This window comes from Aegilops tauschii, chromosome 2, assembly GCF_002575655.3.
Source record: "Aegilops tauschii subsp. strangulata cultivar AL8/78 chromosome 2, Aet v6.0, whole genome shotgun sequence".
Classification (NCBI taxonomy): Eukaryota; Viridiplantae; Streptophyta; class Magnoliopsida; order Poales; family Poaceae; genus Aegilops; species Aegilops tauschii.
Genome location: NC_053036.3, coordinates 142,384,841 through 142,456,929, shown reverse-complemented (window position 1 = coordinate 142,456,929; position 72,089 = coordinate 142,384,841). Strand labels below are relative to the sequence as shown.

General features: G+C 46.0%; 2 protein-coding genes and 1 long non-coding RNA gene across 3 annotated transcripts; 2 read left to right on the top strand and 1 right to left on the bottom strand.

The window, feature by feature from the left end:
- Positions 1-25,031: 25,031 nt before the first annotated feature.
- On the top strand, positions 25,032-27,643 carry LOC109771344 (uncharacterized). The gene has a single exon (XM_020330037.4). It carries the CDS (start codon positions 25,126-25,128, stop codon positions 27,505-27,507), a length of 2,382 nt encoding a protein of 793 aa, XP_020185626.1. The 5' UTR covers positions 25,032-25,125; the 3' UTR covers positions 27,508-27,643.
- Positions 27,644-27,729: 86 nt separating this feature from the next.
- LOC141041583 (uncharacterized) lies at positions 27,730-32,379 on the top strand. Its single transcript, XR_012202127.1, has 4 exons — positions 27,730-30,138; positions 30,216-30,458; positions 30,529-30,627; positions 31,729-32,379. It is a non-coding gene; the product is annotated as an uncharacterized lncRNA (long non-coding RNA).
- A 23,106-nt stretch (positions 32,380-55,485) lies between these two features.
- On the bottom strand, positions 55,486-57,302 carry LOC109771343 (uncharacterized). Its single transcript, XM_020330036.4, has 2 exons — positions 56,576-57,302; positions 55,486-55,908 (listed from the first exon to the last, which is right to left on the bottom strand). The coding sequence occupies exons 1-2, from the start codon at positions 57,179-57,181 to the stop codon at positions 55,831-55,833; spliced, it is 684 nt and encodes a 227-aa protein (XP_020185625.1). The 5' UTR covers positions 57,182-57,302; the 3' UTR covers positions 55,486-55,830.
- Between the last annotated feature and the right edge of the window lie 14,787 nt (positions 57,303-72,089).

The following is a 72,089-nucleotide window of genomic DNA, read 5'->3' as shown; positions in this document are numbered from 1 at the left end:
TTGAATTTTCCCGCGCTAAACTTCTTGACAAAGAGGGCAATGTCTTCATATGAAGGGCTCTCATCAGAGTCAATCTCATCACCATCTTCATCATCATCATCATCATCATCTTCTTCTTCTTCACTTTGCGCTTCTTCACATACATGCTTGGCCTTCAATGCAAGATTGATCTTTGATGTTGAGGTACCATGCATGGCAAAATGTTTTGTACAATTTGCCTTTGACTCTTCAAATAGTTCAAAAGTGGATATGATGTCATCTGGAGTCATTTCCTTGAATCCATGGTGTTGTCTTATGTCCCACACCATTTGGTGATGATATGGAGCAAGAGCATGAAGCAACTTGTCCACGAGAAATCACTTAGTCAAGTTGAATCCATCTTGTGTCTTGTCACAATCACAAGACTCGATGTCGGCGGTGAAAGTCATGAGACGCTCAAGGAGCTACTTGGGGGATTCACCTTTCTCCATACAAAAGTTTTGCAATTGACCCTTGGCAATTTCATATTGAGCAAGCCGGAGAGTTGAGGTACCGGTCTTGGTCCTCACAATGCTATCCCGTAATTCCTTGGCACTTATGATGTGTATGTACGGTCTCCTTTGCTTGTCAATCATACCTCTCCTTATGCACATGGTTGCTGTGTCGTTGAGATTCTTGTCATATATTTCTCTTGGTGTAAGATTCTTTGGGTCAACTACTTTGTAGCCATACTCCAAGATATACAACATCTCATCATTTCCATATCGAATATGATCCTGCATAGCAACTCTCCACAAAGCAAAATCGGTAGTGTCATCAAGTAAAGGAGGTTTGCCTTGAGGGTTATACTTTGGTTTCTCTATTTGAGGTCTTGCATAACACTGCTGCAGGAGACTGCTAACGCGACACTACGATCAGAGACCCTTTGCCGAAACTGTGTGCGATGCAATAATCGCAAACGTTGGTGTAAAAAACCCATCAAAAAAGGTGCAAAACATTTGCGATGATGTATGCATCAAACACGGTTCAGGTTTTAGTTGCATGTGCGATGAAGGGCATATGGTTAATCCATTCAAACTGTCTGCGATGAGGCAGAACAACAGAAACGGCAGCCATAACAATGTGTGTGCGATGCAAGACACACGGTTAACCCATTCGAACTGTTTGTGAAAGTGCGTTATATCGACTAGAGGGGGTGAATAGGCAATTTTTATGAATTCTTCACTGAGGAATTTGCAGGTGAGGAAATTCCTTAGCGAAGAACTACTTGTAGCGGAATAAGTACTCAAAAGTAAACATAACAGAACACGAGCATGGTCATCATGATGAAATGAAGATAAGCACAGAGTACAGAAAGCGTAATCACAGGATAACACAGGATGAAGACAAACAGACTGAAGAAATTGAACTGAGGAAATTGAGAAAGTCTTCAGTCAAAGTCTTCAAATAGATATGAACAAGCACACAACACAGTTATGAGGAAATGAAAGAGTTGAGGAAATAGAACCAGTCAGCCTGGTGAAGACAATGATTTGGTAGACCAGTTCCAACTGCTGTCTCAGTTGTACATCTGGTTGGAGCGGCTAGGTATTTAAACCTGAGGACACACAGTCCCGGACACACAGTCCTCACCATATTCTCCTTGAGCTAAGGTCACACAGACCTCGCCCAATCACTCGTGGTAAGTCTTCAGGTGACTTCCGAACCTTCACAAACTCGGTCACTCGGCGATCCACAATTCCTCTTGGATGCTCTAGACCATGACGCCTAACCGTCTGGAAGAAGCACAGTCTTCAAAGGTAACAAGCATCGGATCCACGCAGGATCAATCTCTTCAGTGATGCTCAATCACTTTGGGTTTGTAGGTGTTTGGGTTTGGGTTTTCCTCACTTAATGATTTTCGCTCAAAGTCCTTGGAGGATGGATGCTCTTAAATGACAAGTGTCAGTTTCTCTCGGAGCAGCCAACTGGCTAGTGGTTGTAGGGGGCGGCTATTTATAGCCTAGGGAGCATGCTTGAAGAGTTGAATCATGGAGATCTCCCCCTATATCTTGTAATTCATACACGCATTTAACATATGATATGAAGAATTTGAAATGCATGATGAAATATGGTGACTGATGTAATTCAGCATGCGTGCATTAACATTAACGAGGAATAAGCATGTAGAAGAACATAGCAAAAGTATCAGACCACCATCGGGTTTAAGTTTACAACTCGATCCAATAAAGTCATCAGAAGAACGAGAGTTGTAACTTAGCAAAAAACGCCCATATAAGATAGACCGCTTGAAGACTAACTCAAATTTCTCCCCCTTTGTCATCGAATGACCAAAAGGATCGAAAATGAGGACTAACGCCCCTGAAGAATATCAGGATGATGAAGGAGCGCCAGCATTGTTGGGGTCGTTTGTCGTAGTAGGGCCTACCGCAGTGTCGTCCAAGTCTTCATGCTCGTCGGTTTCGCGCGATGAAGAATAGGAGCTGGCCACCAAGGAAGGAACCTTGACCTTCTTGTATTTCTTCGGTGGAGGTGCAGACCAGTCAAAGTCCTCCTTGAGACCCATTTGCTTCAGATCTTCTTCACCATATACATGTGACAGAATAGCCCAGGTGCGACCGAAGACCTCATGGAGGTAGTAATGGTTTTTCTTCACTTCATTGTGTGTAGCAGTCATGTTGTGAAGAATTGAACCAAACTGACGCTTAACCCATTTATGGTTTCGATCCACCTTCTGGTGAAGACTTAGCAGAAGCTCACGGTCAGTCATCAGCCCTGGAACTCACATTTTCTTCAGCAGCCTGATTTTCATCAGCGGTGCTGGCATGTTCTTCAGTCGGCTGAGCAGATGCTTCAGCTTGAGGACTTTCTGGTTGCGATGAAGCTGCAACCTTTGGAGTGAACTTTTTTGTCAACTTCACAAAACGGACTTTAGCTCCAAGCCAGTCAGCGCGGTATACGTCAAATTCATCACTGAGTTTCTTGATCTCAGATTGAATATTGACAAGTTCTTCAGTTGTCATAGAGACAACGTGTTTCTTCAGGAAGCGCTCCTTCCTGTATTGTGCTTTCTTGAGCTGCCTGGCCTTCTCATATTTCCATTTTTCTTCTTGGATGAAGGCAGTCAGCATATGACTTTGGCCAGGAGTCAACTTGAAATCAGGCATAGGAGTGTTTGGGTCCTTGTGCCAGTGATCAATGTAGTTGAGGATCAACTTTGGATCCAAAAGCAGAGGCACATTTGTGCCCTTGGCTCTAGCGGCCTTGACCTGCCTATCTCTGATGATTTCTGCAAGTTCATCATCATCAGCTTCGTCTTCATCAGACGGCACTTGGAAGGTGACCTGCTTCTTGTGAGGACTTGGGCGAGAACCTCGTCCAGCAGTGGCCTTTGTCTTCAGCAGAGAGGGTCCTGTTGAAGAATTTGGTGTAGCTGAGGAACTAGCAGAAGCTCCTGAGGCAATAGAGATGCCTGTCGTCCTTTGGCACGTGGCAAGATGCACAGGTGCTGAGGATTTGGTCAGAGCAGCTGAGGACTTTGGCGGAGGAGCTGAAGATTTTGGAGCCGGAGCAGCTTGAGGAGTTGGCCGTGGGGGCTTTGAAGATTCTGGCCGTGAGGGCATTGCTGAGGAACTTGGCCATGAGGGCTTTGAAGATTCTGGCCGTGAGGGCATTGCTGATGAAGCACTTGGCTTATAAGCAGGCTTCTTTGCCATGGCCTTCTTCGGCTTGACAGCAGAGGCCTCAGCAGCAGCAGCAGAGTCTTCGTTGAATTTCCTCACTGCTTCTCTTGCTTGTCTGGCCAACTTGGCCTGGCGCTTCGCCCATTCATCAGGATAATCCTCACCGCGCTTGAGGCTGGTGGGATCAGCTATTTGGCCAGGTGCCAATGGAGGTCTTGAGCATGGAGGGGTAACAGCGAATTTCTTCATGTATTTGGGAGTAACATATCTGTACTCCCTCCACTCTCTTGCCCATCTCCTCTCAATCTTTTGAATGCGCACCTTGCGCTGATTTTTATCTTCCTTACCAAACTTTGCCTCGTCAGGAGTGCAATAATCTTTGTATATGTCATCAGGGATCTCAAAAGCAGTGTTGATTTCAGGCCTCTTTCCTCCTTTCTGTGGCTTCTTTCCATCAGCCATTTTCTTCAGATGAGGAATTTGAACAATGGAATTCTCTGAAGATGTATGCAACTTTTTTTCGAGGAACGCTGCAAATGAGTTAAGTTGATGAGAACCTAGTAATTCAGCAGCGGACATGAGTACATGTGAACAAAGTATAGTTGCGAGGAATTTGGAGAGGTCATATGCGTTCTCAGAAGGTTTTGTAAAAAGAACAAGTTTGAGGAATTTGACCAGGCGAGTCTTGAAGAATTTCACTAAGCGTTCTTAGTCTTAGGTTCCAGAGTTGTACAGATCAGAAATCCGCACAATTGAGGAATCTTGAAGAAAAAACGCAGCTTAGAGAAATGAATCAAGAACATATGACATGTGAGGTGTTTAGTGTGTGAAGAATTTGAAGAATAAACACCTTTGAGGATTTTGTAGAAATCATTTGAATCAAAGAGGGCAGTAAAAGTAACTTTTAATTACCCTGGACGAAGAACATGGCGAACTGGGATGTGGAGATGTGAAGTTCGTCAGTGCAGATCTTCCACGCCCTAAATTGGCAGAGGAAGACAGCTACAACGGTGGCGGAGTTAAGAAATCCATGGCCGGCGCGAGTACGACGGCGACGATGTCGAGGCAGTGAAGCTCTTCCTCACCGGCAACGATGAAGTAGCGGCGGCGCTAGGGTTTGAGAAGCTCGAGCTGGAGAGAGGTCGAGCGGAGTAAAAGAGAAGTGAGGAAGGGGAGGGGGTATTTATAGCCACGGTGAAAAACTGTTCGCCCGAAGAATTTGGACGAACGTGCCCCTGACCCTTCTCATTCGCTTGACATGTGTCACCCACGTACTGAGAAGTGGAGATCGTGTGAGATCATGGGTGAATAGATAAGTATTTCGTGGGATGCGGAACGGTTTGAGCGGCAAAGCCGAAAATTTGGATAAGATAAGTTAAAACTTCCGTTCGCAAATTCTTCAGCTGACAAGGACACAGTGAAGATTTTGAACGAGTTTCAAATAGAACGCACATGAAGAATTTGTGAATAGAATGGGTTGAGTTTAGCATAGAGGGGGAAGGGTCCGATCACATTCACTTAGCAGAAAAACCAACTTGAAAAATTAGCCATAAGTGAATGATGTAGAGGACATAAACTCATATATATATATATATATAGCCAATGAATAAAAACGACGGATACAGTGAAGACAATGCAAAGTTGAAGAATATGAACAACTGAGGAATTTCAAAACTGAGGAAAAACTCAAATTGAAGATTTTCAACTTTGGTGGTGGCGTGACCCACCGTATAAGAATGATGATTTCAGACGCCGCGTACAATTGTCGTAGGGCTCTGAGAATCAAATTCTTCATTAATTTCTTCACACTTAGAGTGTTATTCTTCATTGATTGAAGAAAAACTTTTCTTCATGTGTTGCACATCTAAGTTATCAATTTTGCATAAGTGTTGGGATGAGTGTCCTTTTCAAAGAACATACGAAGATTCTAAGATATTTAGCTCACACCGCAACTTGCTAAATCTCTTCTCATCCAAGGGCTTTGTGAAGATATCGGCTAGATGTTCTTCAGTCCTCACATGCTCAATAGAAATGTCGCCCTTCAACACATGATCACGAAGAAAATGATGAAAAATCTGAATGTGCTTTGTCTTCGATTGCTGAACTTGGCTGTGAGCAATCTTGATGGCACTCTCATTGTCACAGAAGAGAGGCACATTCTTCACGTTGACGCCGTAGTCCTTGAGAGTTTGCTTCATCCACAACAATTGAGCACAGCAAGAACCAGCAGCGATGTACTCAGCTTCAGCAGTAGACAGTGATATGCAGTTCTGTTTCTTCGAGGACCAACAGACCAAAGATCTTCCAAGGAAATGACATGTACCAGATGTTGACTTGAGGTCCACACGATCACCAGCATAGTCAGAGTCAGAATATCCAATAAGATCAAAAGCCGAGCCCTTGGGGTACCATAATCCAAGTGTTGGTGTGTGAGCTAGATATCGAAGAATATGCTTCACAGCCTTATGGTGTGATTCCTTCGGTGTAGCTTGAAATCGGGCACACATGCAAACACTAAGCATAATATCTGGCCTAGATGCACATAAGTACAATAAAGAACCAATCATGGAGCGGTATACCTTTTGATCAAAGTCAATACCGTTTTCATCAGTGCATAGATGACCATTTGTGGGCATTGGAATTTTGACGCCTTTGCAATCTTGCATGCCGAATTTCCTCAGTACATCCTTGAGGTATTTCTCCTGAGATATGAATATGCCATTGTGTTGTTGACGAATTTGAAGACCTAAGAAGAATTTCAATTCTCCCATCATAGACATTTGATATTCTTCACTCATCATATAGGCAAATTCATCACTATAACGTTGGTCAGTACAGCCAAAGATAATATCATCAACATATATTTGGCACACAAACAATTCACCATCATAAGATTTAGTGAAAAGAGTAGGGTCGAGTGAACCGGGTTTGAAGCCTTTCTTCATGGGGAATTCCTTCAAAGTATCATACCACGCCCGAGGGGCCTGCTTGAGGCCATAGAGGGCCTTATTGAGTCTGAAGACTTTGTCAGGATGCTTTGGATCTTCAAAACCCGGGGGTTAAGCAACATATACTTCTTCCTCAAGCTTACCATTGAGGAATGCACTTTTCACATCCATTTGATATAAAGTGATATCATGATGGTTAGCATAAGCAAGTAATATGCGAATAGCCTCAAGTCTAGCAACAGGTGCAAAAGTTTCATCGAAATCAATTCCTTCAACCTGTGTGTAGCCTTGAGCTACAAGCCGTGCCTTATTCCTCACCACAAGGCCATTTTCATCTTGCTTGTTGTGGTAGATCCACTTTGTGCCAATGATATTGTGCTTGCGAGGATCTCGACGTTTGACCAGTTCCCAGACATTGTTGAGCTCGAATTGATGTAATTCTTCTTGCATAGCTTGAATCCACTCAGGCTCTAGAAATGCTTCATCTACCTTAGTGGGCTCTGTAATAGAGACAAAAGCAAAGTGCCCACAAAAGTTAGACAAATGTGAAGCTTTTGAGCGTGTGAGAGGACCTGGTGCTTCAATGTCATCGATGATCTTCTCAATTTGCACTTCTTTTGCAACGCAAGGATGAGCTGGTTGTCGTCAAGGAATTTGATCAGCATTTTCTTCAGCACCATTTTCTTCAGGTGCCTCAGCTCGACGTTCTTCACGTTTTGGAATGAATTCTTCAGCAGATTCTTCGGTAGGAATGACATCCTCAGTAGCCTTGAACTTGATAGATTCCTCAAGTGATGGTTCATCTATCACAGAAGGTAGGTGCTCTCTTTGCGAGCCATTAGTTTCATCGAACCGCACATCTACAGTTTCAACAACCTTGTGAAAATGTTGTTGACGACTCTGTAGGTGTGCGAGTCCTTTCCGTAACCAAGCATGAAACCTTCATGTGCTTTTGGTGCAAATTTAGAGTTGTGATGAGGATCTCTAATCCAGCATTTAGCACCGAAGACTTTGAAATAACTCACATTGGGTTTCTTGTCAGTGAGGAGTTCATAGGCAGTCTTCTTGAAGAATTTGTGAAGATATGCTATGTTGATGATATGGCACGCAGTATCAATTGCATCAATCCAGAAATGACGAGGCGTTTTGTATTCATCAAGCATAGTGCGAGCCATCTCAGCAAGAATCATGTTCTTGCGCTCCACGACGCCATTCTGCTGAGGAGTATAAGCAGCAGATAACTCATGAGTAATACCAAGTTCATAAAGATAGTCATCAAGACCAGAATTCTTGAACTCAGTTCCATTGTCACTTCTGATGTGCTTGATCTTCACACCAAAGTTGGTTGAAGCCCTCGAGGAAAATTGTTTGAAGACTTCGTGCACTTCATGTTTGTAAGTAACAATGTGTACCCATGTGTATCGAGAGTAATCATCAACAATAACAAAGCCATATTGAGATGCATCATTTGAAACTGCAGAATAATGGTTAGGACCGAAGAGATCCATATGAAGCAATTCAAATGGACAAGTAGTAGTCATGATAGTTTTCGCTGGATGCTTAGCCTTGGTCATCTTTCCAGCTTCACAGGCTCCGCATAAGTGATCCTTGAGGAATTTGACATTCTCAATGCCAATGACATGCTTCTTCTTCGCAAGCGTGTGCAAATTCCTCATGCCTGCATGACCAAGTCGTCGATGCCATAGCCAGCCTTCTGAAGCTTTTGCAAGTAGGCACACGGCTGGTTGTGGTCCTGTAGAGAAATCAACAATATACAAGTCTCCTCTCCTAAAGCCTTCGAAGACTTTGGAATTGTCAGCTTCCATGATCACAATACAATGATACTTGCCAAAGAAAACAACCATATCAAGATTGCAAAGCATTGAGACAGACATGAGGTTGTATCCTAAGGACTCGACAAGCATGACCTTGTCCATGTGTCGATCCTTTGAGATCGCAACCTTACCTAGACCCAATACCTGAATTTTGCCTTTATCAGCGAAGATGATATGCTTCAGATGCGATGGAGATAAGGGAGTATCCATCAATAGATTCTTGTCACCAGTCATGTGATTTGTACATCCACTATCGAGGACCCACTCAGTGGCTTTGGGTTGATCATCCTTAGCATCTTTTGCCATAAGGCATGATGCAGAAGATGATGATTCTGGTTCGAAAGTCATCGCTTTGAGAGATTCCTTGAAGTCCTCAAACCAAGGATCATGACGGGTTCGATGACCTTCATAGACCTCAGAGAGACGGTCCCAGATAAGCTTCGCATGATCGAGATGCATGATGTTCCTGAACTGATTTTGAGACAGACAATAGCAGATGACGTCCTTCGCCGTGAGGTTGAGAAGAGTGTACTTGCGAATGTCATCAGCTTCCGCCATCTTGCACAGATCGGTCAGACCAATTTCAGTGACGGTCCACAACTCGCTGTTCATCGCCATGAGGCGCTTCTTCATCATGGCCTTCCACTTGGGATACTCGTGACCGTCAAAGATGGGGCATGACATAGTCTTCATTCCTATGGTCAACATAACTAAAACTCCAGGTGGTTAAACCAAAATCACACAGAACAAGGGAGTACCTTGCTCTGATACCAATTGAAAGTGCGTTATATCGACTAGAGGGGGGACGAATAGGCGATTTTTATGAATTCTTCACTGAGAAATTTGCAGGTGAGGAAATTCCTTAGCGAAGAACTACTTGCAGCGGAATAAGTACTCAAAAGTAAACATAACAGAACACGAGCATGGTCATCATGATGAAATGAAGACAAGCACAGAGTACAGAAAGCGTAATCACAGGATAACACAGGATGAAGACAAACAGACTGAAGAAATTGAACTGGGGAAACTGAGAAAGTCTTCAGTCAAAGTCTTCAAATAGATATGAACAAGCACACAACACAGTTATGAGGAAATGAAAGAGTTGAGGAAATAGAACCAGTAAGCTTGGTGAAGACAATGATTTGGTAGACCAGTTCCAACTGCTGTCTCAGTTGTACATCTGGTTGGAGCGGCTAGGTATTTAAACCTGAGGACACACAGTCCCGGACACACAGTACTCACCGTATTCTCCTTGAGCTAAGGTCACACAGACCTCGCCCAATCACTCGTGGTAAGTCTTCAGGTGACTTCCGAACCTTCACAAACTCGGTCACTCGGCGATCCACAATTCCTCTTGGATGCTCTAGACCATGACGCCTAACCGTCTGGAAGAAGCACAGTCTTCAAAGGTAACAAGCATCGGATCCACGCAGGATCAATCTCTTCAGTGATGCTCAATCACTTTGGGTTTGTAGGTGTTTGGGTTTGGGTTTTCCTCACTTGATGATTTTCGCTCAAAGTCCTCGGAGGATGGGATGCTCTTAAATGACAAGTGTCAGTTTCTCTCGGAGCAGCCAACCAGCTAGTGGTTGTAGGGGGCGGCTATTTATAGCCTAGGGAGAAGTCCGACATGATAAGACATAAATGCCCTTCAATGATATGACCGTTAGGTGGATAAGATATTTTGGGACAGCTGATGCGTAGCACAGCAACGGTCGGAAATTTGAGTATCAAATTCCTCAAGGCTATCATGTTCCTCATTGTATAGGCAATCCGCACTGGTGAATTCCTAACTCCTCAGTCAGAACAAATTCCTCAGCGACCAGAAGAACTTCGTCTCTGTCACTGAAGAAATTGACTGAACTGTATGAGATTTCCAATGGCTTCACTCGAAGGGATTGGTAGGTGTACAATTTTGAGTTGAGCATTACTTGGAAAAAATTTCCTTAGTATCTCCTCGACCCCCTTTAACAGTACGGTGTTTCCTATGACTCAAGAAAGAGAAAATGAAACTACGAAAACAAAAGTCTTCACGCTTCATGTTCCTCAAATGAATAACAAGTCTTCAAGGTCACACCAATTTCTTCACTTTCAAAGTCTTCAGAAAGTCTTCAAAAATCCAAAGTCTTTAGTCGAAGAACTTCATTTTTAGGGGTCGACTTTCTCTGTAAATATCAAACTCCTCATAGACTTATAGACCTGTGTACACTCACAAACGCATTAGTCCCTTAACCTATAAGTCTTCAATACACCAAAATCACTAAGGGGCACTAGATGCACTTACAGTTTGCGATGAGGTAGAACAACAGAAACGGGCAGCCATATCAATGTGTGTGCGATATACGGCATACGGTTAACTCGGACGAACTGTTTTCGGGAACACAACAGAAATGGTTCAACTTAACAAGATGTGTGTGATATGCAGCATATAGTTCACATGGATGAAGTGTTTGCGATGAGCCAAAAGAACACAAACGAGTCGTGTAAACAAGATGTGTGTGATACGTGGAAAACAGCCGACTCGGATGAACTGTTTGCAATGAGAAATTACAACACAGACGGTCAATACAGTTACTTCGTGTGTGATTCTGTGTGTACAAAAAACTTTAAAAAATGCAAACTAGTTGCTTGCGGCAGCTAGGATTATCGCACATGATGCGTCTGCGAGTACTCGTGTGCGATGATTAGTATGTTACACATACGTTTCCTTATGTGAACGTGTGTGTGAATTTGCAATATGGACAGTTAATATGCAAATGCCTTCTGGACATCGGGCACACACTTAAACTCAATGAACTGTGTACGATACTAATACTTTCCATGAAAATTTATGAACTTGGGTAACAACATTTGAGTAACATATATATAGTGGTTACACTATTCTACAAAAGGAGGATCTTCGTAACACGGTTTTGACAACCATATGGTCCATATCTACATTCTTAACATAGTAACAACTATCATATTTTAAGAGGCTAAGGGCCAACAACCATATGGTCCATATCTACATACTTAACATATATAGTAACAGCTAGCACATTTTAAGAGGCTGAGGGCCAACAACCACAACTATCCACTAGAAGCAGCTTGATCACGGCGACTCGGCATCTCGTCAATGAAAAGGAAGAGCCCTCCTGTGCCTTGGTAGAGCAGGAGTAGAACAGTGTCTCCAATTTTCCAATATGGATGCATTGCCACGAGAAGCGAGAACTTGTTAATTTGAATGGTTCCATTTTTGCGGGAAATGCAGTACCTTGCAATCACTTTGGCGTTATTAGCAGGCACAAGTGTAATTCGACCACGCCGGGAAATCGATCCAGGAACGGCTACAGGGGGCAATTTCTGTTGACATGTAGAATAAAAAACAATTGTAACATATCGTTGAAGATATATATAGTTTATGAGCATCAACATTAAAATAAGACTTTTTACCAGCGCTTTGTGCACACAATTGGTCTTGTTCAGTGTGTGCGCCATAGGTCTAATTAATCCCATCCAAAATCCAGCGTTCATACATTGTGCTATCACTGCCAGATTATCAACAAAGTTTATGACATGCTTCAAGTCCTTCCAGTGAAATTTGGTACGCTTAGTAACATACAGATCGTTCACTATGCATCCAACATATCCTGTTTAAAAGGTGGAAAGGTATTATTTATTCAGAACATGGCAGAAAAATATATAGTGCGCATAAATTGGTAAACATAATTTGTTACTACCTAGGAACGGAGTCAGAATATGATATCACAATTGGTTGCTTAAATAGTGATCAATTGGTTGCTTGAATAGTAATATGACAGCATGGAGAGAGTTGAAAGGACACTAACCTCGATCAGACTTTGATCGGCTGATGACGTTGGGGAAGTAAACATCCATGTTAATTAGACCAGGCTGTAGTGCATGCACTAGAATTTTATTGCCAGCTTTCAGTTCATAACACTTAGACATTTTTCTCCAAAGGTCCGCATTAAAATAGGAGTGACCATCTTTATCAAGTTTTACGCTAACCTTCATTGTAAACCCATGTTGTGTTGTCAATATGACATCCTGGGAGTCATCAGCAAAGTAAAGCCCAAGATTTCCTTCTACTCATGGTCTTGCAAAGCAAGGGATGTACTGCTTGAAATGAAAATTAAGATCATAAATTAGATATATTGAAATAACCGAGCAAGATGCAAATATGGGCGTAACTGATAGAACATACCCATATATAGATGCAAGCAAAGTACAAAAAATATAGAATTAAAAATAGATAATGTAACAAAGATTTGATGCAAATATATAGATAATGTAGCAACAGACGGTATATGTTCACAAATTTAGGCCATGCCGACCGTGGTAGGTTGAGATTGAACATACCGAGCGCTCCCTAAAGTCATCCGGAATGGTGAGATAGAACTTCGTTTCCGACTGGCCACGACCACAGTTTCCCGATTTATGCTCGCACTATGCACACATGAATGAACACCCACGAATCAGCTAGAACAAAAATGACTCCATGGAAATTTCCGACGGTTGATTAACAGCGATGGACGGACTGCGATTAGAGATGAGTGAATATTTCGCTAATTAAGTTGATTACCTTCTCCATGAGAAAAATCCCCAGCCCAATCCCGCAGAAAACCCCAGTCAACCAGAGTCTAGAATGTCGGTGTAGATAGGCAGCGGAAAGCGGTGGAGGCAAAATCAGGTGCCGTTTGGAGCGCGACCTACGGCAGCCGCCAACAGCCATCGAGCTTAGGGTGCAGAGTTGCGGAGGAGTCCGCGACGAGTGAGTGGGGACGAAGTGGGCGAGGGTTTTCTTTTCCTTTTGCATGTGTGAGTGAACACACACGGTTCGCAGAGGCGACGGAGATGAACCGTGTGCGATAGTAAATCACCGAGATTGAATGGGAATCCAAATTTCCTTTGTCTTTCATCCATGAGTTTTTTTTTCTATGATGAACATAAACCCTACTAATCACCGTGTTCAAATTTGACACTTTTTCGGGTTCATTTACAATATTTAGGGGATTATGTGCATTTTGTAGGCATTAATGCATATAATTCAAATTCAAACAATTGGTGCATGAAAGGGTGCACAAGAACGGTCTGGAAAACCCATACTCGTGGTATTTAGTAATTTCTCAAGCCTTTTACAAGGACTGGGCAGAGATTTCAATGGAGTCAACCACAAACGCGTCATTTACTAGGTTATCAACTATAGAACAATGAAATATGTGCTTGAAGAACATGACGGCTGGCATGGTGCCATGGTATGGCCTCACCGTGCCCTGGTTAAAAGCTGAGAAGGTTTGATTTATGTCGTCATGCACGCCCTTCATAAATCGAACCATCACCGAGGAAGTTCAATGCTTTCGAGAGGGAAATCACCAAGATTGAAGGGGAATCCAAATTTCCGTCCTAGTTTGTCTTTCAGTTTTTTTTTCAACGATCAACATACCGCCTCAAATGAAACGTGTTCAAATTTGACATTTTTTGAACTCATTTACCATATTTAGGGGATTGTGTGCATTTTCTAGGCATTAATTATGCACATAATTCAAATTCGAACAATCGGTGCATGAAAAGGTGCACAAGAACGGTCTGGAAAACCATGCTCGTGCTATACAAAAAATGAAACACATGGTTGGAAAACATGACGCCTGGTGTGGTGCCATGGTATGGCCTCACCATGCCCCTGGTAAAAATTGGAGAATGTTTTCCTTATGTCGTGATGCGCGCCTTTCATAAAATGAACCATCATCCAAGGAAGTTTCATGGTTTCGAGGGGGGAATCACCAAGATTGAAGGGGGATCCAAATTTCCTTTGTCCTTTGTCCACGAGTTTTTTTCTATGATGAGCATACAACCTGCAAATCGCCGTGTTCAAATTTGGCACTTTTCCGGGTTCATTTGCCATATTTAGGGGATTATGTGCATTTCCTAGGCATTAATGCACATAATTCAAGTTCAAACAATCGATGCATGAAAGGGTCCACAAGAACGGCCTAGAAAACCATGCTCGTGCCATTTAGTAAATTCTCATGCCTTTTACAAGGAATGGATAGATATTTTGATGAAATGTGTGGCAATAGTCAACCACAAATGTTTGTTTGTTGGGTTTTCAACTATAGAAAAAATGAAATAAATGCTTAAAAATATGACGCCTGGCATGGTGGCATGGTATGACCTCACCATGCCCTGGCAAAAATTTGAGAAGGTTTGGCTTATGTCGTCATGCACGCCCTTCATAAATCGAACCATCACCGAGGAAGTTCCATGCTTTCGAGAGGGAAAATCCCCAAGATTGAAGGGGAATCCTAATTTCCGTCCTAGTTTGCCATTCAGTTTTTTTCCAACGATCAACATACCTCAAATGCAACGTGTTCAAATTTGACATTTTCCCGGGCTCATTTACAATATTTAGGGGATTATGTGCATTTCCTAGGCATTAATGGACATAATTCAGATTCAGACAATCGGTGCATGAAAAGGTGCACAAGAACGGTCTGGAAAACCATGCTCGCGTTATTTAGCACATTCTCATGCCTTTTATAAGGAATGGGCAGATATTTCAAGGAAATGTGTGGCAATAGTCAACCATAAATGCATCATTTACTTGGTTAACAATTATACAAAAAATGAAACACATGGTTGGAAAACATGACGCTTGGCTTGGTGCCATGGTATGGCCTCATCATGCCCTGGTAAAAATTGGAGAATGTTTTCCTTATGTCATGATGCGCACCTTTCATAAATCGAACCATCACCAAGGAAGTTTCATGGTTTCAAGGGGGAAATCACCAAGATTGAAGGGGGTCCAAATTTCCTTTGTCCTTTGTCCACGAGTTTTTTGCTATGATGAACATACAACCTGCAAATCACCCTGTTCAAATTTGGCACTTTTCCGGGTTCATTTGCCATATTTAGGGGATTATGTGCATTTCCTAGGCATTAATGCGCATAATTCAAGTTCAAACAATCGATGCATGAAAGGGTCCACAAGAACGGCCTAGAAAACCATGCTCGTGCCATTTAGTAAATTCTCATGCCTTTTACAAGGAATGGATAGATATTTCGATGAAATGTGTGGCAATAGTCAACCACAAATGTCTGTTTATTGGGTTTTCAACTATAAAAAATGAAATAAATGCTTAAAAAACATGACGCCTGGCATGGTGCCATGGTATGACCTCACCATGCCTTGGTAAAAATTTGAGAAGGTTTGGCTTATGTTGTCATGCACGCCCTTCATAAATCGAACCATCACCGAGGAAGTTCCATGCTTTCGAAAGGGAAATCCTCAAGATTGAAGGGGAATCCAAATTTTCTTCGTTCTTTGCCCTGGATTTTTTTCTACGACGAACATACACCTTGCAAATCACCGTGTTCAAATTTGGCATTTTTCTAGGCTCATTTACCATATTTAGGGGATTATGTGCATTTTCTAGGCATTTAGCGCCTATAAATCCAATCCAGCTACAGGTGCACGGGTGTGATGTGAGGGAAATGGATTTCGTTCGATCGCGGCGCATCCAACGGTGCACACGCGCGATCCGCATGGCTGGGGTTCCGGCCAATCATAACACAACACACAATAGGCTCAGCGCACACTGTTTCCGGAAGCGACGGAGATGAACCGTGTGCGATAATGAACGAGCAAAATTGTAAGGCAAGCCGAATTTCTGTTGTCGTTTGTGGTTCAGCTCTTGAATACCACCGCACTGTACGGCTGCCCGCCCCCTCCGTCCCAGAGCTCTCTCCAGGCGTCGTCCATGGCACCGCGGCACACAGTAACTGGTAAGGAAGCGATGCCATCCCGCCGCGCTGCGTTCCTCGCCGCCCGCGACCGCGCACATGGTAAGGAAGCGATGGCATCTCGCCGCGCCGAGTTCATCGCCGCCGGCGGCCAGACAGTTACATGGGCGGACTTTGAGGCTGCCATGGCCGAATGGGTGGTGGATCTAGAGGCGGCCAAAGCCGCACAGAAGGAGCGGAAAAGGCAGAAAGCAGTCAAGAAAAGAGAGTCCCGCCGCCGCAAGAAAAAAGAGGCCACACACCGTGGTGAGGAGAGCTTGGCGGAGATCGAAGCACGATGGCTGCCGCCTACAAGGCCGGGAAGGAGAACGCCGGCGTCTGGCCAGCATGCCCTGATGGCAACATGTGAGAAGTAGTTTAAGTTTGTAGTATTAGAGCAAATTACTGGTAGTACTTTAAGTTTGTAGTATTAACGTACAATGTCGGTAAGAGCATCCTTTGAGGGCTTTGAGTGTTGATTAGCATGTGTGCCCGTGTGCGTTTTTTGCGTTAATCATTAGAAGATCACAAAACACACGGTTTCTATGCCGTACCCATCTGCGTTTTTTGCGTTAATGACCCATAAGTCAGTTACCTGTGCGATATTTCCTAATAAACTAGGCGTACCATTGACCGAAAAAATCAAGTACACGTGTACATTTTTTTTGGAGACGGGATCTGCCAACTTTCTTTTTTCTCGCACATGAGTATTTTACGCGCTTCGTCTGTGTTGTGTGTTTCCCCCGCCCAAGTTTCAAATTTCGCACCAAAATTTTCATTAGGCGCGCGATTTCAAAATTTATTCCTTCAACAACATCCCCTTCCCCTCAGTATCCCCCCTCCCTCGCGCCTCCCCCTACCGGCATCTCAAACCGCCGCCGCCGCAACCACAGCTTCAATCACATCTACGTTCTACTCGGATCCAGTCAGGTAACCCACCGATCTCTATCACGTCCCCGGCCTGATAGCTTAAATGGCTCCTGCGAAACATCCTCATGCCTCCAAATCCCCCCCCCCCGCCAGGAGCTGATGGCGGTCCATGGCGCGATGGCCGCTGTCCGTGTTGACCCGGAGGAACACCTTGCCTCCGCCGCCGCCGACGACATGGTGCAAGCTATGGCCCAGATGAAGTCCCCCAGCGACTACCCCCCAAGACTTAACAAGTAAGATCTGACCAGCTAAATCTTACCAATACCACTTGCAACGGCTATGATTTGTATGGTTGATGTATTAAGCATGTTCGTGCCTTGTTTATTTTAGTACTACACACTGTGTGATGTTCAAATATTACCGTGTCCAGCTCAATTTCACCAATACCAGCAACAAACTTACTATACATGACTCCGGATATCACTAGAGATGCTGCCCATTTGCTGTTTTTAGTGGATGCTAACCCTGTTGCACTTAACATGCCTGTCCATGTACTTACGCAGGGTCATAATGGCTGATGCTTTTGTTTGTCGTCGAGGTGAGCTGCATCCCATGTCTTACAGTATTTCACATAATTTGTGCAATTGCAGTTTAACTTCTACCCATTTACTGGTTGCCTGTAGGTACACATGTCAGTTCTGGCACTGATCCATGCTTCGACCCGGAGGAACAGCTCGCCTCCGCCGTCGCTGACTTTGGGCGAGCTCTGGCCAAGATGAAGTGCCCCAGCAACTACCTCTCAGGACTTACCAAGTTTGTACCCACCAGCTCAATCTTACCAATACCAGTTGCAATTAATGGCTATGTTCTGTACGGTCGATGTATTAAGCATGTTCTAGTAAACATGCCTAACACGTTTTTGCTACTATCCCTACCTTTTTATAGACATCTGGTCCATTCTCTGCTCTGGCAGCACCTACCTTGTGATGTTTAACTATGCCATTTGCATTTTTATCAGTACCGGTTTCAATGTCTATTAAGCCTGTTGCAATTAATAGTTGAATCCATTTTTAAACAGTTGCATTTCAATGGCTACAAACTTACAAAACATGACTTAGGATGTTGTTAAGCCTGTTGCAATTAACAGTTGTATCCATTTTTTAATATGTCCATTTGCTACCATGCTACTCTCCGCAATGAAGATATACTAGAGATGCTGCACCATTTGCTATTTTTGGTGGATGCTAACCCTGTTGTACTTAACATGCTTGTCCATGTACTTACACAGGGCCATAACGGCCGATGCTGTTGTTTGCCGTCAAGGTTAGTTGCATCCCATGTCTTACAGTATTTCACAGCATTTGTGTAATTGCAGCTTAACTTCTACCGTTTACTGGTTGCCTGTAGGTACACATGTCAGTGGCACTGATCCATGCTTCGACCCGGAGGAACAGCTCGCCTCCGCCGCCGCTGACTTTGGGCAGGCTCTGGCCAAGATGAAGTGCCCCAGCAACTACCTCTCAGGACTTACCAAGTATGTACCCACCAGTTCAATCTTACCAATACCAGTTGCAATTAATGGTTATGTTTTGTACTGTCGATGTATTAAGCATGTTGTAGTAAACATGCCTAACACGTTTGAGCTATTTTCCCTACCTTTTTATAGACAACTGGGCCATTATCTGCTCTGGCAGCACCTGCCCTGTGATGTTTAACTCTGCCAATTGCATTTTTATCAGTACCGGTTTTAATGGCCATTAAGCCTGTTGCAATTAACAGTTGTATCCATTTTTAAAGAGTTGTATTTCAATGGCTACAAACTTACAAAACATGAATTAGGATGTTGTTAAGCCTGTTGCAATTAACAGTTGTATCCATTTTTTAATCCATCCCTTTGCTATCGTCCATTTTTTAAACATGAATTAGAAGTCTTCCTAAAGGCGATGAAGGATGGGTGGGCTATGCAGGAAGGCACATTATGGGCATTCTGCTTCTTCAACACCGTCGGGAGTCAAAATGATTTACACTTGTCTCTTCACCTTTACTGCCTTTAAATACTGCGGTTCATCATAGTTAATTGATGCCTAATCCTGTAATTACTGAACATATTGTACTGGCAATTTTATTTATGGATTCGTTGTTGAACCATTGTGCTGAGAATTTGAATTGCACGTTTCGTATTTCAAAATTTCTAATTAGAATAATAAATTACAGGCAGAAATAAAAATAGAACAGACGGTCATGGACCTTTGCAAACGGTTCTAGCAGTAAAAGCGCTTGCGATGGATAGCCCAATGCCACACAGTTTTCTACATCAAATCGTGTGTGATGTAGTTAATGAAAGCAAACAGTTAACCAAGGCAGAGCGTGTGTGATAGTTACACCTTTCACACATGAGCGTATACATAAAACCGTGTGGGATGTACATCCAAACGGAAACGTTTTCCCTGGATTGACTGTGTGGGATGTACATAAGAACGGAAACGTATTCCTTGGATCGACTGTGTGTGATATACATACAAACGGAAATGTTTTTCTGGGATTCACCATGTGGGATGTACATACCTACGGAAATGATTTCTGGGATTCACCGTGTGGGATGTACATACCTACGGAAATGATTTTTGGGATTCACCGTGTGGGATGTACATACCTACGGAAATGATTGGGTTTCGATGCCTCGCCCGATCGCACACGGCCCCATCCTGGGTCCCAGGAGGGCCTATCCCCGACGATTTCTGGGTCGTGTGGGAAGGACACCCTATCGCACACACTCACTTGGCGACGGTTCCAAATGCCATCGCGGAAAGGGGTTTTAAACCGTTTGTTTAGGACCGACGCGCACCAGTGTAAAGCCAAGGAACACTGGAGTGATCATTACTAGGAGATTGTTGGCCAAGTGAAGGAGTAGGCACAGTTGGCCTCGAGGCCGCACCACCCAAAAGGGGTGCAAGCATCGTGGTTAATGTGGCTAATCTCATTTGGACCAAGGCCTCAAGAGAAGCATCATGCTCCTCCTTTTGCTTAGCAAGGGCCCGTTCCAGATCCTCAGAAGTAAAGGACTTGACTTCCGTAGAAGCCTCGCCCTTATCCTTCGGATCTGCAACAAGGGGAGTCCCATCAAGGTTCATCTCGCTCTAGGGCAGTTAAGCCACAAGAATAGAGCACGAGGCTCTGATACCAATTGAAAGGATCGAGATGGACCTAGAGGGGGGTGAATAGGTACAATTACAAATTTTAATTGTTACTTAGCAATTTTAGGCAATACTGCGGAATATGAAAGTGAGCCTAACAATTGCAAGTATGATGCTAAGAGCTAAGCAAGGTAAACAAGTAACACAAGTAAGTGAGTAAGTAAGCACAATATGATATAAGTAAAGACTAAGAGACAAGTAACCACAAATAGAGAGTTAGGGTTAGGAATAACCGCAACTCTGAGAGACGAGGATGTATGCCGATGTTCACTTCCTTGGAGGGATGCTACGTCACCGTTAGAGAGGTTGATGTTACCACGAAGGCACACCAACGCCACGAAGGCTCACCCTATTCTCCCTTTGAGACAACACCACGAAGGCGTTTCTCAACCACTAGTGGTAGACCTTGGGGTGGTCTCCAAACCCTCACAAACTTTCCGGGGGAAATCACAATGGTCGATTCCTCGCCAGAGCACTCCTACCGCCTAGGAGTCTCCAACCTCCAAGAGTAACAAGATGCACCACAACAACAAGGGGGAATCAACTTTCGTTTTGGTGAATGTGTAGATCGAGCACTTCTCCTTTGCTTCCAAAAAGATCAAGAGCTTTGGGTGGCTAGGGAGGGAGATCTCCAGGAAATCGAGGTCTGAAAATGGAGGTGAGAGAAATGGAGTTGTCAAGTTCTTCATGAGGAAGAAGAAGACTATTTATAGGTGGGGATGGAATCTGGCCGTTGGAGGCAGATTTCTGCGTATCCCAGAAGTTCCGGCCACGCACGGAAGTTCCGGACCCCGGAAGTTCCGGCCAAGTTCCGGCCAGGTTCCGGGCTACACAAAGAATTTGCATCAACTCTGTAGTACCCCCAGAAGCTGTTGAAATAGGGGACGGAAGTTCCGGAGCCCGAAAGTTCCGGCCGCCCCGGAAGTTCCGGGGGATGGAAGTTCCGGCCAGGGTCCGGCAAGGTTTCGGGCTACATAGAGAGATTGCACAAGCAGTTTCTTTGGGTACCCCGGAAGCTTCCCGGACCCCTGCCGGACCTTCCGGTCCCCGGAAGTTCTGGCCATCCCAGAAGTTCCAGCATGAACAGAAGCTTTTACACTGAGATTTTTCAGATCAATGAGAGATGATAAGTTGATTCCCAGATGTTTTTATGATGCACCCCCTCTTAATAGTGCGGCTGCCCTAAAGACTCAAGAAACAAGAAAGCACTATGGTACTCCAATTTTCTTGGGCATTCAGCTTTTCCTTTTCCCAATAAGAGAGGGAATAACCATCCATGCTTCACTTTAACTTAATCGGTGTTGTTTACACTAGAGCATGTGGTTAGAAACACAAATGAAGTTGTCATAGATGTCAAAAACAATTTAGTGCAACAATGCACTTTCAGGTTCGACCGATAAAGATCTTCGTAGAATATGTAGGAGCCAATATGGGCATCCAGGTTCCGCTATTGGTTATTGACTAGAGAGGTGTCTCGGTCATGTCTACATAGTTCTTGAACCCGTAGGGTCCGCACGCTTAACGTTCGTTGACAATATAGTGTTATATGAGTTATATGATTTGGTGACCGAATGTAGTTCGGAGTCCCGGATGAGATCACGAACATGATGAGGAGTCTCGAAATGGTCGAGAGGTAAAGATCGATATATAGGACGATGGTATTTAGACACCAAGAGTGTTTCAGGACGTACCGGGAAGGAATCGGGTCACCGGAAGGGGTTCCGGGCACCCCCCGGCAAGTTATGGGCTTAATGGGCCAAAGGGAGGGATAGACCAGTCCACTAAGGGGCTGGTGCGCCCCTCCACTTGTTTGGACAGCCCTAGGGAAGGAAAAGGGGGAGGGCTAGCCCCTCCTGCCTTTCCCTCTCATGGGAGAAAGGAAAGGGAGGGGCACCACCCTCCCCTGCCTTTTCCCGCAGTCCAAATAAGGAAAGAAGGGGGCGCGGCTTGGGAGGGACCCCAAGTAGGATTCCTCCTACTTGGGCGCCTCCTTTGGCTGCTCCTTCCTCCCTCCCACCTATATATATATGTGTGTGGAAGGGGGGCGCCTAGCACACACCAGACAATTGCCTAGCCGTGTGCAATGCTCCTCTCCACCGTTTACACCTCCGATCATATTTTCGTAGTGCTTAAGCGAAGCCCTGCGAAGGTCACTTCACCATCACCGTCACCACGCCGTCGTGCTGACGAAACTCATCTACTACCTCGATGTCTTGCTGGATCAAGAAGGCGAGGGACGTCACCGAGCTGAACGTGTGCAGAACGCGGAGGTGCCGTGCGTTCGGTACTTGATCGGTTGAAGCGCGAAGAAGTTCGACTACATCAACCGCGTTGTGAAACTCTTCCGCTTACGGTCTACGAGGGTACGTAGACACACTCTCCCCTAGTTGCTATGCATCTCCATGGATAGATCATTGTGTGTGAGTAGAATTTTTTTGTTTTTCATGCAACGATTCCCAACTGTAGCACCACAAGGCACTTGTAAATTGTAATGGAGTACCATTGAATTAAGCATACAAAACATACCTTTATAAACTAGGAAGTACATTATTTGATAATGGGTTATACTATCACATAGTTGAAGGGTATGCATGTTCCATCATTGACTTATATTTATCTAACGGTAGGCATGTGTTCTGTTTCAACCCAATGTTGTTAGCAAGCACGCACGTAGCCTCATATATAGTTCTCTTGAAATCGAGATAGTGCAAGTATGTTCGTAACATTCGCTTCTTATTTTCTTTCACTTATGTATCTACATGATTGTATGTGAAAAATAGTAGAACTCTTTTTTTGCGGATGAAAAATAGTAGAACTCTGAATAGGAAAAAACAACAATGACGATAACATGTATCACTTAGGTATTAGGTCAATCCCATGGCATACACAGTCAGGAACAACATGCATGAAGTGATATGGAATATGATGTATACTCTAATTCTACAAAACAATCAAGGGGATCAGTAAAAATACTAATGAAAATCCTACAAAACTAACATGAGAGATACGGAGATGTAGGATTGTACCCTGCTGGGTGTAGCAAAGGGGCACGCGGGGTGCTATGACTAAGAGAGACGGTAGTGTCTGCTGATAGGGGTGATTGCGCAAGTCAGAGGAAGTTGTTACAGAGGTGTTGGTGGAGTTGTACCGGCCGGCCAGCCGGTGACGCAACACATGCGTGGAATTATTATTCCCAAAGCATGGAGACATTGGACATCATCGTCTTGGGGCTCCTGCCGGACGCATGGGTCTCAGAGATGAGAAGGGCCTCTGCTGCGACTCCGGCCCCAGAGACGACATGGGCGGCGTGGGCGTGGATGTCGAGGACAAGGGATCGGTGAGGATGTTGCGCCATGGCGTGGACACACAGTGGCCACGGCCCACGAGCGATGTTGCCGGTATCAACACGATCTCCTCTGTTATGTGTACTATCGTTTATCCCGGGGCTCGTGTTGAATCTCGGATGCCTGGGTCTCGAAGATGAGCATGGCCTCTGCTGCGGTGCCAACGCGAGAGATGGCATGGGCGTGGATGTCGAGGAGGGAGGGCTCGGTGAGGATGCCGCACAACAGCATGAAAACACAGCGGCCGCGGCCCATGAGCGTCGTTGGCGGCATCAGGATAATCTCCGACATGGATTGCATCATACAATCATCAAGTGGGCATGAGCATGACTATCGATCAACTATTCCAATCTCAGGTGGTAGCTACGCACGTTGCGAACAGATGTAGATGATGTAGGTGTTTGTATGCTGGCCAAAGGTTTGACACAAGACTACATGAGTCGCCTCGTCCTAGCAGGATATAAGTATAGCGGGGCGAGGGAGTGGAAGGGGACTGTTTTAATTTGAAGGCTTTGAAGGCAAGTTCAGTGGTTGATTGACAGAAGATAAAGGGAACCGTCGAGGTTAGATCACAATGTTCAATACAATGATCAGACGAAGGACAAAAGGAAATCATCATCAATGGTTTTTTCATTTGTTGTGTGAGTGAAATTGAAGGAGATGAATAGGAAGGACAATAATGAAAGAGATGGCGTACAACCCAAGCCACAAGAAATTGAATTAAAGGGAAGGCAGAGACAAATCTAACACGAGACGGTGAGAGCCAAAGAGGATGATGTGGATGCATGATAAAGGAACCTGTAGCACAAGAAGAGGTGGATAGGCTGCATGTCAAGATAAATAGGTTAGTGGAGGTCAATCTCTTAGGTATATAGGATATTCACAATTTCATTAGAAAAATGTTCGCAAAAATGAATTTCTTTCACAATTTCAGAAAAAGATTGCGAATTCAAAAAATATGGTTAGAAAATGTAAAAAGAATAAAGAAACATAAAGAAAATGAAAAACAAAAGGAGTAGGAAAAACTAACATCAAAAAAAGGAAAAAATGAAAATGATAAAAGAAAAAATAATGAACATGAAAAAATAAAAAAATAAAAGGAAAAAAACAAAACAAAAAGAAGAAAAACATGGTGTAGGAAGGTTCTATAATCTTCACAAAACCTACCAGCGACCTAATAAATAGAATTCTTTTTAACTCGTGATTTTTTTTAAATTCAAGTGTTGTTTTGAATTCTGTGAACATTTTTATTGAATCCATGTACGTTTTTTGGAAGTCAGAACTTTTTTCGAAACCCCACATGTGCCGGCCCAGAAGGGCGCGCAGGGGAGCGGGGGTGTGCGCGCGCGGCCGGTTCCCGGCGCGCGGTTCGCCGAATAGGAGATCCCGCCATATCCGGTCCTCTTCTCCACGAGCGGCCGTGCCCGTGCCAGCCAGCCACCCCTTCACCGGCCATAACCCCTAAACCCCAGCCGACGGCAACCCCGCCCGCCATGGTCGAAACGGTCGCCTTCCCGCTCCCGCTCCGGGCGCCCGCTCCGCCGCCTCCCACCTCCAAGATCTTCCGCCACCAGCCCCCCGTGCACTCCCCTCTCCGACTCTTCTCCCCCACCTCCCTCCTCTCCTCCTCACACCCCACCCCCACCTCCTCCTCCCGCACGCCGCGCCTCGGCCGCCCGCACAACCCTACCCGCCAGGGCGGCGGAGGCGGGCAGCCATGGAACCTGCCGCCCTCCCTCTCCCTCCCCGCGCGGCGCGCGCTCCTCTCCCTCCTATCCGACCCGGACTCCGCGCGCGACATTCTCTCCGCGCTCCCAACCTCCGAGCTCGCCCCCGTGCTCAACGCCCTCGCTTCCCGCGGCCGCCCCGGCGTCGCGCTCGCTGCTCTCCACGCCGCGCGGGACCTCCACGGTGAGCACGTCCTCCAGCATCCCCGCGTGCTCCCCGCAGCCGTCCGCGTCCTCGCGCGCGCCGGCCGCCTCGCCGACGCCTCCGCGCTCCTCGACGCCGCGCCGGAACCCGACGCCAGCGCCTACACGGCTCTCGTGTCAGCGTTCTCCCGCGCCAGCCGGTTCCGGGACGCGGTCGCCGTGTTCCGCCGTATGGTGGCGAACGGCATTCAGCCCGCCATCGTCACCTACAATGTCGTGCTCCATGTGTACTCCAAGATTGCCGTTCCGTGGAAGGATGTGCTGGCACTCGTGGACTCCATGAAGAAGGACGGGATTCCGCTGGACAGGTATACATATAACACGCTCATTAGCTGTTGCCGGCGTGGTGCACTCTACAAGGAGGCAGGGAAGGTGTTCGACGAAATGAGGGCTGCTGGGTTCGAACCTGACAAGGTCACATTCAATTCGCTGCTTGATGTGTATGGCAAGGCGCGGATGCATGATGCGGCAATTGGGGTGCTCAAGGAGATGGAGCTTGGGGGCTGTCCTCCCAGTGTGGTAACCTACAACTCGCTCATTTCGTCGTATGTAAAGGATGGGTTGTTGAAAGAGGCAGCAGAGCTCAAAGAGGAGATGGAGTTTAAGGGAATTCAGCCGGATGTCATTACATACACGACACTGATTTCTGGTCTTGACAGGGCTGGCAAGATTGATGCAGCAATCGCGACATATGATGAAATGTTGAGGAATGGATGTAAGCCAAACTTGTGCACGTACAATGCATTGATCAAGCTGCATGGGGTGAGGGGAAAGTTCCCAGAGATGATGGTTGTCTTTGACGATCTCAGGTCTGCTGGATTTGTGCCAGATGTTGTGACCTGGAACACACTCTTGGCGGTATTTGGTCAAAATGGTTTAGATTCCGAGGTGTCTGGGGTATTCAAGGAGATGAAGAAATCTGGTTATGTTCCTGAGCGGGACACATATGTTTCACTCATTAGTTCATATAGTCGGTGTGGCTTGTTTGACCAATCAATGGAGATATACAAGAGGATGATTGAAGCCGGTATATATCCTGACATATCAACATATAACGCTGTTCTATCTGCACTAGCTCGTGGTGGGCGTTGGGAGCAGGCAGAAAAGTTGTTTGCTGAGATGGAGAATCTGGATTGTAGGCCAGATGAGCTTAGTTACTCTTCACTGCTTCATGCATATGCTAATGCAAAAAAGTTGGACAAAATGAAAGCTTTGTCAGAAGATATATATGCAGAGAAGATAGAGTCACACCACGGGCTGGTGAAAACATTGGTATTGGTCAACAGCAAAGTTAATAACTTATCCGAAACAGAGAAGGCGTTCCTGGAACTTAGGAAGAGGCGGTGCTCTCTGGATATTAACGTCCTAAATGCAATGGTTTCCGTATATGGGAAAAATAGGATGGTTAAGAAAGTGGAGGAGATTCTTTCACTCATGAAGGGAAGTTCTATCAACCTCAGCACCGCAACATACAATAGCTTGATGCATATGTATTCTCGATTAGGTGATTGTGAAAAGTGCGAAAATATCCTCACTGAGATCAAGTCAAGTGGTGCACGCCCGGATCGATATTCTTATAACACAATGATCTATGCATATGGAAGAAAAGGGCAGATGAAAGAAGCCTCAAGATTGTTTTCTGAGATGAAATCTTCAGGCCTGGTACCAGATATTGTAACATACAATATCTTTGTTAAGAGTTATGTGGCCAACTCAATGTTTGAAGAGGCTATTGATTTAGTACGTTATATGGTTACTCATGGTTGCAAGCCCAATCAGAGAACTTACAATTCAATACTGCAGGAGTACTGTAGGCATGATAAGATAGCAGATGCCAAATCATTCCTTAGCAACCTTCCTCAGCTTCATCCTGGAATATCCAAACAAGAACAGCAAAGACTGCTAGAACTGTTGGCTAGGCACACTTCAAGAGATAGAGGTTGAATATCAAACCTTGTTTGTTTCTGTGATACGGCAAGTAGATATAACTGTTTTCTTAGTTATCCTTGGCAAACATGGACTTCATAGTGGATATGTACATATTACATTTCTCTAAAGAAATATTGAGAGAAACTGGTAAGATGCATTTAGTTTTCTCTGCTTAATTAATTTGCTGAAAACTCATGTTTGTACATCCTCCAACCACATACGATCTGCTGGTAGTTTTCCTAACCAGTACATACACAGATTCATCTGTTTCCTAATCCGGTGTGGTCATACTAATTATTTTAATGTATGTAGTCAAGGTAAAGAGGTTCATATGATATATTTCTGAATGGAAGAAATATCTGTCATTTTCATTTGTGAGGTTGCATTGTATGCACTATTACCTAAGTTACTAAGCTCCCTTGATTTTGAGGCTCCTGGTGCATCATGGTATTTAGAGTCGGTTGTGGGCTCGGTTTTGAGGCTGTGTTTTGGTCGTTAGCTGTATATGGGCCTACTCGGTGGTGAGTCGTGGCGGTTCGTGCGAGCCTTTTGACCTATGTGTCAGGTGCATGTGTCTGCTCTCTCGCTGCTTTATTGGTTTTGTGGGCGGTGGCGGCTGGGCGGGTGTGTTCTTTGTCGGTTCACAGAGAGGGCAGCGCTGTTCTCTGTGTTCGGTTGCACCTGTTGTGTTCTCGGTCATGGGGAGCTGGTTCTGCCGCTGGGGGCTTCGTCTTTCGCATCGGTCTTCTCTGGTCTTCTAGGTGGGCAGGGGTGTTGACAGCGGCGGCTGGTTGCGGGGCTTCATCGGGCTATTCGTGTTCCTGCGCTGCATCTGAGGGTTTGATTTTGTTCCTCTCCATTTTTGTTTCCTTAGGTCTTCATTGTTGTGTTGATTGTGTAATGTTGTATCCGTGCTGTCCTTGGTCGCGGGCGTGCTTCTTTGTTTCTGGTGACTTGGTCCCATGATGAATATTCCCGATGGGGTTTGTTACAGACTATCTTGAATGTAGTAGCCTTGTGGTATTTCAAGCTTTAATTACATGCTTAAGTTACCAAACTGCTCGATGTGCATTCATATTTTGTATATTATTTGTTTAGCCTACAAGAAAGTACCTGGTACTTAACAAACAGATGCTAGAATATGTAGGGTCCAGAAAAGGTTAACTGTTTTTCAGTCTTTAAATGAATGGAAAACAAGTCATGAACAAATAGCAAGATGTTGTACTGCCGTATCAAGTGCATCTGGAGCCCATAGAAGGTGGAGCTTCAAGAAGACCAAAAAGCAATCTCAGTGTAGCATTTGGAGTACCAACTAATCTCAGTGTAGCATCTGACAGGAGAATAATAGATGTATTAGCCTATGGCTGTTGTTTTCTGTAACAAACGTGTTGTGCAGTGTAGTGCTTGATAAATTTTGCCTCAAGCGACAAGACTTAAATTAGTTATGTGTTCTGCAGGAAATATCCATGTACAAGTGAGGATTTTCCTTAAGTTAGGTGTCATGATTAGGTTATCCAAGTATTTGATTACCAAATAGGCTTGACTGTTTTCATATTTTTCTAATTTTTGAATGGAATGTAGAATTTTAATTCTCATTCTATCATATTTCTAATTAGAAGATGGATGGTTTCTACATAATTCGAAGGTTGTTTATTTGCAAGTTGAGAAAGAGGGGCTAATAATGTTTGAGGTAAGGTAGGATAGATGTGGCTGTAGTTCTGCATTTATCTACAAGGTAAGAAACATGAGGAAATCAATTAAACTTGGGATTATGGCTCATCTTCTGTAAGAATTCGAATGGGAAGAAAAAGTTTCTCATAGTGATGTGTACCCCTTCTAAATGCAGGTGATTCCACTTATTCAACAGAAGTAGAAGTAGAGTAATTAATTTGCCCTATACACCTTCATGCAGAGATATATTTTATCTTGCCCCTTCTCCGAACTAATATATTGTTGGTATAAAAAAACTGATTGATAAATGACATGGATGAGGCAGAATTGGTTCTTTCCGGACAATTGGGTTACAATATTTCTTGAGCCAGGCACAATTCCAGAGCAGTTGCCTATCACTTTTTGCAAGGTGAGGAGAATGTTCATGTTTCAGCACCTCTTTAATCATCATAAGAGATTTTTTTCTCCCTATGAAAGCCTATTGTCTCCAATTGATTTGGTTAGGCCTTCCAGTACCTAGAAACTGTGAGCCCAAGGTTGGATTGGTCTTTGTAATCTTTCTTTCTTACATGATGTTTGCTTTGTTGTAGCTCATGATTTTTCATTTGCTAATGGCGCATGTACAAAATATCAATTCTGGCTGCTGGAGAAGGTTCTGTTGTTGAAATATCTTCTTTGGTGATGTAGCTCATCGGTTAGTTGGTAAACCTGCTTATGTTTTGTCGTCTGAAAAATATGATTTGCTCTCTACTGTGCCTGTAGAAACTCTAGTTGGTTGGGAGGAGTTATGTTGTGGATTTCGTTGTATCATGGTATTCTTCCCGTGGCGATGACAATAGCTTTCAGGTCCTAAATTTTATCCTAAAGGCAGCAGTGTCTTTGTTGGACTTGAGGCTGGTTGCTGCAATGCCATCAACACAGTGGATAAGCTGCTTCCACTGGGTGCTGAAGCTGCTGGAGAGCCCAGTAAAAATGGTGGGACTCCTGTTTATAGCCTTGAATGGATGTTTCTCTTATCTGGTTCTTTTCTCTAATATGTTGTTGTTTTATAGAAAAGAGCCCAGCAAACTGCTGATGGAGAAGGCCTGGCGGTTAAGGCTGGCACGGTCCTTCATCTAGAGGCCAAGCTACATTGCCGGTTGGCATGGTGAATTGTTGTTCTATTTGTATTTTATGGCTGTCCTGATGGTTGTTTGTTTCAGGGGACTTCCGTTAAGGAGGGTTCTTATAGATTACTTGTGGCCATTGCAGCACTTGAATAAGAACCGCAAGCTACGCCGCCTCCTACTGTCCTGGTTCGTTTAGCCCTTGTGCTCTGTTGGTCTGTTTGTATTTACCAGTTCTTATAGTACATATTTGCTTCAGGAAGGTCCTCACAAAGAAGATTCTGCTAATGAGGGCAACACTGTGGAAGCATCTAAGGATGAACCGTTGGCTTACTATGGCCAGCGCTCAAGGAAAAAGGTAAATTCTAGGAAAGCACATATATTTGTTTGCTATGTACCATCTATCTATCGATGTTTTACGTGTGCTTTCTCGGTTACAAGGGTCTCCACCGAAGCAGTTGTTCAGCCAGTGTTTTGGTTGTCATAGCATATAAGTACCTTATTTTGTTGGAAGGGCCTGTCTGTGTGCGTAGATTCATTAGGACATATGATGATGAACGCTCATTCAGATTTGTTCCTATAGGAAAAGATGATACGTGTACTGCTGCCGTTTCTCCCCTGATATTAATTGCTGATTGATGGGTGTTATGGTTTGTTAGTCAGTAAAGTAAATGTGCAAAAGGCAAGAACCAACTGCTTACTTCAGGTATGGGTGTACTGCCAGCTTTTGTTCGACGGTGATTTCCGATTATAACTAGAGCCTTCAGGGAGTGTTTTTGGTCTATGCTTATAGAAAGGCTATGTTCATGACGAGGTTGGACACCATCACCAAAATCATACGCTTTGCTTCCTGTTAAGAGAATCACGATTGGCATAGTACTTGAAAATGTGGGAACTAATTTAAGGAACCGTGATGTAATGCGTGTGGAAACAACGTGTAGATCCGCTTGTTTCACCCTCATCACCACTGTGTTCCCTTAATGGTCTGATTTTTTAGAGTTCCTGTGATTGTTTGGTCTGAAAGTGCGGCGTTGGTGTTTAATCAAGTGACAACTGAAGGGAAAGTAATATGGTTAAACAGTACGTCCTCTGAGTAAGGCCTGAGTGCAAAAAAAGAATGGTAGTAGCATTGGCATAAACCTGAAAGTGCTGGATTCCCTGCTGCAAGGAAGCCACATTTGACGGAAGAAACAAGTGATAGATTAGCACGGTAAATAACCACAGAGCGCATCTGAATACAACAATATACCCATTATAAAACTGGAGGCTCTCCGCCCGATCAAGTTAGTGCCGCGATCCAACCTGGTGACATAACCCAAACCAAAAACCATGTCCTGACAGGCGTACATCGACCCCTGTTTCCCACGCGCTTCGCCGCGCGCGTGTTCTAGTTCTTAGTAAGTCTGCTTGATTGGTTTTAATAGCATATTGTGTCATTTATCTTTGTGTTTCAATGCAGGTGCAGGTTGACGAGTGTCCAGCAGGGTATATTTATGTTGAACTTGACTGATGCAAAGTCTAATTGTTATATCTTCAACTTGCCTGATTCTCCTTGGGACTCCTTCCAAATGTTTCCATTCCTCCTCCTGGTCTGGACTCCCTTGTGTGCAAGTCTCTTCTGCTCCTGGATTACGCCACAACGCTGACAGTACTATTCAGAGACACGTGGCATCTGTCAAGTACACCAAGCATCCGTGTTCGACTCCCAAGATGCAATGAGCCTGCCATAATTAAGTCAAGTGCTCATCATTTTCCTCTTTGCACGGCTAAGAGAGAGCTTTATTGATTAAACATGATTACCTTGCTAACTGAGCGAGTGCAACTGCAATCTTCAACAAATAGTACTCAAGTAGCACCACAATGCAAGTAGATATGCAGCCAACCGCTAGAACCACGGAGAGAATTGTCCTTGTTAACTCAGCGAGTTCACTAGCCTTCTTTTTTCCCACTAAATTAGCCGGTTGAAGTTGTATTTTCTTGCAATAGCCTTATAAAAGCTGTGCCTGAATCCAGAGAAGTTCTGGTGAAGATTTATCTGATTGCCGAAAATCTATTGTCATCATGGTTGTTAGTACTGACAGGAGATGCTCCCCCGCAAAAAAAGAAAAAAGTTAGTACTCACAGGAGATGCTAATCTAGCTGCATCACAAGCTGAACCAGACAACATCATTAGTCATAATCGTAGAATATCTGTTGCATTAGCTGGTAATTGGCTGCAATTATTACTTTATATGTTTAGCTTGCACAGTCATGTGCTATACCCGTGGTCAGTCGTGAAATAAGATGGCTCTATATTGCTTTAGCGGGTAGTAGTAGTATTTTGCAAAAATAGCATGCCTACACGGACTGAGATTGATGCTTCAGGCGATATGTCCAAACGCAAACCATCGCCGAACCTTGTCTTCAGGCCAACAGGCCATCAGGCCCTGAAGTACCTCTACATGATACAAAAATGCTCGCTTAGGTGTTGCCTACGGATTGGCCTGTCCTGCTATAGTGGGTTGCCAAGAGGTATCTTTGCAGCTTAAGATCTAGCGAGGCGTGGTGTGGCGTAGTACTTTAACTTCATGATAGTGCTGGGCATCTACTACTCCAGATGATGAGATCTATGCTCTCCAAAAGCAACTTTTACTGCACACGCTTTAAGGAGGCAACCGAAAGAGAGATGCATTTAATAATTTGCTCCTACATACGGATACCACGTATGCACACGCTACATCCAGAGTGCGACCCAATCCTAGCCGCCGGCCACCCAAACCTAAGACCGTCTTCAACACTGACCGCAAATTTCCTCCAGCAGAAACAGTCCGCGGAAACGGATGTAGGAGCCAGCCATCCTACACTATCCGTATACATTTCATGCCAGGTTTCAACATACCGCACAACATTCATGCAATCCTGACGGAATTCATCAAAGTCCGGATACAAAATAGCACAAATTATCCATACATAGCATGCAAATAAGTCTAGTAACAATAGTTCAAACCCAACGATAAATGGTTCAACTAGATTAACTGGATGTTCAACAAGTTTTTCATGGATCGATCAAGTTGCCCCACAAATACTGCCCTTTGAGCTTCACCCAACAATGTGTGTGCGTGAGCGGTCTGCCCTCTGAGTTGTGGTATATCACGGCAGCACGAGCAGGTTGTAGAGCAACATTGAATGAATGAATGAATCAATCAACGTGTAGAGCAAGAAGAAACAAAACTTAACGATCATTCAATCGATGTGTAGAGCAAGAAGAAACAAAACTTACGATCTCCTCAGCTGCCGCACGCAATGGTCACATTGCCTCCAGTCATACCATCGATACGATAACGACTTCATATTGCGTTCATTGATGATGTGCATGTCATAGAGCGCAATGTGTTTTCGCGCGTGATATGAATCATGCACGCGCTGCCAGAAGATCCCCCTTCTGCTCCTGCCTACGGAATCCGCGGATATAGCCAACCATGCATCGCACAACAACTCATCCTTCATGGTCGAGAACCCCGTCATCCTTCGTACTCTAAAAAAACGACATGGCGTTTGAAAAAAGGCTTAATGGCATTTGAATGAACACCTGTCGGGCGTGGTGTCTGCCATGGACGTCGTCGACATGGGGCGGAGTGTACCTAGATGCGGACGGGACCTGGGTGGACAGCACCGTCTTAGAAGGCGAGCGGGCGCGTCGGTGCTGGTTGCAGAAGTCCGGCAATGCCTGCGCGACGGCCGAAGAGGTACAACGATGGCGTCGGAGGAGGAGGGTGTAGATGCAAAGTAAGGGGGGAAGGGGTGGAGTGGAAGAGAATGGGATTGGGAGGATAGTGGACCGAGGGTGTCGGAGTCCTACGTGCCCCCCTCCAACTTCGCTTTCAACTTACGGGAAAAAGTGTGTCTGGACCGGTCGGCGAACCGATAGAGGCCCGTGTTGGATGGCACAACATGTCCTGACCGCACGGTCCGGATGTATGCGGGCGGTTTGAGGGTTGGCGTTGGAGATGCCCTAAGTTGTCACCTCCTACCTCACCGTTCTCCCTTCCCCTTGTCGCTGCTAAAGACTAGTGTCCAAGCTAAGCCTTGGCCATGCTCGATAAGAGCGGAAGCGGGAGATCTTAGCTCCCACAGCCTTCAACAGTGAGATGCGATCTATGCGCAACGGCTTGAGGCGGAGAGGATGGTTGTACAACATGCAGTTGATTTTCTTTTCGGCCCAACGATCTCTAATGTTGAGATGCCAATGTTCACGATCCCGTCTGCAAGTACGCAAGCGACAAAAATGGCCTGCTGCTGGCCCTGGTTGATGAGAGGGGTGGTGGGGAGATATTTGCTCTGGTAGCCTTCGGCGGAGAGATGTGGTCTATATGTGACGGCTTGAGGCAAAGGGGATATATTGGTCGAGCCGATGATCTCTAGTGTTGGGACACCAATGTTCACGATCCATCTACAGGTACGCGGGTGATGACGACGACCTGTTGCGTCCTAATTTGGCAGTCCTCTGCTTGGGCACACATGTGACGTTGTGGCCCTATGATGCTCGATTACCGTGATGGGGATCTTGGATCTTCGGATCTGGCGACAATGACGAGTATGTTTTGTCGACTAGTTATGCCGCCATGGATGAGGACGATGGATCATGAGGACCCTGCAGGATTGTAGGAGCGCCCTGAATTTGGATTTTGGAGGTGGTGATGACCTTCCTCCCTCGTCAACCTCTGCCACATGTGCGACGACGACATTTGCTATTAGGAGCCTTTGGTGGCGACCGCCTCTTGCCGCGGCTTGACTTGCTTGTGCAAGCATGATCTTCACTTGTGTGGTATCTCACGTCGAGACTGTGTATGCGTGTAACGGGTGGGGTCGTTGAGGGAGTCCTGGATTAGGGGGTCCTCGGGCGTCCGGACTATGGTACGTGGGCCGGACTGATGGGCTAAAAAGATACAAGACCGAAGACTATCTCCCGTGTCCGGATGGGACTCTCCTTGGCGTGGAAGGCAAGCTTGGCGTCCTGATATGAAGATTCCTTTCTCTGTAACCGACTTTGTACAACCCTAGTCCCCTCCGGTGTCTATATAGACCGGAGGGCTTAGTCCATAGGGACAAGAATTATAATCATAGTCATACGGGCTAGACCTTTAGGGTTTTAGCCATTCCGATCTCGAGGTAGACCAACTCTTGTAATACTCATATTCATCAAGATCAATCAAGCAGGAAGTAGGGTATTACCTCCATAGAGAGGGCCCGAACCTGGGTAAACATCGTGTCCCCCGTCTCCTGTTACCATCGACCTTAGACGCACAGTTCGGGACCCCCTACCCGAGATCCGCCGGTTTTGACACCGACATTGGTGCTTTTATTGAGAGTTCCGCTGTGTCGTCGTCAAGAGGTTTGATGGCCCCGTCAATCACCTACAACAATGTTGTCCAGGGAGAAACCTTCCTCCCCGGACAGATCTTCGTATTCGGTGGCTTCGCACTGCGGGCCAACTCGCTTGGCCATCTAAAGCAGATCGACAGCTACGCCTCTGGCCGTCAGGTCAGATTTGGAAGCTTGAACTACGTCGCGGATATCCGCGGGGACTTGATCTTCGACGAATTCGAGACCACGGCAGCCGCTCCCTGTCGCCACGATGAACATGACTTAAATCTGTCATCGGACCATGCCCAGGGGATAGCGCCTGTAACTGCTCTGGCCCTAGATCCGGAGTAGATTGCGCCATCCGGGGGCGGAAGGCTCAACCCCGCCACGGAAGCCGCAGACTCAGCGCCGTCAGAGCCGCACACAGACCCAATCTCGAGTGGGATCTGTGTCACCGGAACCTCGAACCCGTTTCCAGCCACAAGTTCCGAACCATGTGCGTACGCGCACGACGAGCTTGACTAGGCATCGATCGTCGAATTCAGCTCCGCGGACATCTTTCGGCACTCGCCTTTAGGCGACGTGCTAAACTCATTAAAAACACTCTCCTTAGCGGGGAACTCACAGCCGAATTATATCTGGTTCGAACTAGAGGCTGATGACAGAAAATTTCGTTTCCCACCCACCGCCCACTTCATAGCCACTATCGAGGACTTAACCGACATGTTCGATTACGGCTCCGAAGACATCGACGGTATGGACGACGATGCTGGAGAGGAGCAGGCCGAAAACCCACCGTTCACCGGACGATGGACGGCCACCTCCTCATACGACGTATACATGGTGGATGCACCAAAAGAGAATAGCGGCGATGACAAGGAAGGTCGAGTTGAGGATAAACCTCCTGAGATACAACCAAAGCGCCGGCGTCAGCGGCGCCGCTCTAAATCACGCCGCAGCAAAGACATCAACACGGCACATGAGAAGATAACACTCCGGACGGTGCCGAAGACAATGAAGACCCCGTTGAGGCAACTTCCGAACAAGATGAACAGAAGATGGGCAAGTTAGCCCTGATGAACATGCCACACACGAAGACTCGGAGGGTAGTAATTATCTTCCGCTCTCCGAGGATGAGGTGAGCCCTGGCATCGAGGATTTTATTGTGCCGGAGGAACCTCTCAAGCAGGAGCGCTTTAAGCGCCGGCTAATAGCCACTGCAAGGAGCTTGAAAAAGAAGCAGCAGCAGCAACAGCTTCAAGCTGATCAAGATCTGCTCAACGATAAATGGACTGATGTCCTGACAGCCGAGGAATACAACCTTAAACGCCCAGCCAAAAGTTACCCGAAGCGCAAATTGCTACCTCAGTTCGATGATGAGGCGCTGGAGCCCGTACCATCGTCGCGCAATGCGGCTGACCGACCACCACATGGTCGGGACAAAGCGACAACTCAAGCCGAACACCAGCCCGCCCCACCTCACCGTAAAGGCAGAGACAAAACAGCTCGGGACATACATATGACCTGCGGCAGGACTTGGACAGTAGAGCAGGTCAGAACAGATCGATCTATGGATCACGGGGACGTGCCCCGACACGCGATAACGGCTATCTAGCCGAACGCAATAATCATACTCACGCCCGGGCCGAGAACCGCAGACAGACTCCATCCGAGCTACGTTGTGACGTGGCCCGATATAGAGGCGCCGCACACCCCTTTGCTTCACTGACGAGGTAATGGAGCATGAATTCCCAGAAGGGTTTAAACCCGTAAACATCGAATCATACGATGGGACAACAGACCCCGCGGTATGGATCGAGGATTTTCTTCTTCACATTCATATGGCCCGCGGCGATGATCTCCACGCCATTAAATACCTCCCACTAAAACTAAAGGGACCAGCTCGGCACTGGCTAAACAGCTTTCCAGAGAACTCCGTTGGCAGCTAGGAAGACTTGGAAGACGCCTTTCATGATAACTTCCAAGGTACATATGTCCGGCCACCAGATGCCGATGACTTAAGTCACATCATCCAGCAGCCCGGAGAGTCAGCCAGAAAGCTCTGGACTAGGTTCTTAATTAAAAAGAACCAAATTGTCGATTGTCCAGACGCCGAAGCCCTCGCGGCCTTCAAACACAGCGTCCGGGATGAATGGCTCGCCCGCCACCTCGGTCAAGAAAAAACAAAATCCATGGCAGCCCTTACCGCTCTAATGACCCGCTTTTGCGCGGGAGAAGACAGCTGGCTCGCTCGTAGGAGCAACAGCGCCAGCGATCCGGGCACTTCCGAAGTCTGAGACGGCAATGGTAAGCCATAGCACAATAAACACAAGCGTCGTAATAGTAATGAAATAACGCAAGACACAGCGGTCAACGCCGGATTCAGCGGCTCATAACCCGGTCAATGGAAAAAGCCATCCAAGGCAAATAGAGACGGACCATCCAATCTCGACAAGATATTGGATCGGCCCTGCCAGATTCATGGCACCCCCGATAAACCAGCTACTCACACTAACAGAAGATGATGGGTCTTCAAACAAGCCGGCAAGCTTAATGCCGAACACAAGGGGAAGGGGCCGCCGAGTGACAGCGATGACGAAGAGACTCGCCAGCCGAATACCGGGGTTCAGAAGCAATTTCCCCCCGAAGTGAAAACCGTAAACATGGTATATGTGACGCACACCCCTACAGGGGAGCACACACGCGCACTACGGGACGCATACGCCATAGAGTGGGTTCCCCCAAAATTTAGTCATATCCGTCCCGAAGGTTCGGCAGCTCTGATCATCGATCCAATTATCGATGGGTTCCATCTCACGAAAGTCCTTATGGACGGCGACAGTAGCCTTAATCTACTCTACCAAGACACTGTCCACAAAATGGGCATTGATCCTTCTAAAATCAAACCCACCACAACCATCCTCAAGGGAGCAGTACCCGGCGTAGAAGCTCACTGCACGGGCACCATCACATTGGAAGTCGTTTTCAGTTTGCCAAACAACTTCCGAAGCGAGAGCTTGGCCTTTGACATTGCCCCGTTCCACAGTGGCTACCATGCACTTCTGGGGCATACCGCTTTTGCTCGTTTTAATGCGATCCCACTCTATGCCTTCGCAAAACTTAAAATGCCCGGTCCACGCGGCGTCATAATAATAAATGGAAATACGGAACACTCCCTCCGTACAGAGGATCGTACTACGGCTATTACAGCCGAAGTACAAAGCGGCCCCGTTAAGCCGCACAACTCATCGGCCATTAAGCCGCCGGTCTCTATTAAATGGAACCGATCTATCTCAGAGCTGGATTAGCAGTTCGGCCTCCGTCGTTCGCCTCACAATCACGAGAAGTTTATACCACGCATGCATAATTATGTACTTAAAATACCATGGTCATCGGCGAAGGCACAATACGGGCAAGCCTACAAGCACTCCCATTTCCTTCTTTTCCTTTCTAACTATTTTTTTCTATTTTATCACAGGTGTCTCAAATATTGGTCATCTCACTGACTCTTTCGGAGTTCAGCTTTATACACTTACCCAAAGGTTATTCCTGTTAAAGGAATCCTTTCACCGAGGCAAGGTGGCACAGACGTGCGACAGGAGGTCCAAATAATTTTGTGTAGACCGCACTCTTTATTTCGAGCCTGTAAAGTGCCTTCTCCCTCGGCCTTCGACCACCGGCATGTCAAATAGCCTGGGTCGTGGCGTCATTATTTGTAAAATGGCAATTGACATATCGATCAGGTCCCAGTGAACATAATCCATATCCAATATTCGCTTTTCTAAAGAGCTGAATTTCCCCGGTTGTTTCACACTCGCACCTCGGCACAGGTTGCCAGGGGCTCGATATGGGAACAAATGAGTTGCCGACAAGTCCGAACAGCTTTATAGCACACTTCAGCGTCACGAGTTTGGCCTTATATGCATCAGCTCCGAATCATGTCTTTGGTCAATAGTTGGGTTGCCCGGCTCCTGTGCTTACTACCTTACGTTCCGCTATATCAGCTAGGGTAGTAAAGGGAGAACTACTACGATTGTGTCCCGGTTTATCCGGATGAGCACCTCAGTAGAGAAAGCCGAAAACTGACTGTCATGATGCGGCGAGAGCTGGTTAACCACTCGATGACTTATTAGAATCTTTCGCGATTCCTTCCATATTACACGAAGGACCGTTCTTCTAGTCACCCATGTAACGCACCGTATTCGGATAACTGTGTACATACCAGGGGCTATATTGTAGACCCACCGTCAAACTCCTATGGCTAAGTGAAAGTGCTAAAGCCATATAGTCTGATTGCCTAGTTCGCCGCATTGACACCTCCTTCACGGACCAAGACGTTGGGTCAAGAGTGATCAAGTGCTTTTCCGAACACCCTCGTATTTTATGCGAGGGGGCTGAAGCCCACGACTGGAAAACTTTCAGATTATACAAAAACGGCCGCACAGGAGGAGCCAAAACTTCTAGGCATAGCCTTAAAATATCATAATATTGTTTTTACAATTCCAATACACTTCACTCGAATATCATCTCTTTCGAGCACTGACCCTCTATCAAGCGGGCACCCTCTAAGACATCCTCGAAACAATGCTCTGGCGCGTGACGCTCCTTGCCCTTGGGTGGACTTTTCGCTGCAATATCGGTGGCCTTCATCTTCGCCCAGTACGTCTTGACACGGGCAAAGGCCATCCGTGCAATTTCAATGCATGTTGACCGCTTAACGGCGTCGATACGCGGCACCGCATCAACTAGTCGCTGCACCAAACCGAAATAACTCTTCAGAACTGGCTCAGTCGGCCACAGCCGGACTACGACGTCCTTCATGGCAGAACCAGATATCTTGTGGAGCTCGGCCCACTGGGCCATCTGTTCGTTCAGCAACAGCGGGCGCTTCGGCGTGCCGAATATGACCAGAAAAGCTTATTTATTGCATACCCTCCTTGCGCTTCGTAAAACTGCGCCGCATCGGAGGCGCTCTTCGGCAAGTCTAAAAAGGCGTCCGGAGAGCTCCACATTTGATTAAGCGGGGAATACTTCGGATCGCCGAATTTAGTCTGTAATAAGAAAGCCTTACCGGCCGCTATCTCCCCAGCTTGCCGGATCTCTTCCCGAGCCGCCGTAGACTCAGATCGTGCTTCTCTCGCCTCTTGCAAGGCCTTGTCGAGATCAGCGTCTTTGGCTTTGTTATCCCTCTCGAGGAATTCACACCGGATAGTGGCTTCCTTCAGCTCGCGCGCCATAGTGGCCATTCTCTCCTCACACTGGCGCTGAGCAGCCTGTCCGGCTTCTAACTCATCAGCTGCCTTCTTGGCAGCCACATTACTCATCCGGGCTTGCTCCTTGGCTCGGGCAAGTTCAACCCGAAGGGTCTCAACCGCGGCAGCACCATCTGCAGAATACGCATGTCTCAGAATATAATTCTAGCTTCGTGCTCATGTTATTATATATACATACTCTGACCACCCCAACACATACCTTGCACCTCATCAAGTCGCCTGTTAATAAGCGTGATGTCGTTATCCGCCACATCAAGTTTCTGCTCCAGACCTGCAACCTCTGTAGCGTGGGCAGTCGTCATGGAGGTAACAGCCTGTGTTTCAAGTAATTACATTATTTCCTGGGGACATCTTTTTCGATCCTCTGATTGCCTCCCTTTGGACGCCAACCAGAGTCTCAGGGGCTACTATCTATACACAGGTGCATTTTGCGTATAGAGCACAATCGAAAATATAACATTACATACCTCAAAGCCTCTTAGCAAGCCCATGAAGACTTCATTCAATCCGCTTTTCGCGGACAGAATCCTCTCAACTACCGTACCCATCAAGGTACGATGCTCCTCTGAGATTGATGAATATCGCAACATGTCCATCAGTGTATCCGGCGCCTCCGGATTCCTGGAAGCAGCTGTGGGAGTACGGACTCCCAGGCCCGTCCACAACGGGGGCCAAACTGGGCGACCGCACAGGGCCCCCAAATTTTTGGGGCCCCCCAATGTGCAGGTACTAGTCAGCCCAGGAGGGGAGTGGAAGGCCCGTCAAAAGCAAAGCCTGCTGATCGCTCGAGCCCCATACGCCCTCTGTAACCGATCAATCACCCATTGTTGCGTGGTGACTATTCCAATTCCCCGATCGCTGCTCCCGCTCCCTCCTGTTTCGCCGGCAATCACGCATGACCAACCGGACGCCTGCCATACTGCTCCGCTCGACAGCTCCCATAAAGCTACGAACGACCGGCACCCAATCATCAGATCGTCTGCCTCTGCCTGCTGCCGCCTACCTATCATTTCTTATCTGTTGGGTAAGTAGATTTGTTGAAATTTAGATTTCTTGTACTCTTTCTATTGTCATCCAGGCTTTACATAGATTGATAAATCTATTTTTGGATGTACTAACTCGTGCATCAAAGATTATTCAAGGTAGCTGATCGTTCAGATTTTAAGGTCTGATCTTTTTTCATTAGTACCACCTTTGCCTTTTGTAGTTACTACTCCCTCCGTCCCAAAATATATGAGGTGGAGGTAGTATTTGATATCTTTCTAAATGTTATACTCATTAACACATATCTGAAGTTTTATAATGGAGTGAGAGCATTCTTTATTTATACTAGTTCATCAATTGCACTTCATCATGAACAAAAAGAGTAGTGTGCTAGCCCTGTCAAGACACTTTCGGGAATTCTGAACAAATTGTATCAAATACTACAAATTAGTATAAATCTAATTCTGAAATTTAAAATTACACAGTAGCAATCATGTCCCCAAACTGCAACAACTTGTCATTAGCATATGTGTCAACCTACCAGAACAGTCTAAGAAGTTATACCACAAGATGCATTTTCAAAATTTAGGGGGTCAATTTACATCTCGCCCCGGGGCCCCAAAATCTTGGAGACGGTCCTGCGGACTCCCTTTGAAAGGATATGTCTGCTCGACCCTAGAGTCGTCTCCGGCTGTAAACCGGATAGTCCGGAGCCTTTATTGTTAGCCCCCGTAGGGACCGCACACTTTGGACCCTGGGCGGCCGAAGTTTCACCTTGGGGCGCTGTCTCCATTATCCTCTGTTAATTGGGAGAGATCCTCCGGGACGACACCTCGATGTTGTCCGCCCTGTTGAGCGAGGAAGCTTGTGGAGGCGTCTTGCTTTCCATCATCTCTGGAAGAAGGTCCCCCGAGGAGGAGGATTGTTGAGGAAGACCGTGTGCCGGACTACAAAACGCATATTCTAGATGTTACCTTTGTAATGAGAAAAGGAACGGGATATGTTTAAAACACCTTTGTTCACTTACGATTCGGCTGGAGGCTTGTCCTTACGAAGGAACTGTGCGACAACGTCACCTTCCGAGCCTGAACCACCCGACAGGGGCGTCTTGCCTTGCTTAGGAGCCCTTACCTCCCAACTTTCGGAGGCGGCCCTTTTCTTACCATAGGGAGAAAGGATGTCAGCTTCTCCTTCTCTTTTGTCTTCGGAAGAGGGAGCCTCAATCTCCCCGGACACCGTGTGTGGTTTACCTCCGGGATGGAAGCCACCTTTGGTTCCCCCGCTCTCCTCCTTGTCCTCTTCCACCAGTGCCTGGTATGGCGCCGGGACCAGCATCCTTGTTAGGACGGGACTAGCTGAGTCTTCGGGAAGAGGAACCGAACACCTGATTCGCTCCGCCTTCTTTATCCAGCCCTGAAAAAGATGGTTTTCTCAGTATCTTATTATGAGATGCTTATCTAAGCTGTATTCGAGAGTCAAGTGCTTACCGAGGTATCCGGATGGTTGCAGTCAAGGCCGATGTCCTTTGTAGTATCCGGACACTGTTTTCATGCCCCGAAGAATAATTTCCACATTCCTTTGTGCGTTGTGCTAAAGAAGTGCTGAAGGGTTCGTGGTCCTTCCGGATTGAACTCCCACAGGCGAAGAGGCCGCCGCTGGCATGGTAGGACCCGGCGGACTAGCATTACTTGGATTACGTTGATAAGTCCGGTGTCCTTCTCAATAAGGCTCTGGATGCGGCTCTGTAGAGTCTGCACTTCATCGATTGATCCCCAATCCAAGCCCTTATTGATCCATGATGCGAGCTGAATTGGAGGGCCAGATCATAACGCGGGTGTAGCCGCCCACTTGGTGCCGCGGGTTTCAGTGATGTAAAACCACTCCCACTGCCATAAGTCGGGAGATTCTGTGAAGGATCCTTTTAGCCAAAAAACGTTGATAAGTTTGCTCACCGTAGCACCACCGCACTCCGCTTGTTTCCCATTGACTACCTTCGGCTTTACCTTAAAGGTCTTGAGCCACAAGCCGAAGTGTGGGGTAATACGGAGGAAGGCTTCGCATATGATAATGAACGCCGAGACGTGAAGAAAGGAGTCTGGAGCTAGATCGTGAAAATCTAGCCCGTAATAGAACATGAGCCCTTGAACGAAGGGGTGGAGAGCAAACCCTAGCCCTCGGAGGAACTGGGAGACGAATATGACCCTCTCGCTGGATCTGGGAGTAGGGATAACCTGCCCTTGAGCAGGAAGCCTGTGGGGGATTTCCGCAGTCAGGTATCTTGCCGCCCGGAGCTTCGTAATATCCTCCTCTGTGACAGAAGAAGCCATCCACCGACCTTGAGAGCCGGTTCCGGACATGACTGGGAAGCTCGAAACAATTAGATTGAACCTTGGGTGCTGGAGCTCGAGGCTGGAGAAGGGTTGGCGTGAAGAAGCAAGATGAGTCTTAGTCCCTTTATAAAGGCAATGAATACCGAACGCCTCCTCCTAAGCCTTAAAACCTGCCTATTCTTAAGGAATCCGGCCGACAGGACGGTTGGGATACCCACGCCCGTATTGATGAGGATCTCGCAATAAGGGGATACGATCTCTGCTTCGACAAGACGTGCCAATGAAACCGCGTCTCGGAACATGGAGCGACGGGCGAAAAAACGGTTCGATATAATAACCGGGTGGTGCCGTGATATCACGTTGCAGAAAAGTTGTCAGCAGATTGGACTCGCAAAATATTATTTCCTCTGCGGTGGTGTGTGGTATTTGTTTTGCAGAGCCGGACACGTTCGTTGCGTCCGAAGACTGTGTTGGAGTATTCGGAGAAGGAACCCGCCTTGCAATGCCGAAGACAGTTTGCGCGCCGGACACCTCGTCATTGAAGCCTGGTTCAGGGGCTACTGAGGGAGTCCTGGATTAGGGGGTCCTCGGGCGTCCGGACTATGGTACGTGGGCCGGACTGATGGGCTGAAAACATACAATACCGAAGACTTTCTCCCGTGTCCGGATGGGACTCGCCTTGGCATGGAAGGCAAGCTTGGCGTCCTGATATGAAGATTCCTTTCTCTGTAACCAACTTTGTACAACCCTAGTCCCCTCCGGTGTCTATATAAACCGGAGGGCTTAGTCCATAGGGACAAGAATTATAATCATAGTCATACGGGCTAGACCTTTAGGGTTTTAGCCATTACGATCTCGAGGTAGATCAATTCTTGTAATACTCATATTCATCAAGATCAATCAAGCAGGAAGTAGGGTATTACCTCCATAGAGAGGGCCCGAACCTGGGTAAACATCGTGTCCCCCGTCTCCTGTTACCATCGACCTTAGACGCACAGTTCGGGACCCCCTACCCGAGATCCGCCGGTTTTGACACCGACAGTCGTGAAAAGTGATGGTGACAACACATGATGATTTTGATTTGGTGGTGCTTCTCAAGTATTGATAGCGACCTTCGATGTGAAAACTTGAGGTCTAGATCTAATTTGTTTATATCTGGCAATGACAACTTGATTTTCAGGGTGAAACCCCAAGGTATGACATTTGGTGGTTGGATTTGGCAACGACAACGCTTGAGCGTCTTTCTTTTCTTGAAAACGTTGCTTCGAGAATTGTTCTCGTCCATCTAAGATTATTGGTGTGGATATGGTCACTGTTGTAACTTATTGATCATTGTTCTGATTGCTTTGAATTTTTTTTTCCTTTTACTGCGCCTAGGCATATCTTCGGCCTTGTATAACTTTGCTACTTGTCGGTGTGAATTTATTTGTGTTGATGTTAGGTGTGTACATCTTAATTATGTAGAGGCTGTGTTGGTAACCCATTGCTTCATTTTGAATTAATGAAATCACCGTTTACAAAAGAAAAAAATAGGCGCTACATGCAGATACAAAGCTTTCTTCTCTTCTCTCTTTTTCTTTTTGCGGGTTACAAAGCTTTCTTCTCGACCAGTAATAAAAATGCGATTAACAAAGGGAAGTTGGAGCCGTTGCTTCATGCCTACAAACAACTACTCCCTCCGTTCCTAAATATTTGTCTTTCTAGACATTTCAAATGACTACCACATACGGATGTATGTAGACATATTTTAGAGTGTAGATTCACTCAGTTTACTCCGTATGTAGTCACTTGTTGAAATGCCTAGAAAGACAAGTATTTAGGAACGGAGGGAGTACTTGCAGTAGTAGATGTGGATCCACATATTATTCCGATCTCCGGCAAAGTATTCTTGTTCCGTTACACGAACGTGGCCCCCAAACAAACACCCGGCTCTCCTCCTATCGACCCGGCCGCGAGATATGCTGCCGCGGTGCCGCCGCTGCGAAATGTATTTTCTATCAACTCAACGAGATTTGTTAATGCGGTACCGACACGCGGGGACAGGCCGGCTCGCCTATGATTCACGCATGGATGTACCCCTCCCGTGAAAAGGCTCATGAATTATGGGCGATGGAAGGAATCGCCAGCCAGAGGGGAAGCCGCAAGCCGTCCGTCCGGCCAGCCCGGCAACACACGCGTGGGTGGGTTGAAGAAACCAGGCTGGAACCATCAATTCCCGCCGACGTACGCCCCCCTCTGATCGCTGTACGTACCCAGCGCACGGCGCTCGCAAGCGACGATCTACGGTCACGGACTCTGGGTGAGGAGTAACTCGGTTTGGCTGTACTACTAGTACTGTACTGGCAGTTAACCCTAGCATCCGTAGCACCGTAAAGAACTGGAAAAATAAACTCTAGCATCCGTAGCACCGTAAAGAAGCAGTAAAATAACTCTAGCAGCCGTGGCACGGCAAAGAAGAAGCATATAATGACCATAGCACCGTTCCCGTGGCACCGTAAACAAATGGAATAATCTTGTCTACGAATCTACTACCGGTGACTGAGGACGACGTCCACCTAACAGCTGGTGGTGCGTTCCGTGGGATTCCAGGCCGGCTGAAGATGAGATGGGAATAGAAACAATTCCAGATTTCGGGCCAGTCTAAGTAGGCGACAGACCACGCGCAGCTGGACGTCAAAGAGGCTTTGCCGATTAGTGTCGGTGATCGCGACGGCGCATCTGCGCTGCGGCCTTTGGGGACACCTGGACGCGCCGCTCACCGTCGGCCACGCGCACGTCGGTTTCGGAATTTCGGTTGGTGGCGCGGGCGTAGTGGGGCGAACGAAAGCCCGTCGTCGCGCTCGCGCACGACTAGCTCTAAGCTGTAGCTGAGCGAGTAGTGAGTAGTACAAGTAGTGGTGATCTATGATCTATCCGTGCCTTCTTAACTAACTCTATGATTGGCACGCGATGGAGACTTGGAATCCACGGCTGTTTGCCCCCTTTGAGCCAGCTTTTGGACATTACTAATGCCAACCCATCATAATATACTCCTATGTGGTTGGACAAAAAATATTAAATTGTCATGTATGTTGCTGTGAACTAACTATCATTTTCTTTTTGAAACAATGAACTAACTATATCATACTAGCATGGATGGACTCACCGACACACGCTAGGAGCAGAGGGAAATAAACATATCAGGGGGGAGGATCGGAACAAGAGTGTCCGGTATGCACTCAACTAATTAGGCAATAACCACTGGGACCCGCAACTAACGTTAACGAATAACATGTCCATCAAGACACACGCTCTTTTAGTTTGACATGAAAATGAGACACGGTCTTGAACAATCTCTTTGGTTAGTGGCAGAATTTGGAAGTCATCGTGTTCTTTGCGACTTCACCGGCTGATTGATGGCAGGTAGCTTTCATTTGGTTAGCTGCCACGAACTTTTTTAAATATGGAGTTACACAACCGGATTATACAGCATTTGAGATTATGGGGTTGTTTGGTTCTAATCCATAACTTGTCACATTTTGCTACACATCAACTTAGACTAGTTTGGCCAAGTTAGATGTGCGTTTGGTTCATTTGAGCAATTCAAGCGAGGCATGTGTGGCAAAAGATAATCGCAACCCAAACATGCTAAGAATTTGAGCAACTCAAGTGAGACATGTGTGGCAATATGTGGCAAAAGATAGTTACAACCCAAACACGCCTATCTACTGCTGAAATTTGAGATGGGCTCTAGGCCCATGTAGCAATTTCTGAAAAATCTCTAAGGGCCCATGTGGGTTATATGGCACTAGGTGTTGTGGGAAGTTTAGTCCCACCCCGGAAGTGGAAGAGGAGTTGGACCTCCTTATAAGGGTTTCTCTTCTACATGCTATTGGAGCTTGAGAAGAGAAGAGGCCCTCGCGCACTCCTCCTCCGCCTCGTCACGACGCGCCGCGCCGCGGGTTGCGGGATTGAGCCGAGCCGAGCTTACACCTACGCGCTTATTTTTGCCAGTCAATAACGGAGAGTTTTCTGACAGCTGGGCCACGATCTGAGACGTCGGATCATGGGCTGTCACGGACTCGGACGTGGGTCGAGCCCACGTCTCTCCACGCGGCTGCGCCTATAAGTGTGCGGTGTCTCCTAACCCTAGCCGCTACGAACAGATCACATCTGCTCCACGCGCACGCCCACCGTCGTTCCCTTGCTGCTGCCGCCGCCGGTGACTCCATCCCGTCCGCCGCGTACACGGTCGACGGGAGAGCAGGTCTCCGAAACCACGCCCTTCTGGTTCATGTACGGGGTGAGGGGCGAATAGGTTTTTGGGCAGCGATTACGCGACTGCTCACTTCCGATCGTCTACTTCCTCTACGTCCGCGTCGCCTTCATCATCACCATGTCCACCGACGCCGAACGTGCCGCCGCCGAGAAAGCTGAAGCTGACAAGAAGGCCGCCGAGGACGCCGCTGCTGCCACCAAAGCCGCGGCCTCTGCATGGCCTACTGGAGGGTATAACTCGTTTATCCCGCTCCTACTATTTTCTGTTTTAGCCATGCTAGCGTTATACGTAGATCTTTCTGCAATTAGCGTAGTATGTGCTACTTTGACTGAATATCAGTATGCGATCATATGTGTCAATGCCATGCTAGTGATTTACTCGTGGATTAATTTAATCGAGAAATTGCCTATTTAGTCAACAATCCAAAAACCTATTATGTGTAGGAATTTTTCGGCAAGTGGCTTTGCCGCTGCACTGAAACCGGATAAGACCGGTAGATACTTTAAGCGTTGGCAGACTAAGACCACGTTATGGCTCACGGCTATGAACGTGTTCTGGGTCACCGGTGTCTCCACGGGAACGATTGCTCCTGAACAGGAGAAGGCGTTCAAGGAGGCTACCGTTGTGTTTCTCGGAGCAGTTCTTAGCGTGATCGGAGATAAACTGGTCGACGCATATTTACATGTGCATGTTGCCAAGGACTTGTGGGAGGCGCTCGAATCTAAGTTCGGGGCAGACGATGCCGGAAGCGAGATGTATATTATAGAGCAGTTCCATGATTACAAGATGGTTGAAAACCGTCCTGTATTGGAGCAGGCTCATGAGATAATATGCATTGTTAAGGAGCTTGAACTTCTTAAGTGCGAGTTACCGGGCAAGTTTGTCGCGGGCTGCATAATCGCTAAGCTCCCTAATTCCTGGAGGAACTTTGCCACCACTCTGAAACATCAGAGGCGTGAATTCTCTGTGGAGGATGTCATTGGCCATCTGAGTGTTGAGCAGAATTCAAGGGCAAAGGACTCGCACGGAAAAGGGGCCGAAGGGACTTCTGTCGCCAACATGGTGAACCAGAAGAACTTCAACTCCCACAAGCCCAAGGGAAAGAACGGTGTCCAACACAATACCGACTTTAAGAAGAAGGGTAAGAAGACCTTCAAGAAGAACAAGAAGGACGAGGGCTGCTTCACTTGTGGTTCGGTTGAACATTGGGCCAACAAGTGCCCAAACAAGTACAAGAAGTCAGGACAGGACTCCAAGTCCGTCAACATGATTGTGGACAACAATGAGAATGGTGCACCTGGGTACGGTAATTTATTTACTGTTTTTTCAGTGTTTCAGCCCACCGATTGGTGGGTGGACACAGGTGCAGGTGTACATGTGTGTGCTGACATGTCATTGTTCACTTCTTACCAGGTCACAGGCCACGGGTCCGTATTGATGGGGAATGGCGCGAGTGCTTCTGTTCATGGTGTTGGCACGGTCGATCTGAAGTTTACTTCGGGAAGGATCGTGCAGCTGAAGAACGTGCAGCATGTCCCCGCCATCAAGAAGAACCTCGTTAGTGGCTCCCTTCTATGTAGAGAAGGGTTTAAGTTGGTTTTCGAGTCTAATAAATTAGTTGTTACGAAATATGGACTCTTTGTTGGAAAAGGTTATGAGAGCGGAGGGATGTTCCGCCTTTTCCTCGCAGATTTTTGTAATAAAGTCGTGAACCATGTTCATTCGAATGTTAATGAATCTGAGGTTTGGCATCCACGTCTTTGTCACATTAGTTTCGGTGTTATGACGCGGCTAGCCAAGTTGGATTTAATCCCGAGTTTTACTTTAGCCAAAGGCTCTAAGTGCCTTTCATGTGTGCAAGCTAAGCAACCTCGCAAGCCTCACAAGGCCGCGGAGGAGAGACACTTGGCACCATTAGAACTCATACATTCTGATCTTTGTGAGATGAATGGTGTGTTGACTAAAGGTGGAAAGAAATACTTCATGACATTGATAGATGATTCCTCTAGATATTGCTATGTGTACCTGTTAAATACTAAAGATGAGGCTCTACACTACTTTAAAATCTATAAGGCAGAAGTTGAGAATCAACTTGAAAAGAAAATTAAACGAGTCCGGTCAGATCGTGGTGGAGAGTACTTCTCGAGTGAGTTTGATTCCTTCTGTGCGGAACACGGCATTATTCATGAGAGGACGCCTCCCTATTCACCCCAGTCAAACGGGGTTGCCGAGCGGAAAAACCGTACTCTAACTGATTTGGTTAACGCCATGTTAGATACATCGGGTTTATCCAAGGCATGGTGGGGGGAGGCTATATTGACGGCATGTCATGTCCTGAATAAAGTTCCGACAAAGGATAATGAGATCACTCCCTATGAGAAATGGGCAAAGAGGAGGACAACACTCTCGTACTTGCGCACTTGGGGCTGTCTGGCGAAAGTCAATGTGCCGATCCCCAAAAAGCGTAAGCTTGGACCCAAGACTGTGGACTGCGTTAATTTGTGCTATGCTAAGAACAGCGTTGGCTATAGATTTCTAGTAGTGAAATCTGAGGTACCTGACCAGAAGGTCGGTACAATTATGGAGTCTAAGGATGCTACATTCTTCGAGGATACTTTTCCTATGAGAGATATGCAAAGCACTTCTAGACAGGAATCTGAGGAGACTCCTGAACCTGCCATCCCTATGGAATATTATGAACAAACACATGATGAAAATCCGGAGGAGGATGATGAGGAAACCCTTGGTAGGGGCAAGAGACAAAGGACTGCAAAGACCTTTGGTGATGATTTCTTCGTGTACCTCGTGGATGATACTCCCACTTCTATTTCAGAAGCGTATGCCTCTTCAGAAGCTGACTACTGGAAGGATGCGGTCCGTAATGAGATGGATTCCATCATGGCTAACGGGACATGGGAGATCACTGAACGTCCCTATGGTTGCAAACCATTAGGATGTAAGTGGGTGTTCAAGAAGAAGCTTAGGCCCGATGGTACAATTGAAAAGTACAAGGCTAGGCTTGTGGCCAAGGGCTATGACCAGAAAGAAGAGGAAGATTACTTCGACACTTATTCACCTGTAGCTAGACTGACCACCATTCGAGTATTACTCTCGTTGGCAGCCTCGCATGGTCTTCTCGTCCACCAGATGGATGTTAAGACAGCTTTTCTGAATGGAGAGCTAAAAGAGGAAATCTACATGCAACACCCAGATGGCTTTGTGATAGATGGTCAGGAAAGAAAGGTGTGTAGGTTGCTGAAATCTTTATATGGCCTGAAGCAAGCACCTAAGCAATGGCATGATAAGTTTAATACAATTCTGACATCTGTTGGTTTCGTTGTTAATGAGGCTGACAAATGTGTATACTATCGCCATGGTGGGGGCGAAGGAGTTATACTGTGCTTGTATGTTGATGACATACTGATATTCGGAACCAACCTCAAAGTCATTGAGGAGGTCAAGTCGTTTTTGTCTCAGAACTTTGAGATGAAAGACCTTGGTGTGGCTGATGTTATCTTGAACATCAAGCTACTGAGAGATAATGAGGGTGGGATTACACTTCTGCAATCCCACTATGTTGAGAAGGTGTTGAGTCGTTTTGGATATTGGGATTGCACACCATCTCAAACACCATATGTTACTAGCGTGTTGATTCGAAAGTCCAAAGGCACGGCTATAGATCAGTTGAGATACTCTCAAATCATTGGTTCACTGATGTACCTAGCGAGCGCAACGAGGCCCGACATCGCGTTTGCTGTGAGCAAACTGAGCTGGTTTGTTTCCAAACCGGTTGATGTACATTGGCATGCTGTTGAACGAGTCATGCGCTATCTGAAAGGTACTATGAACTATGGACTTCACTATACCGGAGACCCGTCGGTACTTGAAGGGTATAGTGATGCAAATTGGATCTCTGATGCTGATGAGATGAAGGCTACAACTGGGTATATGTTTACTCTTGGAGGTGGCGCTGTTTCCTGGAAGTCTTGCAAGCAAACGATCTTAACGAGATCGACAATGGAAGCAGAATTAACGGCATTAGACACATCTGGTGTTGAAGCGAGATGGCTTCGAGATCTTTTGATGGACTTGCCATTGGTTGATAAACCAGTTCCGGCTATCCTTATGAACTGTGACAATCAGACTGTCATCACCAAGGTGAAGAGTTCAAAGAACGACATGAAGTCCACCAAACACATAAGAATGAGATTAAAAGCTGTCAGAAAATTAAGAAACTCCGGAGTGATAGCGTTGGACTATGTCCATACGGCTAAGAATCTGGCAGATCCCTTTACGAAAGTGCTATCACGTGTTGTGATAGATAATGCATCGAGGGAGATGGGTATGAGACCCACATGAGTTGCCATGGTAGTAACCCAACCTATGTGATCGGAGATCCCGTGAATTAGGACCTGGGAAAACAAGCCAGTGGTGAACTGAGGAGAGTAAATATACTAACCCACTCCGTTGGAGATGCAATACTCTCGATACTGTATGGTAGGATGACTACTGTCTTAATGTGTTCCGAAGCTTATATGAGCAAGATGCTATCCTACAGAGTGATCTTTGGAGGAACACACCTATATGAGTCCGACTGCTGGTCACAGTCTATGAGATTGGGGTGAGCTCTAGTAAGCTCATGAATAGGCCAGGAGTGTGACTTATATGCTCCACCCGAGGGGTCAGCTTTCGGCAGCCCAGTACTAGTGAGACATGTGGTGAAACTTCTTTACGCCAAACTGACAATTCAAGGCATAGTCCATTGTTCAGTTGTGAAGGAGTGTAGCTACTTGCTCTAGGTGAAGCTCAACCTTAACAGGTCTTCACTGAAACACTGGTATATCGAAATAGTAATTGGAACAGAGGACACAATGGGCCCTCGAGATCTGGTGGGGGATTGCTGAAATTTGAGATGGGCTCTAGGCCCATGTAGCAATTTCTGAAAAATCTCTAAGGGCCCATGTGGGTTATATGGCACTAGGTGTAGTGGGAAGTTTAGTCCCACCCCGGAAGTGGAAGAGGAGTTGGACCTCCTTATAAGGGTTTCTCTTCTACATGCTATTGGAGCTTGAGAAGAGAAGAGGCCCTCGCGCACTCCTCCTCCGCCTCGCCACGCCACGCCTCGTCACGACGCGCCGCGCCGCGGGTTGCGGGATTGAGCCGAGCCGAGCTTACACCTACGCGCTTATTTTTGCCAGTCACTAACGGAGAGTTTTCTGACAGCTGGGCCACGATCTGAGACGTCGGATCGTGGGCTGTCACGGACTCGGACGTGGGTCGAGCCCACGTCTCTCCACGCGGCTGCGCCTATAAGTGTGCGGTGTCTCCTAACCCTGGCCGCTACGAACAGATCACATCTGCTCCACGCGCACGCCCACCGTCGTTCCCTTGCTGCTGCTGCCGCCGGTGACTCCATCCCGTCCGCCGCGTACACGGTCGACGGGAGAGCAGGTCTCCGAAACCACGCCCTTCTGGTTCCTGTACGGGGTGAGGGGCGAATAGGTTTTTGGGCAGCGATTACGCGACTGCTCACTTCCGATCGTCTACTTCCTCTACGTCCGCGTCGCCTTCATCATCACCATGTCCACCGACGCCGAACGTGCCGCCGCCGAGAAAGCTGAAGCTGACAAGAAGGCCGCCGAGGACGCCGCTGCTGCCACCAAAGCCGCGGCCTCTGCATGGCCTACTGGAGGGTATAACTCGTTTATCCCGCTCCTACTATTTTTTGTTTTAGCCATGCTAGCGTTATACGTAGATCTTTCTGCAATTAGCGTAGTATGTGCTACTTTGACTGGATATCAGTATGCGATCATATGTGTCAATGCCATGCTAGTGATTTACTCGTGGATTAATTTAATCGAGAAATTGGCTAGTTACTCAACATCTACCCCCCCCCCCCCCCCACCCATTCCAATCGTAGTCACGTTTATGTATCCTGGACTTCTGTGCTCATGATTTGGTATGCATTTGCATGGTGGTGCATCGACTTGTGCGCAAGAGACGATATTCTCTTTAATCTTAAACTGTCCCTTTTTTCGGTTCTCCCATGTTTTTTCTTCTAGAAGAACTGACTTTTCTATATTTATATTTTTGTTTTGTTTTGGCTCAAAGCTAATGCAACATCTTCCAAAGTCCAATTTGCTTTGCAAATGGAGTACTGAACTGTTCTTATACATTTCAGATGAGTTTTGTGTAGTATATACCACATGGCCATTTATATTATGTAATTATAATTTGAATTCGAATGGGATGGGTTATGAAACTTAAACATACATCTTAAATTCATTTGTGTGTGACTGCAAATGTATATGTTTGCCTATTATAATGTGGTGTGTTGATATCTGTAACACTTCACTCTCACGCGCAAGGCACATGTAACTTACTAGTGTGAAATTAGAGCATCTACAAGCGAGGCTCTCAAATTCTTCTCATATGTCTGTGCAGCCTGCCACGTCGGACCGGGTTCATCCTGGACAATCATATGCGTGTCCCGGACAAATAGGGATTTGAAACAATTTGAGGTAGCAGTTGTGTGCTTGGACAAATATGGATTTGAAACTATTTGAGGTAGTAGTTGTGTGCCTGGACAAATAGGGATTTGAAACAATTTGATGGAGCAGTTGTGTGCTTGGACAAATAGGGATTTGAAGCGGACATGTATAAACACTGTCAGTTGTCTTGACGGTATAGGGTTGTCCGAAGAAAACGAGATGTCGTAACAAAAAACGAGATGTCGTAACAAAATACCATCTTTTGCTCCTGCTAGTTTCTTTCTCGAGAGAACTAGGCAAGCATGGGTATTGGGTAGCGGTGGAAAATACCCAAATTGTGTTAGGATTTCGTGTGCGACCGTGTTAGAAAGAGCACGTCCTAAAAGGTAAAATCCCCATTTCCGTTGCCGTGTTACTGGTCCGGGTCCAGGTCCAGGTCCAGGTCAGATGCAAGCGGCATACACATCGAACCAAAACCAGATCTGGCCAGCACAGCACAGGACGGGACACACCCACAACAAACAGTGCACGCGCGCATGATGAAAGAGACAGATCTATGATTAAACAATGATGGAATAATACAATGAGGGGTAGTAATAAAAATATAAATCAAATCTCATCAATTTGGTACACAGGAAGAAAGAATCCGAGGCGGACGTGCGTGAGTAATGGGACTACACAGGAAGGAGGAGGAGGAGATGCCGGCCCGTCCAGCCAGTTAGAAAAAATAGACACGAGATACAGCGCAAAATGTGGTGGCATGCACAGACACGGACACAGACAGCTCGTCAAAAGGCGCGGCGCAGCGGCCGCCGCATGATTGCGTGTTCTCGTGCCGGGTCTCGACGGGGCCGGCTGGCCTCCCGCGCTAGCTTTGCTCGTCTAGGCGAGGAGGGCGAGGAGGCCCAGCGCCATCGCGCACGCCGACATGATGCTCCCTGCCATGCTCTGGATCGCGCCCTGCAGAACGAACGAGGCAAATTTTAGTCAGTGATTTCCAGTGGCAGTAAAAATAATGTCTGATTAAGAGTGGGAGCAGTGTCGTGGAGGCTTCCGGAATGCATTGGTTACGGGCGCAGTACACGCTCCGAGTTGTATAACAGTAGTAGTGGTTGCAGTGACTGGCGGAAGCTTGACTTTTGAAATGTTTAGTAATTCTTTTATTTATTTTCCATTAACTGCTCTGTCCGTAGCAACGGCATGATGCACATGCGTGCCTGGCCAACATGTCGGGACGGGCCAAATGCGAACGCATCTACCACCGCCACTGTTCTCACTCATCAGTCACTTCCCTTTCCCTAGTCACATGTTTGGTGGCGCCAAACAAAGCTATGGTCCTACTAATGAGCATGCCATTATGGCACTAATTACTTAATTAGCCATCTAAGCACTCATAGATGTAACTAAACTAAGTAGCCACTGTAAGTAAGAGCATAGTTAATTATTTTACTACTAACAGCGGGCAAAGTTCGGCGTCGTGTCCAACTACGTCGCAGTTCTTTGCCAAAAGAAAAAGAAACTACGCAGTATCAGTTGCGCCGCCGGTCGTGCGTAGAGGAGTTGTGAAACTTCGACGGGCACTGTCGGTTCAGATGGCGTAGTATAGAGGGTGGAGATTGAGACGTACCGCGGTGTCGTCGGCGGCGGCATCGAGTGCGGGGCCGGGGGCTTCGGAGTCGTCGGAGGCCGCGGGGGCCTTGGCCTTCTTGGACTTGGTGGGGGCCTCGGCGGCGACGGGAGCGGGGGCCGGGGCCTTGCTCTTCTTCTTCTTGGAGGACGACTTCTTCTTCTTCTTGGCCGGGGCGGGCGCGGGGGCGTCGGGCTTGGTGGGGATGGTGGCGGGTGCCTCGGCGACGGGAGCAGGAGGAGCGGCGACGGGAGCCTCGACCGGCGGAGTGCTGGCCTTGGGAGCCGGGGCAGGGGGCGAGGAGGCGGCCTTGGTGGGCGGCGCTGCGGCGGGAGCCTTGGCTGGTGCCGGGGTGGCCTTGGTGGGTGGCGCCGCGGCGGGGGCGGGGGTTGCGGGGGTGGTGGGAGCCGCTGCGGTCGGTGGGGTGGCGGCGACGGGCGTGGTGGTCGGCGCCGCGGCGGGCGCGGTCGTCTTCTTGGCGGGAGCCGCCGGCGTGGGGGTGGTGGTGGTGGGCGCGGCGGCCGGGGCCGTGGCCTTCTGGGCGACGGCGGAGTGCGCCGCGAGGAGGCAGAGCAGCGCGAGGCAGAGAGCGCCGGCGCGCGCCATTGCGGCTGTGTGTGTGCGTTCGCTCTCTGGGGCGAGGGCGAGGGCGAAGGCTCGGCTCTGCTCTGCTCTGACTGCCTCTCTTTCTTTGTGTGGCTTTACGATGGGAGTGGCACACGCAGCGAGGGCGGTGATAAATAGCGCAGGAAAAGGAGGGAGGGGAGAAGCGGCGGGGAGGGGGAGGGGAGGAGGTGCGGGTGCGGGTGTGGCGCCTCAACTGGCAGTGGGCCAGCGGGGCCATGTGGGGGTTGGTGTCGCCAGTTGGTCGGACGCGTTCACGTGGCTCGGTGGGCTACCCCCGAGCGCTGCATTGTTGTGTCTGTCTAAACGGCACCGTTGTGGGGAGAGAGCCGTTGGGGCTCTACGCATGCGCGCAGAACGACCCAGAACCCGGAGAGAGAAGCGCAGAATATGGGCTGGTTGCCGCGCGTCCGCTAGCCGTTATGTGACGTTTTAAAGTTTTACCTCATAAGCCCTGTTTGTTAGAGTTAGTTTGGGTTAGTTTGGACTGAACTAACCCAAAAATATACAAACTGGAGAGTTAGTTTGGGTTAGATGCATCTAACCCGTTCAAAAATCTAACCTACCCAAGAGGTGCTTATTTGGGTTAGTTCTTCTCGGGACCACTAAAAACACTTTTCTCCCCGCAGCAGATCCCTCCCCACTTTCTCGAAGCTTCTCGTCCTCTCCCTCCCTCCCTCTCACACCGTCCGTGAAGGCGCCTCGCCATACGCGCTTCATCTAACCCTGCCATCCAAACACCTCTTTGGCTAGAGTTAGTTCAGTGCTAGATCAGAGTTAGAATCTAACTCTAACCTCTAACTGAGTTAGAGTATCCAAACAGGACCATAGACTAGACTTATTTCTGTCTCTATGCTACTCTACTTAAAAAGAACGTAAGATTCTAATTTAACCTTTTTTCTCATCACCCCTTCGTCCAACCTTTCAACCTTCCAATTTAACCAGTTTCTCTTTAATTTACTTACAAACTTTCAATCAAAATATAAGTTAATTCACGATCAGAATTTGATGAACATTTATTTACACAATTGCATTATTGTTGACAGGTAAATCACAAACTAACGTATTAGAATATTTATTGCCTAGTTATCGCACGTCAAAGTAACTCAATCAATCTAGAAAGAAAAGGAAAAGAGACAAAGAAAATGCTTGCATGAATCTTAGCGTAAAATCAATGACATAGAATTTAGATGTGCAATACTTAGAGCACATCTAAATGTGATTTAGCAAAACAGAATATTTTATATCCCGTTGCAACGCACGGACATTGTTCTAGTTGATTAAAAATGAGTTAACACCACTATTTTTCTTGCATCAAACAACCCTTTATTGCAAAGTGATCATCGTTACAAGATGATACTCCCTCTGTGAAAAAAATATAAAAGCGTTAGATCACTAGTAATAATTTGGTCAGGGGGTCCTTCATCCAAACACTGATTACTTTTCTAACAAGCGAGGTTTAATGTTTTGGTGGGGCAAAACTAAAACGGAAGGATTATGCTCAGATTTTTTACTTGTGCTATTGGGGACTTTCCTTTTGGTTATGGGTCTTCCTTTGCATTATAAGAGGCTTGGTGATAAGGATTGAAAAACTGGAAAGGAGAAATTTGAAAGAAAAGCAGGTACATCGCAGAGGAGCTTGCTTCCTATGCGGGGGTAGGCTAATCCTTGTAGCAACTTGCATGAGTAACATTCCTAGCCACATGCTCCTTTTTTAGATTACCAAATGGCGTAGGTAAAATATTTATTTTTTCTCCCGGGCTCGATTGATCTGGAAAGAAAAAGAAGGTGTGTGTAAATATCATATGATAAACTAGAATGATGTGTGCCAACCTAGGGATCAGGGTGGCCTGGGAGTTACTAATTTTGATATTAAGAATATAAGTCTTTTGTGCAAATGGCTTTGGAGACTAGAAAACGAGGAGGGAGATTGGCAGGAGATGATTAGAACGAATTATTTGAAAAAGAAAACTTTGACTAAATGTGAACCATCTCCTAGCAACTCCCATTTCTAGAATGGCTTGATGGAAGTTAAAGATATATATTTTATAGATGTTGTGAGAAAGCTGCGGGTGATGATTGCAAAACTAGATTTTGGGACGATGTCTGGTGACAGAGCTAAATTTGCAGATCTTAAGTAGGGGTCCCGAACTAAGGGTCTTGAGACAATGGTAAAAGGACATGGGTTTTTAACCTGGTTTGGGCTCTCCATGGAGATAAACCCTACGTCATGCTTGTGTTTTAGTGCTTTGGGCTCAATGTGAACCATCTCCTAGCAACTCCCATTTCTAGAATGGCTTGATGGAAGTTAAAGAATATATTTTATATATTTTGTCAGAAAGCTGCGGGTGATGATTGCAAAACTAGATTTTGGGAGGATGCCTGGTGACAGAGCTAAATCTGGCAGATCTTAAGTAGGGGTCCTGAACTAAGGGTCTTGAGACAATGGTAAAAGGATATGGGTTTTTACCCAGGTTTGGGCTCTCCATGGAGATAAAACCCTATGTCATGCTTGTGCTTTAGTGCTTTGGGAGGGAGTACAAAGTACAGTCTATCTACTCGGAGATTATTGTGTGTCGTCTACGAGCACTACCCCTTGCTTTATATAGGTAAGGGGGGGCCTAGGAATACATCCTAGTCGGTTACGTGCAAGGAGACCGTGTTGTAGAAGACTTCTAATATCTTGGCGTGTACGTCAAGCCTTCGAGAATCTTCCTTTCATTCGCAATGGGTCGCATCAACATGGCCCACTGGTGAACCGGCATGGGGGTCATCGGCCTGGCCCTCCAGGCCGGGAGACGACGTGTTGAGAGACCCCCGACCAGCACACCATCAGTAGCCCCTGAACCGGTCTTCAAGTCTGGACGCGCCTCGGTTCTTGTTCTTCCTCTCGGGTCGCCAGTCTTGAAAAAGGTTTAATGAATCCTCCTTAAGTCTTGATTTATTAGACTGAATCCGAGGTGTCGAGGGCCATTCTAGCTTTCGATAAGCATCTTACCTTCCTCCGGTTGCACCAGTTGTTGGGATTTTTTCCGCATAGTCATTCTTTAGCTACGAGGTATTCCCGCGCTTGGTTTGTGATGAGGGTCTGGTCCGGCTCTGGACGCCAAGAATATCGGAGAGGCCATCTTCAAGCTTCACAAGAAAACCGAGCATCTCCAAGCCCAGATCTATGACCTGCAAAACCAAAACTGTGAGTATGAATACAAATTTAAGAGGATGAGTTTGGCTGCAGATTTGAGGATCCCGGAGACTCGTTCATCTTTCTATGATGGTGAGCCTATGCCTTGGAAAATGGAGGACAAGTCTACAACATCATAAGCACCGTCACCACCACCTCCGAAGAAAGATATCTAAATACATGGGTATGTGCACTCCCCTTGGCAACTGCCAAGCTTGGGGGAGGTGCCCCGGTATCGTATCACCATCACATCTTTACCTTTATCGCTTTTCTTAGTTCGATCCTTTTGGTTATATCTTGATCTAGTAGAGTAAAAGTTTTAGTATGATCTAGCTTTGAGTTTTGCTTTGAGACCTATCTATGTAATCGAGTCAGTGAGTTATATAATAAAGAGTAGTTTTGAGTTGAGGGCTTTGCTTTCTTGCTTTGATCTTGAGGGAATAAGAAAAAAAAAGAAAAAAAGATTATATAATGATCTTATGGAGAGTGATGACTTCACATATAAAGAGTACGATGAATAAAAGTTGTTGAGAGTTGACAAACATAGTCTTGGTCCTTGTTGCAATTAATAGGAAGTAATAAAGAAAGAGAGGTTTCACATATAAATATATTATCTTGGACATCTTTTGTGATTGGGAGCACTCACTAAAATATGACATGCTAAAAAGTTGATGTTGGACAAGGAAGACAACATAATGGGTTATGTTTTCTTATATCCGAATAGAAGATATATTATCATCGATCATCCAACATGAGCTTGCTTTCCCTCTTATGCTAGCCAAATCTTTTGCACCAAGTAGAGATACTACTTGTGCTTCCAAACATCCCTTAAACAAGTTTTTCCATGAGAGTCCACCATACCTACCTATGGATTGAGTAAGATCCTTCAAGTAAGTTGTCATCGATGCAAGCAATAAAAATTGCTCTCTAGATATGTATGATCTTTTAGTGTGGAGAAAATAAGCTTTATACGAACTTGTGACATGGATGAAATAAAAGCATCGGACTGCATAATAAAGTTCTTCATCACAAGAAGAAATATAAAGTGACGTTCTTTTGCATTAAGATTTTGTGCATCCAACCATAAAAGCGCATGAAAACCTCCACTTCCCTCTGCGAAGGGCCTATCTTTTACTTTTACCTTCTACCCTCATACAAGAGTCATGGTGATCTTCACCTTTCCTTTTTACACCTTTTCTTTTTGGCAAGCGCTATGTGTTGGGGAAAGATCTAGATATATATATATATATATATATATATATCCACTCGGATGTAGGTTATCATAAAGTATTATTGTTGACATTACTCTTGAGGTAAAAGGTTGGGAGGCAAAACTATAAGCCCCTATCTTTCTCTGTGTCCGACTGAGGCTTTGAACTCATAAGTACCACGTGAGTGTTAGCAATTGTGAAAGACTAAAAGATGGTTGAGTATGTGGACTTGCTATACAAAAAGCTCTTACATTGACTTTCCGACATTATGATAAATTGCAATTGTTTCAATGACTGAGATCATAGTTTGTTGGTTTTCAATAAAGTTTTGTGATTCATACTTTACCTTGTGGATGAATTATTACTTTGGCATAAGAAATTATATGACAATATATGTTGTTGTTCTAAAGATGATCATGATGCCCTCATGTATGTATTTTATTTTATCGACACCTCTATCTCTAAACATGTGGACATATTTTTCGATTTCGGCTTCCGCTTGAGGACAAGCAAGGTCTAAGATTGGGGGAGTTGATACGTCCATTTTGCATCATGCTTTCATATTGATATTTATTGCATTCTGGGATGTTATAACACATTATGGTATAATACTTATGCCTCTTCTCTCGTATTTTACAAGGTTTGCACAAAGAGGTAGAATGCCGGCACCTGGAATTCTGCACCGGAAAGGAGCAAAGCTGATAGACCTATTCTGCACAACTCCAAAAGTCCTAAAAATTTACGGAGAATTATTTTGGAATATACAAAAAAATATTGGGCGAAGAAAATACCAGAGGGGACCCACCAGGAGGCCACAAGCCTGGGGGGCGCGCCCTACCCCTGGGCGCGCCCCTGTGGCTTGTGGGCCCCCTGGCGGGCCTTCGGTGCCCATCTTCTTCTATATGATGTCTCTTGACCTGGAAAAAAAATCAAGAGAGAGCTTTCGGGACGAAGCGCCGCCGTCTCAAGGCGGAACCTGGGCAGAAGCAATCTAGGGCTCCGGCGGAGCTGTTCTGCCGGGGAAACTTCCCTTCGGGAGGGGGAAATCGAAGCCATCGTCATCACCAACAATCCTCTCATCGAGAGGGGGTCAATCTCCATCAACATCTTCACCAGCACCATCTCCTCTCAAACCCTAGTTCATCTCTTGTATCCGATCTTTGTCTCAAAACCTCAGATTGGTACCTGTGGGTTGCTAGTAGTGTTGATTACTCCTTGTAGTTGATGCTAGTTGGTTTATTCGGTGGAAGATCATATGTTCAGATCCTTAATGCTATTTAATACCCCTCTGATTATGAACATGAATATGCTTTGTGATTAGTTACGTTTATTCCTGAGGGCATGGGAGAAGTCTTGTTATAAGTAATCATGTGAATTTGGTATTCGTTCGATATTTTGATGAGATGTATGTTGTCTTTCCTCTAGTGGTGTTATGTGAATGTCGACTACATGACACTTCACCATGATTTGGGCCTAGGGGAAGGCATTGGGAAGTAATAAGTAGATGATGGGTTGCTAGAGTGACAGAAGCTTAAACCCTAGTTTATGTGTTGCTTCGTAAGGGGCTGATTTGGATCCACATGTTTCATGCTATGGTTAGATTTATCTTAATTCTTCTTTCGTAGTTGCGTATGGTTGCAAGAGGGGTTAATCATAAGTGGGAGGTTTGTCCAAGTAAGGATAACACCCAAGCACCGGTCCACCCACATATCAAATTATCAAAGTAATGAACGTGAATCATATGAGCATGATGAAAACGAACATGACAACAATTCCCATGTGTCCTCGGGAGCGCTTTGCTTTATATAAGAGTTCGTCCAGGCTTGTCCTTTTCTACAAAAAGGATTGGGCCACCTTGCTGCACCTCATTACTTTTGTTACTTGTTACCCGTTACAAATTATCTTATCACACAACTATCTGTTACCGATAATTTCAGTGCTTGCAGAGAATACCTTGCTAAAAACTGCTTGTCGTTTCCTTCTGCTCCTCGTTGGGTTCGGCACTCTTACTTATCGAAAGGACTATGATAGACCCCCTTGCTTGTGGTTCATCAAAGAGTCGTAGCTATTGAGACATAGGGAGCACGAGACATCTCTGACTGAGACGGTGTGTGTGAGCGGCATACAAGGGAATAGTAGAGAGAAATGAGACCCAGGGAGACGAAGTTTGTGTTTGTCTGAGAGAAAGAAATTTCACAGGGAGAATCATAGTTAGAGACATACATAGCAGGGAGCGTGATATACTTAGAGGCTTAGAGAGAGATAGAGTGAAGGTTGAGGGAGAGAGTACCGTCAGTGTGTTACGGAGATAAAAGACTGGTATCGACATACAAGTAGCAGGAGAGATACCCGAGAGATGGGGAAGGCGTATAGGTCTAGAGAAATATATAAGGCATGAGTGATAGCTATATGAGGTAAATATCTGGATTAAAGGGGATTCAGATATTTAAACTAGAGATCGGGACATCGATAATATCATAATGAAAATTGGTCTATCAAACATGCATATTCATTTGAATATCGGGACACGTGTAATGTTATTTAGTTTATCGATTTTAGTGATCCATAGATTTTTTAATTAGCGACAATACATGGTTTCTATGCAATTAATGTCTAAATGGGATTACACAACATGTTGCGTGTGTCAAACACATTATACGTGCTTGAGAAGTAAAAAAACCCACATGAAACACACATTAATTGGAGACAGTTAGCGAGGAATGCATACATTGGATTTCAACATAAACCGGTTTCAAATATTTGAAAATTCAAATTGAGATGGATTCAGCCTTATGAATGTGAGATCGTGCCATTTGTAAACCATATTTATGTATAAAGGGTGTTGTGCTTTTGAAAGTGTAAGTGCATCTAGTGCCCCTTAGTGATTTTGGTGTATTGAAGACTTATAGGTTAAGGGACTAATGTGTTTGTGAGTGTACATAGGTCTATAAGTCTATGAGGAGTTTGATATTTACAGTGAAAGTCGACCCCTAAAAATGAATGTCTTCAATTGAAGACTTTGGCTTTCTGAAGACTTTGAAAGTGAAGAAATTGGTGTGACCTTGAAGACTTGATATCCGTGCGAGGAACATGAAGCGTGAAGACTTTTGTTTTCGGAGTTTCGTTTTCTATTTCCCGGGTCATAGGAAACACTGTACTGTTAAAGGGGGCCGAGGTAAAACTAAGGAAAAGTTTCCAAGTGATGCTCATCTCAAAATCGTACTACTACCAATCCCTTCGAGTGAAGCCATTGGAAATCTCATACAGTTCAGTCAATTTCTTCAGTGACAGAGACGAAGTTCTTCTGGTCTCTGAGGAATTTGTTCTGACTGAGGAGTTAGGAATTCGCCAGTGCGGATTGCCTACAAGTGAGGAACATGATAGCCCCGAGGAATTTGATAGATCAAATATCCGACCGTTGCTGTGCTATGCGCCAGCTGTTCCAAAATATCTACCCACCTAACGGTCATATCATTGAAGGGCATTTATGTCTTATCATGTCGGGTTGCTCCCTAGGCTATAAATAGCCACCCCCTACAAACACTAGTTGGTTGGCTGCTCCGAGAGAAATTGACACTTGTCATTGAGAGCATCCCATCCTCCGAGGACTTTGAGCGAAAATCATCAAGTGAGGAAAACCCAAACCCAAACACCTACAAATCCAAAGTGATTCAGCATCACTGAAGAGATTGTTCCTGTGTGGATCCGACGCTTGGTACCTTTGAAGACTGTGCATCTTCCAGACGGTTAGGCGTCATGGTCTAGAGCATCCAAGAGGAAATTGTGGATCACCGAGTGACCGAGTTTGTGAAGGTTTGGAAGTCACCTGAAGACTTACCACGAGTGATTGGGCGAGGTCTGTGTGATCTTAGCTCAAGGAGAATACGGTGAGGACTGTGTGTCCTCGGGTTTAAATACCTAGCCGCTCCAACCAGACGTACAACTGTCATAGCAGTTGGAACTGGTCTACCAAATCACTGTCTTCACCAAGCCTACTAGTTCTATTTCCTCAACCCTTTCACTTCGTCATTGTTGTGTTGTGTATGTAGCGAGCCGACCTCAGACGGTCAAGTCTCTGTGCTTAAGTGTCATCCCTGGATCGGTATGCTGACACACACAGTACTCGAGGATTTATAACAGAGGTAAATCACATGTATAGAGTAACGTAAATACTATTACCTCAGTCCAAATAGCAGAAGTAACAACAAGGTTGTGGATTCCCATCAACACCAACGACAAAGTTGAGTGTAGAAATCATAACCCTAACATATCACTTACTCGTCGCAAGATTCCTGCAACATGAGACGTTGCAGCCACAAAGGGTCAGTACATTGAATGTACTGGCAAATTCACACCATAGGATAATGATGAATAATAACTATCACTACATGCATATTTGGCTGGTGGAAAGCTTGTAGCGACCAGACCTCAAACAGTCTAGTCTCTGTGCATCAGTGTCATCCCTGGATCGGTAATGCTGACACGCACAGTACTTGAAGGATTTATAACAGAGTAGCAATCACACACTTATTACACCGAATAGTCTCAAGAGAGAACTTATTACAAAAAACATGGCTTAAGGCCATCTAATACGATAACAGCGGAAGGCTTGGAAGATAAAGTGAGTCCATCAACTCCAACGGCATCACTGAGTATAAGACCACGACCTATGGCACCTTACTCGTCGTCTGAAAAGTCTGCAACATGAATGTTGCAGCCCGAAAATGGGCCAGCACATGGAACATGCTCGCAAAGTAACACATAGAGAGTAATGAGCAGAATAATGCTAACACTACATGCATATTTGGCTGGTGGAAAGCTCTATGGTTACAATTTTGTGAAAAGCCAATTTTTCCCTACAACAAAGGAATAAATTTTATTTAACTATTATGGTGGTTGTTAAACATTGAGAAGGTTCCCCCAACTCAATCCCAATTAAGTAAATTTCATTAAACCCAACAAATTTAATTAAGTAACATGATGATGAGATTCACAATATAATCCAAGAACTAGATACTCAAGATGTCCATAACCGGGGACACGGCTAACCATGATTAGATTGTACACTTTGCAGAGGTTTGCACACTTTTCCCCACAAGACTCGATCTCCTCCGTTGGATTTCTCGCACTTCATGATGTTTGAGAAACGGATGACCGAGACACAGTATTTCAGAAGCGTTAGCACCTTACAATGGGTAGACAGTTACACCTACTTTCCCCTACATCTGCTAGTCTACCACTGTAAGAGTTCACACGACTTAATCAACTATGCTAGAGCCCATAATAGCTTGTGGCTGCACACGGAAGTTTCTAGCATGAATAATCTCATGATCCCTTTGAGCCTGGGTGACGGTCCATAGGAGAATCACACGGTACCCCGGGATTTCCAAAAAAACAGGCAACACTAGGTTCCCCAGGTGCCTCAATCCACCCAGATGTGTATTTAAGTAGCCACCTTAAGTTAACCATTAATTAACAATCTCACATCTGTCATGTAATCACTCAAACCCAATCCACGTCTACGAGCATAGCATGGCAATATAAGGAAACGTAGAAGTAACTCCCAAGGGTTTGATAATAAAACAGGTAATAGGTACTACCTCATCTACTTCCCAAAACCCATATATTAAACAGTTCCTAACCATGCAATAGTTTGAGGGTTGATCTAATGCAATAAACTGGTTGGTAAAGAGGTATGATCAAAGTGTTACTTGCCTTGCTGATGATCCGGGAAACCTAGAGACTCGTAGTAGCACGCTGCACACTCCGGATACTCTATCGCAAACAAACAATGACATTCATAAGCAATCAAGCAAGGGTGCATGGGTAAAACTCAAATAAGAGATCTAACCAGAAAGTTCAACTTAAGAACTCCGGTTGGCAAAGAGAATCAAATCGAACGAAGCAACAAAACTCAAACGGCGAAAGAAACAAACTCTGTTACTAATCTGGACTTAAGTCAAATTTTACAGTAGCAAAAACTTGTTTGAGTTGGTTAAACAGAAAGAGGGTTTCGAGATGAAACTCTAGGCGCTTGAATCGCCTGATTCCGATAAACGAGCGAAAAGTTATACTAAAACGAAAATCAGATCAGAAATCACGATCGAAAATAATCGCGAAAAATCCGAGAAAAAGAAAAACTAACGAACAGGTTAACGAACGAACGTTTGTTGTTTGCGGTTAAATGACGAAAATCGTTCGTTAAAACAAACGTACGGACGAACGACCGCAAAATAACTAAACCGAGAAAACCAACGAACCGATCTAAAAAAGGATCTAGGTTTTTTTAAAAGAATAACCGAACGGTTTTATGAAAAACCGGCGGCGGCTACCTCGAGTCCGGCAAGATCTCCAGCGAGGCGGCGAGGTGGCGGCGGGATGGGCTCGGCAGCGACTGGACGGCGCTGGGGCGGCGGGTCGGCTGCGGCGGAATGGGCGGCGTCGGCAGCGGTGGCGGCGGCGGCAGGGTCGGGCTAGGGTTAGGGTTTAGGTGGCGGCGGGCTTCGGTGGGCTGGGGGGCTCGGGGCGGCGCTATTTAAGAGGGCCGGCTGGGCGGAGTCCTGGCCGGTTACGGCCCGAGTCGGTTTGACTTTTTTTTAAACAATTCGGACATGCAAAAAAAGAAAAAAAAGAAATACTAAACGGGCTCCAAAAATCCCGAAATAAATTTTCCCCGTCCTCTAAAAATAAGCCAGACAAGATGAACATTTATTTAGGCCTAAAATGCAATTTTGAAAAACACATATTTTTCCTAGGCAAATAAAATAGAAATAAAATCCGAATAAAATCAAATATTTGTTTTTAATATTTTTCCTCCAATATTTCATTATTTTTGGAGAAGTCATATTATCCCCTCTCATGTATTTTGATATGAAATATTTTCGGAGAGAAAAATAATTAAAACAAATGATCCTCGTTTTGATATTTGATAAAATCCAAATATGAAAATCGTGAAATCCCCAACACTCTCCGTGGGTCCTTGAGTTGCTTAGAATTTCGAGGATCGCAAACCGAAATGCAATAAAATATGATATGCATGATGATCTAATGTATAACATTCCAAATTGAAAATTTGGGATGTTACAAACCTACCCCCCTTAAGATGAATCTCGCCCTCGAGATTCGGGTTGGCTAGAAAATAGGTGAGGGTGATCCTTCCGTAGGTCTTCCTCTCGCTCCCAAGTGGCTTCATCTTCAGTATGGTGGCTCCACTGAACTCTGCAAAACTTGATAACCCTGCTACGGGTGACTCGGCTGGAAAACTCGAGAATCTTGACTGGTTTCTCCTCGTAGGTCAAATCGCTATCCAACTGTATCGCTTCCAGTGGCACTGTATCTCTCAAAGGTATATCAGCCATCTCCGCGTGGCACTTCTTTAACTAAGAAACATGGAACACATCGTGAACTCCTGACAATCCTTCGGGCAATTCCAACTTGTAAGCAACTTCTCCCATACACTCCAAAACTTTGTATGGTCCTACAAAACATGGTGCTAACTTTCCCTTAACTCCAAAACGCTTAACTCCTCGAAGTGGGGACACACAAAGATAAACTCTGTCTCCGACTTCATAAACTGCCTCCTTGCGTTTAGAATCCGCATAACTCTTCTGCCTGGACTGGGCTACCATGAGCCTATCGCGAATCAACTTCACCTTCTGTTCAGACTCTTTAATCAAATCTGGTCCAAACAACTGGCGGTCTCCCACTTCATCCCACAACAACGGTGTCCTACACCTCCTTCCGTACAGAGCTTCGAAAGGGGCCATCTTCAAACTGGATTGATAACTGTTGTTGTAAGAGAACTCTGCATAAGGTAAATTATCATCCCAACTGGATCCATAATCTAGCGCACAAGCTCTCAGCATGTCTTCCAAAATCTGATTGACTCTTTCCGTATGTCCATCTGTTTGCGGGTGAAAAGCTGTACTGAACTCTAGTGGTACCCAAAGTCTCGTGCAACTGATGCCAGAACTTTGAGGTAAACTGGGTTCCTCTATCTGATACAATGGTCCTCGAAACTCCATGCAGACATACGATCCTGGTCATGTATACCTTTGCCAACTTAGCACTGATATAAGTGGTCTTTACTGGGATGAAATGAGCTACCTTCGTCAAACGATCGACTACAACCCATATCGAGTCATAGCCTGAACGAGTCCTGGGCAATCCCGTGATGAAATCCATGCCTAGCTTATCCCACTTCCATTCGGGTATCAGCAATGGTTGTAGCAATCCTGCTGGTTTCTGATGCTCCGCCTTCACTCTCTGAGATACATCACAAACTGCTACATACTCCGCAATATCCTTCTTCATTCTGGTCCACCAGAAACTGTCCTTTAAATCCAGATACATCTTGGTATTTCCTGGGTGAATCGAATATGGTGAATCATGGGCCTCTTGCAGAATCAACTTCCTGATCTCCTGATCATTGGGCACATATACGCGGTCCTCAAACCATAAGGTATCGTGCTCATCCTCACGATAACCCTTGGCTTTTCCTTTACTCATCCTTTCCTTTATCTCGGCAATCTCCTTGTCCGTGTTCTGAGCTTGTCTGATCTTATCCATCAAGGTAGACTGAATTTCCAAGGCTGCTACATAACCTCTTGGAACTATCTCCAAACGCAGCTCGCAAAGGTCTTCTGCTAATTCCTTGGGTAACTCTCCGGTCATGTGGGTATTTACATGACTCTTGCGGCTCAACGCATCAGCTACTACGTTAGCCTTTCTGGGTGATAATGCAATCTCATATCATAATCCTTAATGAGCTCCAACCATCTCCTTTGCCTGAGATTCAACTCCTTCTGCGTGAAAATGTACTTCAAACTCTTGTGATCCGTGTACACCTCACACTGGTTTCCGATGAGAAAATGTCTCCATGTCTTCAATGCATGCACTACGGCTGCTAACTCCAAATCATGTGTAGCATAATTCAACTCATGGGGTTTAAGCTGTCGTGAGGCATATGAAACAACTCTTCCCTCCTGCATAAGTACGGCTCCAAGTCCTCGACGTGAAGCGTTGCAATATACTTCATAATCCTTGCGTTGATCTGGCAGAATCAACACTGGCGCTGTAACTAAACGTTTCTTCAACTCCTGAAAACTGGCCTCACATTCCTCAGTCCAATTGAACTTGGTGTCCTTCTTCAACAATTTCGTCATAGGCTTTGCAATCTTTGAGAAATTCTCAATGAATCTCCGGTAGTATCCTGCGAGTCCAAGAAAACTCCGGATCTCTCCAACTGACATGGGTGACTCCCAATTTGTCACTGTGTTAACCTTTGTGGGATCTACTGCTATTCCTTCCCCGGATATAACATGTCCAAGGAATCCAACTTCCTTTAACCAAAACTCGCACTTGCTGAACTTGGCATATAACTGATGTTCTTTTAGCTTTCCAAGTACCAAACGCAAATGCTCCTTATGCTCTTCTTCATTCTTCGAATAGACCACAATATCATCAATGAACACTAAGACAAACTTATCCACAAATCCCCTGGTTCTGAACTAGCACTTGCATCAGGGCATTCTGCTGCTGAATCAACTGAGTGATCTCCGGTGGGAAATCCGGTGTCGCGTCTTGGAGGCATCTGATGGGTTTAGAAAAGATGAGAAAATAGGATATAATGAGATCTAGAGGGAAAACACTACCCATATGCACATGAGACAAACACAATCATATCACTCCAATCAATTCAAACAAGGCATACAATCGATCTAACTATCATTACAAAGTGCTTGGACTATACTATATACATGGTGGAATACTACTACTGATATGGTAGTCGACTAGAAAAATTGATCGGTCGAAGACTCCATGATATCTGCTCCGGCTTCATCCACCAAATCATCATCACTGGGGTCCGAGTCGGTGTCGTCGATGATGATGTAGTTCTCCGGACAAGTAGAATCATCGTCTTCTCCTCCTGGCGCAGGGTCTCCCATGAAAACTCCTAGCTTCTTTTTCAGGTCGCCATTCTTCTCTACTAGTGCGATGATTTCCTCCATATAATCTTCGCGTGTAGCCTTGAGTTCTTCCTCCAGCTCCGTTATCCTTGTCATTGCCTTCTTCAAATCCATCATGCCTGCGCACATCTGGTTCTCCTGGCGACGAATGTGCTGGTTTAACTCCTGAATGAAAGCTGCAATAGATCTATCCTTCCTGGTGCTGATCATCTCCCATTGCTCGTCTCGGCGCCCACAAATCTGATAGATACTATCCTTGAGATCATTGTGGTAAACTTCTCCAATGTGTCCCATGGTAATGTGAGCTGCCATACTCTTTCCTAGACTCCAGGTTGGTGCATCGAAAGAAAACTCTATGGGCCCAGTGACTGGCGTGAACGTCCTTCCTGGAACTTGAACTTGAATCATCCAGCGCTCCTCTTCTGGTAAAGTGGCGTTGTAGGTCCTGGTGAAGCTTGGTATTCCGATGTTTAGGTACCTAGTAACTTCCTTCAAGTGTCGTCCAAAAGGTGTATCCTCATCCGGTTGCG

Coding starts and splice junctions, on each gene's coding strand:
- LOC109771343 (XM_020330036.4), bottom strand. CDS start 57,181: ATGGCGCGCGCCGGCGCTCTCTGCCTCGCGCTGCTCTGCCTCCTCGCG. Junction 55,909..56,575: donor CCGCCGCCGACGACACCGCG/GTACGTCTCAAT, acceptor TTCGTTCTGCAG/GGCGCGATCCAGAGCATGGC.
- LOC109771344 (XM_020330037.4), top strand. CDS start 25,126: ATGGTCGAAACGGTCGCCTTCCCGCTCCCGCTCCGGGCGCCCGCTCCG.